The sequence below is a fragment of the Lytechinus pictus genome, chromosome 3 (assembly GCF_037042905.1).
Source record: "Lytechinus pictus isolate F3 Inbred chromosome 3, Lp3.0, whole genome shotgun sequence".
Classification (NCBI taxonomy): Eukaryota; Metazoa; Echinodermata; class Echinoidea; order Temnopleuroida; family Toxopneustidae; genus Lytechinus; species Lytechinus pictus.
The window spans coordinates 54,968,246-55,040,334 of NC_087247.1; the positions used below are offsets into that span (position 1 = coordinate 54,968,246).

The 72,089-nt window shown below is 33.4% G+C and overlaps 2 protein-coding genes across 5 annotated transcripts; one reads left to right on the forward strand and one right to left on the reverse strand.

Annotated features, from left to right (window-relative positions):
• The first annotated feature begins 1,476 nt into the window (after positions 1-1,476).
• Positions 1,477-35,868, forward strand: LOC129256969 (protein kinase C delta type-like). 4 transcript variants are annotated; one of them, XM_054895199.2, is made up of 18 exons: positions 1,483-1,656; positions 9,148-9,347; positions 10,609-10,678; positions 12,078-12,113; positions 14,546-14,741; positions 15,079-15,113; positions 15,887-15,972; positions 17,634-17,763; positions 18,267-18,364; positions 19,198-19,212; positions 25,471-25,556; positions 26,256-26,379; positions 27,649-27,822; positions 28,509-28,600; positions 28,862-29,063; positions 29,350-29,538; positions 30,114-30,242; positions 30,796-35,868. In XM_054895199.2, the coding sequence occupies exons 1-18, from the start codon at positions 1,539-1,541 to the stop codon at positions 30,943-30,945; spliced, it is 2,130 nt and encodes a 709-aa protein (XP_054751174.1). In that variant the 5' UTR covers positions 1,483-1,538; the 3' UTR covers positions 30,946-35,868. The 4 variants fall into 4 exon arrangements, with proteins under 4 accessions (XP_054751176.1, XP_063953457.1, XP_054751174.1 ...); XM_054895201.2 differs by lacking the exon at positions 19,198-19,212 and having other exon boundaries at positions 1,477-1,656; XM_054895202.2 differs by lacking the exon at positions 12,078-12,113.
• Positions 35,869-41,571: 5,703 nt separating this feature from the next.
• Positions 41,572-50,655, reverse strand: LOC129256968 (peptide methionine sulfoxide reductase MsrB-like). Its single transcript, XM_054895198.2, has 6 exons — positions 50,628-50,655; positions 49,720-49,825; positions 48,120-48,197; positions 47,371-47,399; positions 45,346-45,443; positions 41,572-44,207 (listed from the first exon to the last, which is right to left on the reverse strand). Exons 1-6 carry the CDS (start codon positions 50,653-50,655, stop codon positions 44,094-44,096), a joined length of 453 nt encoding a protein of 150 aa, XP_054751173.2. The 3' UTR covers positions 41,572-44,093.
• Between the last annotated feature and the right edge of the window lie 21,434 nt (positions 50,656-72,089).

Consider the following 72,089-nt stretch of genomic DNA (forward strand, 5'->3'; position numbering starts at 1 on the left):
TCTAGTATCGTCCTTCATATTTCAAATGGTTTTCACGCATCAGTGATCACTACCTTAATAAATAGCGCCCTCTATTGAAAAGTCTCGTAATGAAAAATGTTAATAAATTTGTTGTTATCATTCATTTCGGTCTCTTTTTTTCAGGGTTTGCTTCTGGTAACATTCTACATAATTCACTTGTTTGTTACGCATCAGTGACTATCATCTTTAGAAATAGCGCCCTGTATAGCAAAGTCAACAAATAGTTAAATGACAATAACTTTGATTATTTTATTTATTTTGGTCTTATATTTTCAGGGCTGGCTAATAATATCATCCTTCACGATCCATGTGCTTTTTTACGCATCAGTGACCATTACATTTAGAAATAGCGCCCTCTTTTTGCAAACTAAAGAAGTTAAAAATGGCCATAACTTTTTTGTTTTCAATCATTTTGGTCTCATATTTTCAGGGTTTGCCAATTGTATCATTTCACATAATCCAACTGTGTTTAACGCATCAGTGACCATTCTTTTAAGAAATAGTGCCCTCTAATATTTTGAGAATGTATATCATCTAGAGTTTTCTCTCTATATCCTTCTGTTTCTTGCCCTCTATTAAATCACAGGCGTCAATGCATGCACATCGTTCTGAAACGATTGCAGTTTTAGTCTTTTATTTCCTCTCATTCTTCTCTTTTGCTAGTAACAAAATACTACTAATGTTCTGTCAGTTGTGCTTACAATGCTTTCATCTATATACTTGAAAGTTATTATTTGAAAGAAATCCCAATGTATATTTGCTACCCGTGTTTACTCATGGGTGCATGTTTGCACAATACTGTATCAGCTTTGCCTACATGTACACGTATATAGTAAAGTTATATCCCACAATATGGTTTTGATGAATAGGTAATAGCAGGATGATCCAGCTTAAATTACAATGAAACACAGATCTATTGATTTCTCCTTAAATGCACAATGGGCTGTTCAACCATTTTGTTGTTGTATTGCACAGATTGTGATTATATTAAAAATATTTTATGGATATTCATATACAAGAGGTACGACTGGTGTATCAATCATTTACTTGTCCATCTAATGAAGCATCAATATTGGAAATGAGTTTTAATAGTAGGCTCTTCACTTAAAACCCATAAGGCAATTGAGTAATATTATTGTTAACAATGGTATAGACAGACAAAATCACGATGGATTGAAATATTAAATCAAATCCAGGCAGGCTTAAGAGCAGAGCTAGGCAATTATTTTTGGTTTCAAAAGTGTCATATAGAAAATGAACACAAGCTTTCCATTTTAGAATTTGCTGTAAATGGTAAATAAGTGAAAAGCTGGAAATTTGATTGACAGTAATTTCTTCAGAAAATTAACTTATGAGCATTGCTGGGATTTACATAAAGCACTTTCCATTCTAAGCCATCCTAACATGTAAATGCATGAGTACACATCTTAACATCTTATGCCTTTACTATATTGCATATTTTGCAGGTATTTGAAGACTATTGATACCAGTAGGTGGGACTGATCAAGGTATCTGTCATGGTGTTTTTACGTGTGCGGGTGTTACAGGTTGACAGTAAGGATATTGAACTGCCAGGTTCGGTCCTCTTTGATCCCTTTGTGGCTGTCAATGTCAAGGAATCGGTCAAAGATGCAAGTAAGTTTTACGTTTGCAAGGTGTGTTTTCATGGGCATATAAAGTATTCAGTGAAAATGTACATGTGTAATAAAAACAAATTCTTTCATTTGCATGTTAGAATTAATGTAAAAATGATCCCAGTTGTTTCTATTCTGACGGCGGCGGCGGCAGCGTCAACACCAAATCTTACTTGGCCAATGCTCAAGAGATACAAGTATCTTTAATAGAGATTGTAAGCCACCAAATTTTACTTGGCCAATGCCCTAGAGATACAAATATCTTTAATATAGATTGTAAGCCACCAAATTTTACTTGGCCAATGCCCTAGAGATCCAAGTATCTTTAATAGAGATTGTAAGCCACCAAATTTTACTTTGCCAATGCCCTAGAGATACAAATATCTTTAATATAGATTGTAAGCCACCAAATTTTACTCTATTAAAGATACTTGTATCTCTTGAGCATTGGCCAAGTAAAATTTGGTGGCTTACAATCTCTATTAAAGATACTTGTATCTCTTGGGCATTGGCCAAGTAAAATTTGGGAGCTTACAATCTCTATTAAAGATACTTGTATCTCTAGGGCATTGGCCAAGTAAAATTTGGTGGCTTACTATCTCTATTAAAGATACTTGTATCTCTAGAGCATTGGCCAAGTAAGATTTGGTGGCTTACAATCTCTATTAAAGATACTTGTATGTCTAGGGCATTGGCCAAGTAAAATTTGGTGGCTTACTATCTCTATTAAAGATACTTGTATCTCTAGAACATTGGCCAAGTAAAATTTGGTGGCTTGCAATCTCTATTTAAAGGACAAGTCCACCCCAACAAAAACTTGATTTGAATAAAAAGAGAAAAATCCAAGAAGCATAACGCTAAAAAATGTAAAATAAGAAAGTTATGACATTTTAAAGTTTCGCTTCATTTCACAAGACAGTTATATACACATCTTGGTCGGTATGCAAATGAGGGAACTGATGACATCACTCACTCACTATTTCTTTTGTATTTTATTATATGAAATATGAAATATTTTGATTTTCTCGTCATTGTCATGTGAAATGAAGTTTCATTCCTCCCTGAACACGTGGAATTCCATTATTTTAACATTTTGTGGTTCAGGCAAGGAGGTCCTAATTATCAACCTTTTTCTGAGGTGGACTTGACCTTTAATAAAGATACTTGTATGTCTAGGGCATTGGCCAAGTAAAATTTGGTGGCTTACAATCGCTATTAAAGATACTTGTAGCTCCCAAATTTTACTTGGCCAATGCCCTAGAGATACAAGTATCTTTAATAGAGATAGTAAGCCACCAAATTTTACTTGGCCAATGTTCTAGAGATACAAGTATCTTTAATAGAGATAGTAAGCCACCAAATTTTACTTGGCCAATGCCCTAGAGATACAAGTATCTTTAATATAGATTGTAAGCCACCAAATTTTACTTGGCCAATGCTCTAGAGATACAAGTATCTTTAATATAGATTGTAAGCCACCAAATTTTACTTGGCCAATGCCCTAGAGATACAAGTATCTTTAATATAGATTGTAAGCCACCAAATTTTACTTGGCCAATGCCCTAGAGATACAAGTATCTTTAATAGAGATTGTAAGCCACCAAATTTTACTTGGCCAATGCCCTAGAGATACAAGTATCTTTAATATAGATTGTAAGCCACCAAATTTTACTTGGCCAATGCCCTAGACATACAAGTATCTTTAATATAGATTGTAAGCCACCAAATTTTACTTGGCCAATGCCCTAGACATACAAGTATCTTTAATAGAGATTGTAAGCCACCAAATTTTACTTGGCCAATGCCCAAGAGATACAAGTATCTTTAATAGAGATTGTAAGCCACCAAATTTTACTTGGCCAATGCTCAAGAGATACAAGTATCTTTAATAGAGATTGTAAGCCACCAAATTTTACTTGGCCAATGCCCAAGAGATACAAGTATCTTTAATAGAGATTGTAAGCCACCAAATTTTACTTGGCCAATGCCCTAGAGATACAAGTATCTTTAATATAGATTGTAAGCCACCAAATTTTACTTGGCCAATGCCCTAGAGATACAAGTATCTTTAATAGAGATTGTAAGCCACCAAATTTTACTTGGCCAATGCCCTAGAGATACAAGTATCTTTAATATAGATTGTAAGCCACCAAATTTTACTTGGCCAATGCCCTAGACATACAAGTATCTTTAATATAGATTGTAAGCCACCAAATTTTACTTGGCCAATGCCCTAGACATACAAGTATCTTTAATAGAGATTGTAAGCCACCAAATTTTACTTGGCCAATGCTCAAGAGATACAAGTATCTTTAATAGAGATTGTAAGCCACCAAATTTTACTTGGCCAATGCTCTAGAGATACAAGTATCTTTAATAGAGATTGTAAGCTCCCAAATTTTACTTGGCCAATGCTCTAGAGATACAAGTATCTTTAATAGAGATTGTAAGCCACCAAATTTTACTTGGCCAATGCCCTAGAGATACAAGTATCTTTAATAGAGATTGTAAGCCACCAAATTTTACTTGGCCAATGCCCAAGAGATACAAGTATCTTTAATAGAGATTGTAAGCCACCAAATTTTACTTGGCCAATGCTCAAGAGATACAAGTATCTTTAATAGAGATTGTAAGCCACCAAATTTTACTTGGCCAATGCCCAAGAGATACAAGTATCTTTAATAGAGATTGTAAGCCACCAAATTTTACTTGGCCAATGCCCTAGAGATACAAGTATCTTTAATATAGATTGTAAGCCACCAAATTTTACTTGGCCAATGCTCTAGAGATACAAGTATCTTTAATAGAGATTGTAAGCCACCAAATTTTACTTGGCCAATGCCCTAGAGATACAAGTATCTTTAATAGAGATTGTAAGCCACCAAATTTTACTTGGCCAATGCCCTAGAGATACAAGTATCTTTAATAGAGATTGTAAGCTCCCAAATTTTACTTGGCCAATGCCCTAGACATACAAGTATCTTTAATAGAGATTGTAAGCCACCAAATTTTACTTGGCCAATGCCCTAGAGATACAAGTATCTTTAATAGAGATTGTAAGCTCCCAAATTTTACTTGGCCAATGCTCTAGAGATACAAGTATCTTTAATAGAGATTGTAAGCTCCCAAATTTTACTTGGCCAATGCCCTAGAGATACAAGTATCTTTAATAGAGATTGTAAGCCACCAAATTTTACTTGGCCAATGCCCTAGAGATACAAGTATCTTTAATAGAGATTGTAAGCTCCCAAATTTTACTTGGCCAATGCCCTAGAGATACAAGTATCTTTAATAGAGATTGTAAGCTCCCAAATTTTACTTGGCCAATGCCCTAGACATACAAGTATCTTTAATAGAGATTGTAAGCCACCATAAAGGTTGTGTAAGGATCCAGTAACATTCGTACTCCCATGTGTATCCCTATTGCTAAATATCCATAGACACCACACTTTTCCTTACATTTTTGTGTTCTGTATAAACCAGTTAAATCTGTATTCACTTTGGCAATTCTGGGGAAATATCAATTTGGCACCATGGATCTCCAAGGAATGAGATCCTTGATCTGTTTTGCATCCTTTTAAAGGGGGCTTTAGGCCATGCTTTATCTTAATGAACATGTAGTATTAATGCTTCAGTTCTTGGATACTTATAAGATTTAAAGGAAAGTGAAAGGATAGATTTATTATCTGGTCATAAATTGATTACATTTCACTAATTACAATAAAATTAAAATGAGGCAGAACGGTTTCCTATTTCCCATGATATGCCAAGTCAAAGTTATCAATATTTTGATATTCGAAAGACCCGTGGAGATCGCCATTTTGCTCATACTCCCTATATCTTTGTGGGGGGTTGTGACGTCAGCGACGAACAACTCGGTGTCCGACCCCGGCGCTCGCCTGTGATTGCTAGCGTAAAATACATGGGCCAAAGCGGATCAGGATGGTATACTGCCAGGCGTATGGCTGCCGAAATCGGTCAGAAAGGGACACAAAATGCAGCTTTTACCGAATTCCTGATCGGCAGAAGAGGCCAGAAATCTCTAAAAAATGTGTGGCTGCACTAAAGGTGGAGAAATACAACAAGCCTTCCTCCAAATTCATGAGGAATGATTTTGTTCGTAGCGAGCATTTTACCGATTTCTTCGGCCGAGTATTGGGGCTCGAAGTCTTAGGCTCTCGGGCCTTCTAAGTTCTATTTCAATACAAACGTCCACGATAAGTTTAGTTTTACTTGAAATCGACGGTAACAAATAATAAACAACGTTAGATATACTAAATAGGTTCATTATTGCGGATTGAAATAATCGCTAGAGGGTATTCATTTGTCTCGCAATCTACTATGGTCAACAAGGAAATTCGTGATCACTCTCGCAAAAAGTGTTCACTGGCTTTCTAGGAAATTCGTGATCACTCTCGCAAAAAGTGTTCACTAGCTTACAAGTTCACGAGCTTTCGAGTGCCGCTGCAACTCTTTATCAAGTGACGAAAATTATCTGATGACGTACTCTATTTATACTAATCTCCAGGACCGTACGCACGTTAGATATATTGAAATATAGCACAATTAACAATTTCACGATATTCAAACGGGATAGACAACCAAACTTCCAACATAACACGATCACTCGGTTCAGGGGCCGGCGGCCGGGGACGGCTGTACTGTCTGTACGTACAAATTTAGCTTTGTCAAATTTGCCAATTTGGATATCGTAAATAAATGTGTAAACATTTTCATCAGAACTCATCAATTTGTGTTTTTAAACCATAAAATGATTTCACTAGCTTTTTAATAATATTTTCAATTGTTTTAAGTGTATATTTTATATTGTATTTAATTCTTGTAAAAAAAGTATCTATATTATGCAAACTTGGGGCTGGTTTCAGCCCGTGTATAGCTGCACATGGAAGTTAGTACCGAGAGCAGTTGTTCGTCGCTGACGTCACAATTTTGAACGAACCCCGCAACAATGGCGATCTCCATTCAGAGACTTCGAACCTGAAGAAGCCTAACTTTGAAGAGGTGGTACTCCAATCTGGGAAATCGGATTTGGGTATAATTTTATTATATGAAAATAGGTTTATTCAATTTTTTTCCTCCAAGAACTATAAAAATTCGATTGACATCTGATTTAGTGCATTAGATATTTATTGCTGCAACTTATTTCATTATAAGGGAGACTTATTATTCACACAAGTGTAAAATAATGAAAAAAAATATGATTTTATGTAATAACATAAGAAAACGGAAAGTGGAGATATGACATCAGCAGCCAACCTAATGAATATTCATGACAACTGTTTTCACAAAATATTGCTAAACTTTAAACTTCAATAACTTTATTATTTGTTATCCGATTTTGATGAAATTTTCGGCATTTTGCTCAGTGAATTCTACTCTATGTATTAAGATATAAATATTTTCAGCCCGGACCATCCCTTTAAGATTACTATTAATTCAAATAGCTGATGTTCATGTAGTATACATTATACAAATATACTAGGCTTTGAGTAAGTATAGCGGGAACTATTCATCCGAGGTTGGACTGGCATTACTATGTTTCCCGAGGGGCGAAGCCCCGAGGGAAAAATAGTGATTATGCCAGTACAACCGAGGATGAATAATTCCCTCTATACTTTTGAAATAAAGGCCTGGTATATTTGTTTTATATCCTACTTTAATAAGTTAGAGCAATAGATCTTGATAATCTAGTTCTTGTACTCTTAGTTCATCCTTTTTTAAAAATCTGAATCAAACCAGCTGCGCTGACTGACCTTCTTTTCCTGAAGCACTTACATGTAGCTACGCGCTCAGTGCGTGGAACGCGTATTAGTGCTTGCGCCATCATGATCTGTGACGTCAATGATGGAATAGTCGACTATTCCATCATTGACGTCCAGGAATAGCACATTTTCTTAGGTGGGCGTTTCATTTTCGACATCATCGCAAAAATAGTGAGAATATGTTTGGTCACATGATGCTATTTAAACCAATCAGCATACAGGATTTAATTTATGTAGGATATAAATAACATTGTAGCATTGATATTTGTCATTAAAAAGCATGCATGCAAAAAGCGTGCCTGATTTCAATTCATAAAACTTGCTCTCAGTACATCTGTTAATTTCCTAATGTATTTTAAAAAATGAAACTTGTACATGATGTATTGTCATGAATGTTCACTCAATTATCTTTTATTTTAATACAATAAGTTGAAAAGAGATTTATTTGCATTTCACAGATACACATGTAAGTATTAGAAATTGTTGTTTGATATTCTAAATTCCAGTAAATGTTGGATTTGAGGTCACAATTAATGAAGTATCATTTCTGAAAAGAATTGTGTATATAGGTATCATGGACCTAGCAGACCTAGCAGTATATACTATACTATGTTTTGGGAATCTAAATGTTAAAAGTCAACACACATTCTCTTGGCTTAAAATAAGATTGAAAAGCCAGCAATGATGGACTAGTTGAGACAGAGATTCATCCATTATTCATTCTCTGACTATAATGTTGTGAATTCGGAAAGAGATACTTCAAAGTCGGCACAATCTATGCATCCATCATTCCCTCAAGCAGATTTGAAGGTTTTTCGAGAGAAAACTAATCAAGTGTTAACCCTGATACATTTGATCATGGATTTGATGAATTCTCTATTCCCGGGTTTCAGGCAGAGATGGAATATTCATGTTGCTTTTTAATAGTCAAATCAGATTTCTTTCACATTTAGCAAATTAATTGAAGTTAGAATCTTCTCCCATCATCAATTAGAAGAATTCCCCTAAGTGGATGATTTGATTTTATAGTAAATTCACAAATAGATAATCACGGATTCTTTTATATGAACTTGGACTTCATGTACAAATGCAAAGATAAGGATAGTAGGCCTATATAAACAAGGGGGAAATGAAGGAAGTAAAGAACTAGTGGAAAATTAAGGAAGTAAACATGCCTGGAACATGCTCTGCTTTGTTAAAGATAATATTTGGTTCTTAGAGTGCTTATGTCTGTCCAATATGACAATACTGGCACTTCAAAATTATTGTGCCAGCTTTAGCATACATGTAGCTGCTAATAAGGAGCTTTTAATAGCCATTGAAGAATAAATTCTTGCCAGGGTCCCATTTCCCTTAACTGTGTCAAGTGTGGTAAATGTAGATCAAGCTAGCAAGTGCAGTATGGGTGTGCTGTTGGTAGTAAGCAATTCGTTTGTTGTTTTTTTCTTTTTTTAAGGGGGGGAGGTGTTCACTTACAAATTTGATGATTGGATAAGATAAAATATTTGTTGCATGATCAATGCAGTACTGCAAAGAACAAAAGAAACCAGCAATTTTGAAGACACTGTACAAGATTTATGAGATGGTTTGATTTATGTTAGGTGTGAAGGATTTTGATCTCACGTCCCTTATGTTTAGTGCTTTTAATTTAGTGCTTTTAATTTTCATGTAACTTCATCGTCTCTTCATCCTCCCTCTTTATCTACCAGATGGACAAACACAGTTGAGGCAGAAGAGGAAGACAGCCTTCGTTGAGTGGAATAAGTGTTTCGATTCTCATTTATACGATGGCCGTGTTATCCAGATCATTGTTTATAACAGACCAGAGACCTATCTGGCTGAGGCAAACTTCAATGTTAACGCACTGGCTGCTATGTGTGGTATGGAAGGAAAGATTGAAACAAAATGGGTTAGTATAAACTATCATCCTCTTAATTATCAGTAATTAGCAATGTGATGTACATCAATGCTACTGTCATTTTCCAAAGGCCTATTCCAACTATAAGTAGAATAAAGAGGACATTGAAGGGGTACTCAAGGCTGAAAATTATTAGGGGTATACATGTAGGTAGGCCTATGGAGAACACATGTAACAGACATTAATACCACAATAAAATACTTTAAATAATTTAATGAATGTCTTGTGCCATTACGTCTTGTTTCGATGCAATAGAATATTAGTGTTTCATTCCTGTAATTCATTAATACGGTAACCAATGTTGAATATTTGTTTGTGTAAAGTCATATAAAGACATTTTTTCAGCCTGCTGTCTGAAAATCTACTTGAAGGAAGAAGCATACTAAAGAGGTACTCCAGGCTAAGTGTATCATCTAAATTAATAAAGTGAAATTTACTAAGCAAAAAAAAAATGAAAATTTACTTTGTACAAGAGGGACCCATTTGAGATAATTTAATTTGCAAAACTTTTTTTGGCAATGAAAAATACATTTTAATGTTTATTAGAGAGCCCACTTTTTGATGACTTACCTACTTATCAACCTCTACAGGCAATACAAACCGTGTTTGATTGTGTATGAAAGGGTACATTTTAGATGATTTTCCATTTTTCCCCCTCCATATTCTAAATGCATGCATAATTTTATAAGGGATACTATCTGGTGCTGTTCGAAGTTAGAATCAGAATTATTCTGAATACAATGTATTGAAACTAATCATGGATAAACTTTTAAATCAGAAAATACTCTTCAGAAAAGGGTCTTCATAAATTTTAAATTGCTGTTGTATAACATTAGAATTGAGGATTAGGAGGAAAATATCAAAATTGTCTCCCTTATCATTTTCTATACCTGTACATGTACTTGTGTATGCAACTTTCATATTTCTTAATCTTTTATGAAAATGTATACCGTACATTTAAATCAAGGTATTGATAAAAAAAGGATAGCACATTCCATTGCAGAAAATCGAGAATGATACTACATGTACATGTACATTATAGTTTCAGTCAATTGAAATTTTCTGAATAGCCTTATAATTTATCATACTATAAATACATGTAGCAACTCATTAGGTAATTAAGGTATTGTGTGCATACCCATTACAACTTACTAGTAAGTTTTCATTCAGGTTTTGAAGTTCTCATAGCAAGTCATTATACATGATCATAGATTGCATACAAAGCTTATCTTCATCTTTGATTATTTTGTAGCTGGATCTCAAGCCCTGCGGTCGACTGCAAGTTCAGCTTCGTTGTTTCCCAGAAGAAGGAGGAGGTGGAGGTGAGATTTAGGAAATTATTTTGGAAATAGTCTTATATTCATGATAAATTTGTTTTGTTTGCTTAGTATTGGTTACAATTATTGGATATTTCTGTAATAAAACCCTGTTATTCTGCACTGCATTTTAAAATGTTTTTGCATTTGCACAAAGTATCATTAAATCCATTTTTGTCTCGCCCACCAGAGGTGAAGGCGAGACTTAGGGATCCAAATGTCGTCCGTCGTCTGTCGTCCGTCCGTCACAAACCTAATGACACATAACTCCACAACCGTAAGTCGCTTTTCAACCAAACTTGGATGGTAGATGGACTTGGGGGACCTGCATGTTATGCTGCAGTTGGAGGTCACATGGTAAGGTCAAAGGTCATTTTCAGGTCAACGTTAAAGTTTACATGCAGGTCAACGTTAAAGTTTACATGCAAGACTCTCTTATGACACTTAACTCCGTAACTGTAAGTCACTTTTCAACCAAACTTGGATGGTAGATGGACTTGAGGGACCTGCATGTTATGCTGCAGTCGGAGGTCACATGGTAAGGTCAAAGGTCATTTTCAGGGTCAACGTTAAAGTTTACATGCAAGACTCTCTTATGACACCTAACTCCGCAACTGTAAGCCACTTTTCAACCAAACTTGGATGGTAGATGGACTTGGGGACCTGCATGTGATGCTGCAGTCGGAGGTCACATGGTTACGTCAAAGGTCATTTTCAGGTCAATGTTAAAGTTTACATGCAAGACTCTTATGACACCTAACTCCGCAACCGTAAGTCACTTTTCAACAAAACTTGGTTGGTAGATGTACTTAGGCGACCTGCATGTTATGCTGCAGTCGGAGGTCACATGGTAAGGTCAAAGGTCATTTTCAGGTCAACATTAAAGGCTCTTATGACAAGTGTTATTCCATCCAAGTCATTTCACAATGAAGTTTCGATACAATTCTGTTGCGTGCCCTCGCAAATCACGATATTTCTGGTTATTTTCATAAGTGGGCGAGACACAAAATTGCTTTTGCCTTGTTTTGTAGGATTGCAGAAAGATTTAACCATACATCAGATGACAATTCATTCATCATTAAAGGCAGATTTATGATTATCACCATTCTTTTATTCCAGGGTCAGGAATATGACATAGGATAAATGACGATGGGGATGATGTGACCATCAAATGATAAGATATGTCCTCAATTGATAATGTTGTTGGTGTAAGGATGTGTTAAGTGGTCAGTGTCATCATAAAGGTGGAAGATTTTGGTGCAGTCAACTGATTTAAATCATATACATATAGGCCTACTGTCTAGCTTTTGCCATTCCCCCTTCCCTTCCTGTAAAACAATGAAAACCCCAAACCCTTGCAACTTCACCTATTACATATTGCCTCACTTCACTGCAAACTTCACAGGAAGACCCATGTCATTACCAGAGGCATCATCACCAGGTAATGCTTCCAAACATTTGTATTCAAATTTACTTCTATATTCAATCATATATTATTACATTTCATACCCAAAACAAATCTATCATGATTTATTTCAGTTTTATTGGCCAAAAGTGGCCAGTGGATTGTCCATTTTGTTTTCTATTTGTTGTTGTTGTGTCAGAAAGGGGATCTTCAGCCATCCATGTATTATTAATGATTTCTTTCTTTCATTTATACATTGTCTCACCCTTATCTTTTTAAGAAGTTCTAGTCTCTGTATTAACTCATCAATCTATTAATAATAAACCTGTTTACTACAGTATTCAAATTTGATGCAGATTTGTTTTTTAACAAAAAAAAAATCTTATTCTTGACAACCTGAAAGCCTGCTAGATGTTTCCTTTTCATAGCAAGAACCAGTACTAGATTCAAATTTTGTATTGTATTACTTATATTACATTGTTACAAGGTGGCCATGATAGGAACATGCATAGATTTGATCACTTGGTAAACAGGCATATTCATGCTTGTTTGCATTTATACACATACACAACAGATAAATATCCATGTCAAACATAATGAATATGGATATAAAGATAGCTAACATTATTGGAAAACTGTTATTACCATTTGGGTGAATATTTGTAACTTTGGTTTAACTTAAACTCATATCATAATCTGTGTCTAGTGTACGAAGCAAAACAATATAAATCTGAATCTAATTGAATAATGCTTCAAATAATCTTGAATTCAACAGTATCTGTGAGATCATCTTACAGTTTACTCGTGAATTTAGAGGCAAATTCTTTGGGGAGTTTTTGTTCCAATGTAAACACAAGTATACAACGTTTTTGGCTCCTCAGTTAAGCCAGGATTCAGAATATTATCCATGGAGTGTGGATATGGACCTATTTCATGAAACTTAGACATAAGATTAATCAAGTATCACTGATCATCTTGTATGAGTTTGGGGTCACATGACCTTGGTCAAAGGTAATAGGGGTAATTCAAAGACCATGTTGTGGTATTAAGTTTTTGAAATGTCAGATGTCGTAACTGAAAGTAAATGAATATATTTCATGGAAGTTGGACATACATTATTGGTGATGAAGAGTCACTGATCATCTTGCTTGAGATTCAGGGCACATGATCAAGGTAAAAGGTCGATCTGAGGAAAACAAAATAAATATTTTTATCAAATCAATGTCATTTTTTGTGAAATGAAAAATTATTCGTCTTAGTTGTTTTCAAAGTCAGCACTGCTGCTGTCCTGAATTGTGGATTGCAGGCGAGACTGTCAGAGGTGTTCCACCTGTTAAATGCAAATAATTTAGTTAAATTGGTCATTGCCAAGGGGATTTTTATTTAAAAAAAATGTTCATTACAAAAGAGAAAATATTTATGTATGGATTTGTACAGCAGTAAGTTCAGTTGGTTGCCATTATTCAAGGTGCATTTTTAAGGGAAAATGTGCAATACCAGGATAGGAAACTAAGAAATTTCTCAAAGAATAGTTAATGGGTGAATGGATATGAATGGATGTCTCTGCATCTATTGTATAATGTAACCTTGGATGAAAAAATGCCTTGTTTTTGCAGTCTATACATATGTATGGCATACACAGCATATTGTTCATTTAAGTGATTTGAAAATATACCTCCCCATTTATTCTGTGTGAATCTTTCCTGAGGTACATGTATGATCAGAACCGCTTCACACTCCCTTAGGGTCATGTGAAATATAATTCTGCTCTAATGACAACCCTCTGGTTTGGTTCTCTTCACTTTTAATCCTTCAACTATTTTCCATTGGATGAATACAGGGACTACCATGTTTCCATATCGTAGCCAGTGGGTCAGTCATATCACAAGAACCATCACCATACCTAACTATTGATTCATTGTGTATTTAATGGTAAACCCATCTCTAAGTCTGCATGTGAATTGCCATCAGGTCTGTTGTAATGAGCATCAAATGTAGTTTTAAGCAAATGAGAAGAAGAATGCATTTCTGATTGTCACTTATTTCATTCATTATTGATTATAAACAGAAATGCTATTTTTCACAGAAAGATAAATGACCAGCATTATTTCATTATGTTGTAAATCATGCTGTAAATTTTACTCTACTTGGTATCACTCATTACTGATGAGTCAGATCATGTAAATTTTGTGGAGAGGATGATTTTACATGCCTAATGACAGTGCACCATTTCCATTTCAACCCATTGTTACATGTAAGTAAATTGTGATAGCACTATTTTGCATCATTATGTTCTTCATATCTTTGTTTCATTTGCATCTATTATTCTGTTGAAGATGATTTTATGGAGAGGAACAATGGATTCAGCATCATGTCATCTCATCATCTTTAATTCTATTTGACAGATTTTTAAAGCAATGATTAAGGGGAATCATTTAATACTCTAAATTTTTCACTTTTAATTCCAGATCCTATGAACAGTGTAAGAAACACTGTTTCACACCAGAATTCAGATATGGATAAGAAAGATGACACCACAGGATTGCTGACCAAGCGCCGTGTAGCCATCAGAAAGGCCAAAATTCATGAGCATCGGGGTCATAAGTTCACCCCACACTACTTCCGCACTCCAGCATACTGCAGCTACTGCAATGAATTTATTTGGTATGTTCATTAGATTCCATTATATCATACCATTCAATTTATTCAATTGTCAAGACCCTCAATCCTGTGAAGACATATATATCTTTAAAAATGTATGATTTAAAATTCAATGTAATCTTTCAATGTGTTGATTTCATCATGACACTGATTAAAGAGGACCTATGAAAAATGCAAAGAGTAAAAAGAAGTGAAGTAGATGATAAAGTACAGAGCTCTGATTAATACTTTCCTTTTTAATTTGTTTAGTCATAATGTCAAAAGTTACTTTTTGTTTCCATCTGGATTCAGTTTGTAAATGCTGTCATTCTTTTTTTTTTATATCATTGTCAACTTGCAGGGGCCTGGTTGGTACACAAGGATATCGATGCATGGGTAAAGTACTATAGAATGTATTGTATTAAAGTACATCATTATGCTAAACAGTGATGCACATTCAACCTTTATATATATTTTTTTTCTGGTCTATTTTGAGGCAGTCAGGGATAATTAACCCCTCATTATTTCAATTGAAATCAGTAGATGAGATTAAAGGGGAACTATTTCTACCCACATACAGTTAATTTGTGTTATTTTTGGCTCACACAGTGGTTTCATTTTCAAAATCTTATGAAAATGTTATTAAAGCACATTTGAAGTGGATGATCCTCCCACATGCTCAATAGAAATTGCTACTTAATTACTTATGATATTTTTACACTTTCAAAGTGAAATATTGTTACAGAATTTTACCATCTTATTACCTAAATGTAACCCCCTACCAAAAAATAATAAATAATTGAAATAAATAAATAAGTGAATGAATAAATAAATGAAATAAAAAAAATCAGCAAATGTATTTAGGAGGAAGGGAGTATTAGTAGCATGAATCAATTCAAATTTGCTTAAACTTATCAATATTGTAATTTACATTGTATTGAACTTTTGTGATTTAGAAAATTTTCTTGTGGTAGCTTAGATACATTATGCAGCAATATTGTAAGAGCAATGATGTCTCTATTTAGATATTACAAAATCAATTCAGGTTATAAGTTTGTAGTATTCACCTGCCATTTACAATGTACCATTCTTTGATGTAATTTTGTTTCTCATGATTTGCTGAGTACTTTAGTATTTTTCAAACCTTTTTTTGTTTGTGTATTCTATAGAATGCGAGTTGTCTGTTCATAAAAGGTGCTTTAATCAAGTACTTGGTAAATGCCCTGGCACAGGAGTCGATACAATGGAGACAAAGGTACAAATTTTGTAAATTTCAGATAAGTTAAAATTATCTATACTTTATTAGGATTTGCCATCAAATATTAGATAACGAGAGAATTACATGTGAGCATTAAACATTGAGTATGAAATAGCAAATGTTGTACAATGCCTACATAGCTTGTTGTATGCAAGCAAATGGGAGGCTGGATGTCAAACATTCATACCATTGCACACGTACCGTCCAAAATGTACCATCTATAATGTATTATATGACACCTAGATAGATCCTTGTGATTTGATTGGTTGTTTGATATCGATCATTCAGCCCATTTTACAATGACGTCATCAACCGTGCAATTTTAGATCCATTCATCGTGCAATTTTGGATCCATACGATTTTGTCCATTGCACTCGCGCAACGAGACTGCAGCTGCAGGCACCAGCAATGCGCTGGTTGTAATGACGTAACAATCAACAGACCGAACTCGCACTGCATGAGCATGTTTTGCATCGAAATTCATGAATTTCATATTAAAAAAAAAAAAAAATTCAGGTGTCATATAAACCAAATAATAAATGTTTTTTTCATTCGTGCAATGGACAGAATACTTCATTCGGTGAAAGATCATTCATTCATTTATTGATTCCACTTTTAAAACAAATAACATGATATATATAATATCTACTATAAGTATTTAAACATAAGGTACACTACAAATATAAAAAAAGTGTGGAGCCTAAATAAAAAGCAGAGCTTGTAGAAAATTAGGCTCCCATTGGGAGAAAATATAAGTTGTTACTTTGAGCGGACAAATGTGGAAACGGAATACATATTTATTACATAGATTGTTTTACACAAAATATATCGAAAGGCATCAAGTTACCAGAAAATGATGAAGTAGAAAAAGAATAACAATAGTAAGATAAAATGAAATTGGAAAACGAAGATGAAATAATGATCCATTCAACTCGGCTACGCCTCGTTGAATGGATCATTTCATCTTTCACCTCATGAAGTATTCTGTCCATTGCACTCATAAACATTCATAATTTGTATACCATTGCACGGGTCAGGAAAAGGTGATGTCACTATAAAAATTATAATTCAACGTATTGCATGCGCTTAGTATTGCCTGTGCAATACGCACAGGGCTTACTGGCTAAATGCATATTGCTGCTGCAGATCAGATGCGTGTTTGGGGGATTTTTCTCTTGCTTTCAAAATTTTCTTTCTTATTTTCACAGATTAACAGAGAAAAAAATTGATTATTGTTCATATTTTCGCTAACTTCCAAGGTGTTGTACAATACAAATAGTGAATATTCTTATGTGTGCGATGGTGCAACATTTAGCATTTGGTGAAAGAAAGAGACAATCAATTCACATCGGCTAACACCTCGTTGAATAGAGCATCTTTCACCTTATGCAAAATCTTGCATGTATGTATCATCATGTCCAAATATATACATGTATATAAGTTTGATGAATCCATAAGTATGTTTCGCTTTTCATTGTAACATGCATCAATTATAACACATTAAAACTTCTTGATTAAAGTACTACAGTGACACTGAAGACCTCACATATTCAATTCTTAAAAATGTCATATTTGTTTAACATGTACTTTATTCATTGTTTATACACCCTATCATGTTATAACACTCATCTCTTTTCCCCTTCCTTTTGCTTTGATAGAAATTGAAAGAGAGGTTCAACATTAATATGCCTCATAGGTTTAAGGTCAACAACTACAAGAGTCCTACATTCTGTGACCATTGTGGTACTATGCTGTATGGTCTATTCAGACAAGGCGTTAAGTGTGAAGGTTCGTATACTGTTGCTAGGCAACAGAGTAAGGGTGGGTAAGTCAAGGGTAGGAAGCAATCTAGATGAAATGATAACACTTTAAATGGAGATGAATCCAACATTTAAGGATGAAACAATTATTGACCAAAAAATGTTTACTGTACAAAAATGTAAATCCTAGGTTAACCAAATTTGAAACTATTTTAAGGAATTCAGTAAACCAAAGAAAAGTAGTCTTGTGCTTAATTGTAAACAAAAGTATTATTCTTTCCTCTTTCATTCATATAAAAATAAGTATTATGAATGTCAATGCAAGAAATATATACTGTTAGGGATTCAATAAAACATCTGTTCAACATTTGGGATCACATTTGGATACTAGTTAAACCATTTATATAAAACAAAGTTAATGCAAAATGGCTGAGCTGATTCATTTGAAATACATTGTCTTACAGAAGGCAGGACTTCAATACCCAGAGCATCACACATATTGGTAATTAAATGTTCTCTTTTTGCATACAGTGTGTAATGTAAATGTTCATCACAAGTGCAAGAACAATGTCCCTAACCTGTGTGGAGTTAACCAAAGACTTCTTTCTGAGGCTCTCTCCAGTATTGAGGTGAGTTATTCACACTGAATTCTTCTCTTCTTGTTACAGGGGAAATTCACACCTATGTCACGTTTGTTTGAAACATAAATTAAGGTTTGGCAAAATTAATCAAAGAAAAACATAGCTCTGGGAGTGTTTCACAAAGAGTTAAGTATGACTTTTAAGAGTCATGCTTAAATGCCGATGCTCACATGATCTTATTGATTAATATGCAGTAGTATGCTGTGAGCATGATTTGACCAATACAGTGATGCCTTTTATACCGCACACAATAGAGAATTTAAGTACGACTTTAAGTCACACTTAACTCTGTGAAACACCCCCTGGATTGTTAATTGTGTCATATTTGAGGATCTGCCCCATGTGTATGTCATGTGATATTATGTCCTATCAAATTTCTTTTCCTCAGAAATTTGAAGAAAAAAAATAATCTTTGCACCCAATATATTATTGGACACGTTCTTTCATATATTATGTTGCTGTGAGAAAAGTATTTTTAGTCTTCATGAACCACTGTAAAATGTGATTTTGTATTGTTTAACACATGGGGCAGATGCTCGCATATATCAATACTAAATGGAAAAAAAAAACTTTTTCATTATTTGGCAAAGGAGGAGATGATATTCCTACTAGTTTACATGATAAGTGTGGGACTTTGGTGGAATGGCTAAAATCTGTCCAGTAACTTCAAAAAGCAAAGTATCTTGTAATCAAATGCTTTGATGACTGAGAGAATAGATGTGGAATGGGGATTATTTACAACTATTCTTTAGATTTTATGGTTGTTTCATCTTTTTTTTCCATCATACGATTTTGATTTTCTTGTCTCTTTGGTTTCTTAGATTACAAAGTCTATGGTAAGGCAATGAATCATTGAGTACTCTACTCACTCTCACAAGCTATAATGCACATTGTAGTCTTTTTACTGCAAATAGATCACTAAACTGCTACAGATCATTTTACTTCAAATCTGATTTCATCTATAGCTCATCAATTGAGGCTCATATCTGCAGATTTAGCATCAGCTTTCAATTAGAGAAAAAAGTGCACTTCCATTAAGTACTGTAACATGATAGTATTAATTGCCAATTAATTTTTTTCACCCATTTTTTAAAAGGGTTTTCAAGAAGACATTAAATTTTCTTTGCGGTTTAGGTTTCAATTTCAGTTGGATCCATTTTATTCTATAAACCATTACATAAGTGCATCTAAAGACAATATATCATATGGTTTTGTATTGCTTTGAAATTTGTTTTTGCCATTATCGATCTCTGCAGGTGTTTCAAGATAATCCTTAAAGCCTTTAAAGCTCAAAGAATGTAGCTGTTGCAAACAATTATTTCATGAGAAAGTCATTAAAATCAATGTTAATTGTCACCATATCATTGTAGATCTTGATCTGTTACATAAACCTAACTTTCTTTGTGATATCATAGCTGAAATATAATCATTCTGAAGATCATCATCATGGTAAACATATGTGGGACAATGTATTATCACTGTTAAAAAACATCTGGCTAGAGTGCATTGCTTATTTTGATTTTTTTCTCTGCAATTACACATTTTCTTCCTGAACTATTTGGCACATATTTTTATTCGTACTATACAAACAATTGGTTAATCATTTGAGATTGTTACCACAACTGGCTTTTTTTTCTTCAAGGTTGAAAATTGAGAGTTTGAAATCTTAAAATAAGAAATGAGGATGGAAAAGGGGGAAAAAGAAAACATAATATTTTTTTTCATGGCAATATTGGTTGGATTAAAAAATAGTTTGAAGTCATTAAAATGATATGGAACTGAGATCCAATGACACTGTCAAAAATATATGTAGCTGAGGTCAGTCATATTTCTTATAGTAATAATAGCAATACAATATTCAGAGGTAAATTCAAGTTAACAAGTTCTTATCTTCATTAATTCTAAGATGTCAAGAACAAATACTGAAACAAATGATATTTCTCTCTTTAACTAAATTTATGTTATTAACCACATGCACGGAGATATATGCATTTGTACTCCTTAATATAGAATGGGATATTATATGGATTGATTTACTGATTTTTCTGGCTTCTTGGTCTAAACTTGAATTAATTTGGTCTTAATTTGATTAACATGGGGGGGGGGGTGTTTCACAAAGATTTAAGTATGACTTAGAGTCACTCTCAAATGTCTAGATGCGTGCAGTATAAAAGGCATGACCGCATTGGTCAGATAATTAAAAAAGCATGCATACTACTGCCTTTCGATCAATAAGATTGCGCGTTGCATATCATGTATGCGTCCACATTTAAGTGAGACTCTAACTCTAAGTCATGCCTAAATCTTTGTGAAGCACCCCCCCCCCCCCCCCCCCCCCGGTCTGATATCTTCCTTTAATTCATTAGTTTCTATCATTACATTTAATGGCACAAGAATACATTTATGCAGGAAAACTATAGACACAAAGGAAAAGATATTGAAAAAGAAATGTGACTGAAAGCACTTGAACCAGTTGCATTTGATGAAAGTAATGTTTAAAATGTAGGTTGAGATGTCCTCTACACTCTGAAAACCATCTGCAAAAAAAAAATAATGAGCAGTTTTATAACCATTCATTCATTTAGAATATAGGATATCACTGGTCATATGTACTTTTTGCCTTTATTGTGTTTCATGTTAATATAATTATATATATACATAATACGTCCCAGGCTTAGGGACACTTATCCTATTTTCTGTGCCTTAGGGGGTATTCTTTCTAAATACTTATTCATTTTTAACAAACCACAGGGGGTTGAAGTTTTCCTAATCAAACAGTATCAAGAAGAGATTATTAAATGACTATTTTTCTGTTTCAAGTTTCAAGCAAAACAAAACCATAACATGATTGTATTGTAGTTATTAATGCTTATGACAGGAACAATGAAGGTATCTATGCAGTTAATGTTTTGTGTTCATGCTAGCAGTTTATATGCATTGTACACTGCCATTAAAGATGATATAAAGATTTACAGCAACTAGTAATTATTTTTTTGTATATATTATTACTGCCTTTGATAGTTCAAGTTTCAATTCAATGTTTTTTTAAAGAGAAAGAAAAGGGCTTCAGAGATGCTGTTGATTGCTCTGTGAAAATGTTAGAAATCATGCCTGATAGAGCTTTATGCATCATTGCAATATTATATTATTTCATACAGTTCCATCTTAAAACAAGATCATTGCATGTACATACACTAAAGAGCTAGAGACAAGAATATGCTTTATATTGATATTCATAAATTGATATATTTTTTGGGAGTAATTGTTAGTATTGTTTCCAATTTCAATGTAAATATTCATATAATTCTTCAATTCCTCAAATAATTCTTGTTTATAGTTGTTTATATTTTCATAAAATACTGAAAATGCCATTTGTTTCCCAAATTGAGCCATGTTTTGACAAGTAATGATAAGAAAATTATATATCAGAATACTTTTAGTGTGATTATGATTTTTTTTAGCCGTTCATTTACATCTACATGTTTTCATTGATTTATCAAAAAATGAAGAAAATTTTAACATCATTAATTTAAGAAAGGGGGGCAAATATTTAAATTTTTATGATTTTTCTTGATAGAGGGTGAATATTCCTTTGATTCTATACAGATGTTTTCAATAAATGAGTAGATTTAAATAGAATGGAACACAGATAAAATGATCATGAAATGCTATTGCCATGCATTAATTATGTTCAGAGCATGTATTGTATGCCAAGTTTATTTCTTCATTTTAATAAAATGCATGGATTTTTTTGCAAATTTCAGCATAAACATTTATAATTTAGTACTGTTCCCACCTCCAACCTGTAAAAAAGGGGTGGATAGTTACTTGCTTTGAAACATTTATCAATTCCTTTATTTTGCATTGTTTTCTAAAGGTGAACATTTAGAATTAATTTTAATTCTATGCAGATACTGCAATTCTCTATTATCACTAATAGATCCTACATCCACTCAGCTTTCAATTAAAGCTGTATTTTATTCCAGTATAGTATTTAAGAAAGTTGGTTAAAAGATTATACAAAGTTGTGTATAGTTTAAGGAAGTTTACATTTAACTTTATATACATTTCTTGTTGTTGAGAATGTACATATCTCTTTGATTCTAGAAACATTTTTATTTGTTCCTCCTTATTTCCCTTTCCCCCTTTTTCCTAAGAAAGATACCAGAATACAGTATACCCTGTTATATTTAACAAAGTATAAAGTTTGCATACGGTCACTTTGTATTACATATATATCCATCAGTCACCAGGGTAATTGGTTGTTGGTATGTTTTTCCTTACAAGCAGGATATTGATGAAACCATAGATTTCAATCTTGACCAATATGCACATCACTTTATAACAGAGGAAATGATTGGGATATTCCCTGTCCTTTAATAGACACTGTACGTAAGCAATGTACATGTAGCTACTTGCTGTATGAACTTTGTTCCTTCAGGCTATGTTTACTGCTGATAAGATTTATCTGTACATTTCAAATGGAAGGCTATCACTTCCTTCATTTCTGTTCCATTTTATAATTGATCATAATTTATCTGTTGATATATTATTGTAAAAATACTTAACAGGTTTCTAGGAAATTCTTGATATCCCCATGATCCCATTATGCATATTGCAGGAATATTTTTCCACTATGAAAATGAGCCTTTTCAATTTATTGTAACATCGTACGTGGTTGACACGTTAAATTGGTCACATCCAAAACTGCATTTATTATTTATTTGCTCTGCTAAGAGTGGAGAAAATTTATTTTTATGTCTATGAACTATGACAAAATTGTACATGTGTGAATCTGAACGTAGAATATTCATGCGCAAATGTATACCTCAAGTTTACTGCCGTGTCATAGGTAGTCTATAGTCCTCTAAGTTAATTCATCCATTAAGAAATAAACAGAGCATTTCATGACTTTCATTTAGTAAAACATTTTAAGCAGCATCTGCTCATATCAACTGAATTTCTCTTACAGTTTTTTTTTTGCTATTACATTGTGGGATATTTTCATGTGGGAATATTTTCTTAGGAAGTTAGGAATTGTATCTTGAACCACTTTATCTGTAGATCATGCAGGCACTTCAGAGAGTTTTCTTTCATATCATTTCAACTAATTCTTTCAATTTCAACCATATTGTATTGATTCTTGCCATTAAATATTGTGGATACTTTTGTTTTCACTTGTTATTGTATTGGAAACTAAATACATTGTGATCTCTGATTAAAATGGTATCATCCTTTCAAAACTTCAATTAGTTCAGTATTCCCAAGCCACTTATCCCACATGTTTATTATATAATCATCTTTTAAAACCACTACCGGTACTTCATTGTACTTGAATACATTGATTATTAAAGATATGTGCATAATGAGATCCCTTTATAGTAGTTCATGTATGGATGTATATACTTAAAAGAAATGCATTTAAAATTGCATTTTCTGGCTGGAAACAAGGTTTAAACCGATGCATTTATGTCTACATTTAAAGTAAGCAATACAATAAGCAGATGTGGAAACAGGGCTTTATTAAAAGGCACAACATTGTGATTCTAACATTCATAATTGATTTTATCTAGAAAATGTATTTTTAATTTCATCCTGAAATTATTGTGATCTGAGACAGATACAGTTTATATAATATCACAATATGAAATAGTATTCCTGTTTGAATTTTTCCTGACAAGCTTCAGAGAATAAGATTCACAATGGAGTGGTCTTAGAGAGCCAGGAACATGATTTGTAGAAAATGTCATGAATATTCTCCTCCATAAAATCTTGTTTCAAAGTCATGTTCCAATTCACATAACCCCAAGTCACTTGCAAAAATTATAGAGAATTTTAAATGGGATTCTCAAATTTCTTCTACCAGCACTCTTCTTTATATTCTTTTTACTAGTTTCCATATATAGTCCTTATTGTTTCTGTTGATCTATTAAACAAATTAGAAATCAATGTATTACCAAGCACTTCGTATGCATGATGCTAATCAGAAAAGTAACTACCTACATGTAATATGAAATGCTCTTTGCTTTTATCATCTTGTGTAATACATCAATGCTCAAGCTTATCAAATCTGTAAAGCAAAATATATCAGAAATTTTATAGACTGAGTAATGTTAGTAATATCAGTTGGTATAAGGAGATGCCTTTTATCTGGGAGATTATGCGATGGCATTAATTTTAAAGTAGTTTAAGATATCCTGTGAGCTGCAGTTAGTTGATATCTGGTACTGTATATCAAATACCTCATGAATTATTTGCTAGATTTCAGAATTGAACCAGTATTTACAGGGGATGTTCTCTTGCTTTTTGTTTAAATTAATTTTAAAGTAGTTTAAGATATCCTGTGAGCTGCAGTTAGTTGATATCTGGTACTGTATATCAAATACCTCATGAATTATTTGCTAGATTTCAGAATTGAACCAGTATTTACAGGGGATGTTCTCTTGCTTTTTGTTTAAATTATTTTTGTGTAAATAATTAGTTCTACATCAGAATTATACATTTCTGAGACTTGAAAGACATGCTTGCAGGTGCATTTTTTTTTTACAACAGGCCTAAGGAAAAAATCAGAATAAAGGGAAAATCAGCAGATGAAAAGTCCATATTCGCTTCCATCCATGTAGAAAGATGAAATTTCCTTTTCAATTTCAGCTGGTCATCTCAGATAAAAGATTTTAAAAAGGGTGGGCATGTAACATGTTGACTATTGATTTCTGTAATTCTGATAGGGATTTTGCAGGAACTACCGGTGTTACAGGAGGCAAATGGTGACCTTCCATGTAATATTTTGTAATTGATACAATCTTTTATTCCAGTTCTCATTAGAATAAAAACTAATATTTGTGACATATTTTCAGTATTTCTATATATGTGAGATGAAAAAATAGTTTTGTCATGAATGTTATACTGTATTACCCATGTTTTGACATGGTTTTCTCTCTCTTTCACACATATATATGTAGAATGAAAAGTATTCTCGTTGGTTAGTCACTCTTAAAAACAAAATAGAACAAAAACATCTTTCAATGTGCACATTTTAAATACCATCTCACGTCATTCTCTACCACTACTCTAATTTTCTATCATAAATACAGAAAGACAAGAGGACTGCGCCCGGAGCAAGTAATGGTAAACATGGATATGCTCATCTTCATGATGATGATGACGATGATCTAGATGAGTGAGTTTAATTTGACTTTATTTCTTTAAAAGCATTAAAATATTTCTTATCATCATCTATGTAGTTGGACCCAACTTCGGAAAGGATATAGCCTTATGTCATTTTGTTCCAGTAGATTTCCTTTGTATTATAAATAGCAGAGAGATGAGTATTTTGGGGTATATGGGGGTATACACATATCTATTTCCAAATGCTTGTCTGAATTCATCTTAGTGGGTCATTACATAGGTCTTATTATTTTTTTTTTAATGTGAACTATGATTATGATATGTGTTGTGTATATTGTTAGTATTGTTCATATGGATAGAACAAACCCAGGAAGAAAAATTAAATCAAATTTGTGCAGGCACTTTCAAGATACATGAGACGATAGAATTATTTATTCAGTTTCTCCGCCATTGATAACATAATTGTAACACTTATAGTATATGGAATGAAAATGTCATGGTGTGTGTTTGGATAGTTGTACATTTTCCATTTTTTATAGCGCTATTGGTAATTATTTCCAGGGATGCATTTTTACTACATATCACAGACATAACACATGGGTGATGATTGGGACCCCACAGGTCAGAATTTTGGAGTCATATCAACATGTCTGTGGCAGACAAAGAGTTAACCAATGTCTTTAATGTGAGCTTTAGTGATTAGAAGGAGTTGTATTTTACAAATTAATATTTGACAATGTTTGTCCTTTAGAGCTGTATATGAACCCCTGTGGACGACAGATGGACCCCCTGAAAGACCAACTGCACCTCCACCAAAATACAGCATTGATGACTTCATGCTTCAGAAAGTACTAGGAAAAGGCAGCTTTGGCAAGGTAAGTTCATTCTAATTATATCATTGTGAATTAGCTTGAATAGAAGATAAAGTTCTGTCAGAAAAACAAACATACATGTGGTCTATTTGCATTTTATCTGCGGTAAAATGTAAATTATTGTTCATTAGATACTTTCATAACCTTTTTTGCTGTTAGAACAGTGGTTTCTTCTCAACTATATGCTGTATGCTTGACTACTCATGTTGATTTGTGGTTAAAAAAGAAAGCCTTGATACAACTGGTGAATGATCAGGTGTGAATAATGAATATTGTCATGAAGGGAAAGGGAAATTGAAATTTGCATTTTCGAAGGAAGTTGAAGGAATTTCCTGTTTTTTTCAATTGTAGGGAGAAATAGAATTGAGGAAGTAATTAAATATAATATAATACTAGGTATATAAAACAACATTTCACTTTCTTGGACCTTAAAAATCATAAAAAAAGAAAGGAGATTTTATGTTGAAATATTTGCTCTAGCTTTACTTTGGTATTATGCAAGTCCACCTCTTTTTTAGAAAGTGTCTCTGTCTCTGAATGGCTATTATTTATCACTTTTTTTGTCTGGCCTGCATAGCAGAAGCGAGACCTAGGCGCCAATTTTACGATGGTGGCAATGGCAGCAGCAGCAGCAACTGCGGCAGCATCAACATTAAAATTTTAACTAAGGTTACGTTTTCTTAAATGTCATAACTTTGAAAAGTAGATGGATCTATTTCATGAAACTTGGACATAAGTGTATTGAAGTATCACTGAGAATCTGATAATGATAATGAGTTGCAGTTCACATAATCAAGGTTTTCAAAGGTCATTTTAATAAGGTCAATGAACCTTTGCCATACTGTTGTCAACATCAAAAATTCAACCAAGATTATGATTTCAGATTTTATAGATGGAAATTATGTTAAGTCCATATCACATGAAATTTACTTGTACATATAATCATATATTGCAAATAGATGAGTGATATTTCAGGTATTATTGTGCTGTATTATGTTTTTGGAAATGCACTTATTGTATGAATGGATGAAATTAGGGAATGTTATGGTATTTTGATTATTTACTGAAGTTTTACTATTTGATCTGGAGCTAATACATGACAAATTACTTATTAAAACAATTATTTTATCTTAACACTAGCAGAGCAAAGGCTATGTCTCTTAGCTTAAGTAAGAGAATGTTATTGTATGTTCTTTACTGGCAGAGAACTCAACAGAGCTGACGCAGAATCTTTACATTAGCCATCAGCTTTGTACTTTTCATTTTATCCAGGTTATGTTAGCCCAGCAGAAGGGAACCAATAAGTACTTTGCCATCAAGGCTCTTAAGAAAGAGGTTGTCCTTGAGGATGATGACATTGAATGTACCATGGTTGAAAGACATGTTCTAGGATTAGCTTGGGCACATCCTTTCCTTACTCATCTATACTGCACCTTCCAAAGCAAGGCAAGTTATTCACTCCATTTGTTTTAAGGGCAAGTTTACACTGAATGTGTTTAAATAAAGACAGAAAATATATGGAAAATATTGGTGGATGTTTGACAAAAATCCATCAAAGAAGAGAGTTGAGAATTTCTAAAGATCTGAATTTGTGACATCATATGCAAACAGCAGCTTAATATGTCATGTTATACTTGACAAATTCATTTTTAATAATTCATGATGCGTCTGATATTGTGAAAATTGAAAACATAAAAGCATTCTCAATTCTGTGAGAAAATTTTAAGTGATCAAATCGATGATTAAAGGGAAATCTAAACTTATTGTGGCACCCAATGCTGAAACAATGCTCATTCACCTAAAAGGTCACATTTTTATCAGCAGAAAATTATTTGCCTGAAATTCAAATAATCCTGCATGCAAGTAAATACCAGGAAGATGTCATCCTATATTTGGTGCCTTCAATTGTCCCAGTTTTGACTGCTTTTGACATAATTATGGGCACTCTATCTTGCAATGCTAGCTAGATTGTGCTCTATTTGTATTACATATTGTACAGTATAACGAAGACATCAATTATTTATGCAACTATGCCCAAGAATGTTTATTGTATCAAGTGCTAGATTTGAAAGTTATAGAAGCTTCCTGCTGCATAAGGCTAATATTCTTTCCTTTTTTTCTTTTTTTTGTAGGAGCATTTGTTCTTTGTTATGGAGTACCTTAATGGTGGCGATCTTATGTTTCATATACAGTCTTCACTACGCTTTGAGGAAAAGAGAGCTAGGTAAAAGAAATTTCCAATTGATTAAATTAAACGTTTGGACATTATTTTTGTATATTCATTGATGTAGAATTTGTGGTTAATTTTAAAAGTCTTTGAAGGTACTATTTTCATACCATATCTAACCTAAATGAATTAAATTTAATCTATTTAAAGTGCATGTTATTTCTTAGAAATGCCATGACTACCATAACAAACATTCTGAGGTGCTGTCTTTTTCCTAAGCATACCAGGTAGTCTCTGTACTTTTATCTTTCTATGTAGGTACTATGCAGCTGAGATTATCTGTGGCCTACAGTTTCTACACAAGAGGGGTATCATCTATCGAGATCTGAAGCTGGACAATGTCCTATTGGACAGAGATGGTCACATCAAGATTGCTGATTTTGGTATGTGTAAGCAGAACATTCAGGGAGATACAAAGGCCAGTACTTTCTGTGGAACACCTGACTACATTGCTCCAGAGGTAAGTTGAAGGATCCCTTTGATACTTATTCTGGTGGACTGTTATATGCAATGGCCTATTGGACTATCATGGTACATTGGATCCTGCAGCAGCGGACTCAATTTTGAAAGAAGATTATTGAACTATTTCTTTAGCAACCAAGTGGATTAATATGCCTTTGAATTTATCATGAGGAGGGGAATAAATGTATTGCATGTGTAACTATAACTTGTGCCATTTGTCAGATTAAATCATTTTTTCCCAGTCTTGTATGTTGTATTGACCTTGTGTTTTATTTGACCTGCAGATCTTGAAAGGTCAAAAGTATGCTGCATCAGTTGACTGGTGGTCATTTGGTGTCTTGCTATATGAAATGTTGATTGGTCAATCTCCATTCCATGGTGAAGATGAAGATCAATTGTTTGATTGTATCCTTCATGATTCTCCTCATTATCCAAGATGGCTTTCTAAAGATGCACATAGCTGCTTAGTACAGGTAAGTACTAATCACTCTTGGACCAAATCATTACAGAGTTCTTTCCCCTTATGTATGATAGATTAAATGAATTTTTGTTTGTCGAGAACCAGTCTGAATGTAAATAAGGTGAAATTGTAAATGTGCCCACTGGCAATTACTCCAAATGTTTATAAGAGTAACTTGTTGTAGAAAGAATTGGATTAGACACCATGATTGGGGATGCCATCGTATTTGTTGTCACAAAGCAAGCATTATGCAAATCGTTATTTACCATTTGACCTATCTAGTTAAACAGCGAGTTTACATTCTGCATTTTGATTTCAACAAGTGTGTTACCTAGTATTTCTCTCCATTTTTTTTTCTTTCTAATTTTAAGATTATATTTTTCTTCTTCTTCTGTGTCCTTAATTGCTTTCAGAGATTCACAGCATATAAAGTGCTGTATTATATAAACACAATGTAAACATCTGATCTAAAGAATGTTTAGTGGCACTGAAGTAAAGCCATGCAAGAGAGATGCATTTTGTGCAAGAATTTTAGAATAATATTGTTTTGATACAAGAATTTCATATTATATATGTTTTTTATCACAGTTGTTGGAACGCAACCCTGAGATCCGACTGGGAGTGAAAAGTAATGTTCGAGGGCATCCGTTCTTTAAATCCATTGACTTTGATAGGCTAGAACGGAGAGAAATTCCTCCACCCTTCAAGCCAAAAATTGTAAGTTGAATCTATTTCTACTCACTAATGTCATATATTTACATTTATGTGTGCCAAATTATGTATGCAGCTGTTCTTTCAGATTCCTCTATTAAACCTCTTGATTCATTCACTCAAATTTACTTTTTGATATGGCAGAAGTACATAATTATACAAGCCTCTTTGAGATATAATTTAATAACTTCTCCTGTTTTCAGATATTTCTTGTTTTGAAAGACTATGCTGCAAATGATGATATCATAATGAATGAAATAATTGTAAATTTTACAAGAAAGGGGTAGGGGCAGCATATCTCTTTGGTTTTTGAAAGGTAGAATGTTTTAGATGGAAATTGGAAGAAAAATAAAGACTTCTGTGATGTTCAGAAGGATGCATTTTGTTGTCAAAATTTAGTGTAAGCAACTAGCTTTTTAAAGCGTGAAGGACTACAAATTGATGTGCAAGGAGTGCATCACTCAAGTTGAAATAGTTATGAAAATTATCAACATTTCATAAGTTACATTAGCTTTTGAAATTTGTCATTCACTCTTTTTCCTTAATTTTCTGTTCTTAGAAAAGCGATGGTGATGCCAGCAACTTTGACCCTGAGTTCACTATGGAGAAAGTGGCCCTCTCCCCTACAGACACCTCCATGCTCAGCTCTATCAATCAACGTCAGTTCCGTGGTTTCTCATTCACCAATCCTACCATGTCAGAGAAATAGATGGTAGAGACTTCTAATCCCCAAAGACAGAACCAATTCCTTAACCCATGCTGATTACCATGTTTAGCAAGTGTTTCGTTGGAGGATCTATAGCAATGCTGACACTATCCAAGACCCTCTGACTGAGACATGGTTGAGTACCAGAGAGCCAACTTGATTCTGTGTACCCTCTCTCATTCCTTTGCTGAAGGGATAATCTAGTTTCAACTATCAAACACTAAGTACTGGTTCTTTTCTTTATATATATACTGCCGCCATTGTTAGCATTATCAGGGTTTTATGATCCTGTTTATGCCTACCATTACACATGACTGGGCTCCAAGCTGCCTCACGTTCGTCATCCATACTACTCTAGGAAGTGAGACAACCATTGATGCTTTTAGGCGTATGTTATACCTTCTCTATGTATATCAAGTGGGATGATCAGGATTTATCCCAGCATTATACTTAATATTCCTCACAGGAACAAATTATTCGTGAGAGTATCAAGGAACTGATGGTGTTAATATATTGCAGATAGTCCAGTTTTTTCAGTATATTATGAGAATACTTTTCTACATATAGGCTGTAAGAAAAAAATTAATATTGATATCATAAAGGATTTAAGTTTACTTTGTGTGTGCTTCATAGAGCTGAGGTTGCCCTACTCTGACACACTTGATGTGGAAGTTAGGTTACCATTCAAATCAACTCTTGTAAAATATCAGTCTTTGTATAATATCGTGATTCACAAAAACTCATTGTGCAGAACACACCCAGTTGAAAATTTGTGGCTTCTTTATAGAATACGGTGATACTTTAACAATACCTCATTGTAAGTTTTTGCTCATTTTTTTTTAGTTAAAAACTATAGCAATAGCTCGGTACGCATGTGTTGCAAGATATTTTATGAAAAAAAATCTTTTATGATTTTTTTTTAAATCGAGTGTATTTAAATGGACTTATCCTTTGTTGGTTCATCAAGTGAATCAATCTTGCCTTTGAATCGCCACTTCAAAAGTTGCTTTATGTCCAGGCACATTTTTATAATTTGTTTTACATTAGTTTTAAAAGTGATTAGAATGTATATCATTCAATTTGTCAGTCTAGCTATAAAGGAAATAAATAAAATATTGTTAGAAAATCAGAATGATAATTATCTGAGTCCTATAACACAAAGTTCACAATTAAGTGCAAATTTTTGAAATAAAAAGCTTTCATTTTGGTTACTTTTCATTGTTTTGAACGAAATACAGATGCAATTGTGTATTGCTTGAAGGATTGATATAATTTTTTGTGTAACATGGGGCTGGTTGTGTGTTTGAATTTTCATAATGTTTGCCATTTCAAATGAAGTTTTTTTTTTACTTGTTTTCTTTCAGTTTTGCACATTAAAAGTACTCATGCTGAATGTGTTGTGCCTTTCGAATTTTTCTATTCATTCTTGGACAAACAATCAAACATTCCTTGTGGTGTTTAGCATATATTTCAATTCATTCCTTCGTTAAAAAAAAGAGCATATGAATATTGTTAATATGATCTACAGTTCCATATTGCAGAGAATGCCTTATTTATTTTTGTTTATCGATTATTCTGACAAACTCTACCACCATAATCTCTTTTCCTTCTGTATATATTATTCATACTACATAATTTGACAGCAGTGTTAGATTTGATTTTCATTATTTAGTACAGATATGTGATGAAATGATTTGAACTATTTTAAAAATGGAGTTGAAGAAAAAGAAATTGTTAGATAATCTTGAATACAGAGGTTCATGACCTACCATCAAACAGAATGCGAAGGTCAAGGTTTATGTGTATGACAGTTATTTGTTAAGTGGCATTAGATCTACTTATTTATAATGGTATTATTAGAGACTAACTTTGCAATGTTAAAAATTTCATAATGATGCCTTCTAAAATAACAATGATATGTGTGTCCTATCAACTAACAATACTCCTTAAGAAACTAATGCCTTTTTTAGGTATTGAATATTTTGTTTGTATCCTTTGTTTATCATACATCATCAAAGGAGTGTGCCTCTCATTCTGTGTCTCTGTATTTTTTACATTATAATTAAATAAACCATAGTGACTAATGCTTTTTCTTTTCATACTACTGATGAAGAGGGTCATGTAAATGTTTCAAGATTAGTTTATAATCCTTTCTATGAGGTTACCTTGGATATATTAACCTATTGTGTTCTGGTGAGCTATAGTTGATTGTACAACAGATGATTATGGATAGATCATGCAAATAATAAATCCAAAATATTTTTTTTCCTTACCTTTATACTAAAATTTCTCAGATGTGTAAATGATATACACCTTTTTTGAGTGGAAAGATAAAGTGAAGAAATATGTTTGAAGTCATAATATTTTCTGTCTTATTGTAATTCAAATCTAAACTTCAGCAAGCCAGCAACACCATAATTTGACATCTAGGAGGTAAGCACACTGTTCTTTCCAAAAGGAGCAGTTTGATTGATTGAAATCAATCAAACGTGCACATGTGAATAAGGACATTTCGTTTAGGGCTCTAGATGACAAATTGTAGCATTGTTGCCTTTTTTGTAGTTTAGATTATTCCCCATCACATTCTTTATAAGATGGGGCCAAGAAAGGCAAGAATACCTCAATTTAAGGTAATGCAAAAGGCTCAAGACTCAACAACCCTTGAGTGCTTCTGTATACCTTTTAATATCCACATGGGTAGAAAATGACATTTTTTTCTAATTACTAAGAAGCAAGTATTAGCAGTACAAGTTGAAAAATGAATACTTTATTGGTTTTATACTTTTGTATCTCATACAAATCCTTTGAAGACTAGTATTACTTTGAAAGAATAGAATAAAATCTAACATTATAGAATGATATGACCATACAAGTAGTGTGAGGATATACTCGTTAATTTGTGACATCCGTTTTGTAGAAAAATATAAAAAAATAAACAAAGAGGTAGTATTTTTTTATTTTTGTACATGTATTTTGTCATGGTGATTGAAAGCATTTTGTGTGCTTGCCCATGGTGTATATTATGATAATTCACTGACATTTTGTAATATTCATACATCTTGGTCAATGGAAAAAATAGAATCACTGTTTAAAAATTAAGATAGGATCTTTCATTTGAAGATTTTTCTTGTCAACTGCCTTGTGAGTTAAAAAGTAATTCATAACGCCTGCTATATGTTCTCCTGTATTTTTATGGCAATCATTCTACTTAAATCCCTCAGCTATGTCTATTGTAATACATGCTGTATTATGTACAGTGAGTCATTACTCTCCTTCGCAATTTCATCTCTAGTTCTTGTTCATCTCTAGTTCTTGTTCATTGACATACTATGTCAGTCATATTCAGGTACACATCAGTTTAATCTGGCTGTTTACTTAAATTGATTATCATAGTGAAATGAAAATGCAAAGTACAATAGATATTATGAAGAAGATTAGAAAAATAGTTATACGGTTATATTATATACATGTATATATATATCAGTTTACTGTGTGAAATATATTTCATGGTGTCATATATATAAATATTAGTTTTATAGCAAAGAAATGAAGTATGATGAATATATGTACAAAAAGTCTTGAATATGTGATGTGATGTTTATCTATTACAAGTTTAATCATAATGCTTATTGTAAAAAAAAAGTTTGTTATGAATACATCCATGTGCAGGGTGTTTTATCATGCTGTGCTCTTGGTTTAAAAACAGAAATGTAGATGTTCAAAAAAGTGTATCAAAGAATAAACCCAAATAAGAACAAATCAAATAATCGCATACTGTATACAAAATCAATCCAAAGACATACTGACTTGTCTTTTGTGCCAATTAGAAGAAAACTTGTACTGTCCCTATAGACTGTTGTACAATTATGTACCAGTATGCACAATTTTGAAGAAAATAAGTAACAAATAATTGATAATGATGATTATTACTTGATATTACATATTTGAATATGATACAATGCATTCCATACCTTATACTATTCAACTACTTAAAAATATTGTGAATATAACCTGAAAGAATAAGAACTGCACATTAAATACTATTGAAGAAAGAAGAGCCCCTCAGCAGTATAATTATATATATATTTTCTCTCTCTATCAAGTTGTTGGAGTAGATCATTGTTGTGAAGCATTTTTGAGCATTCCCCATTTGACGTTGATTGAATTTGGCAACCATATATGCACAAAACCGAGACTAATAATTTTCAAAGATGTTTTTGGACTAAAACTCTCATGAAAATTAAAGGATTGATTTTCAGAATGCAGCTTCTCTTGAGAGATAAGATCAAATAAACAGTGATTTTGATGAAAAAAAATTACATTATAAATACTGAATATATCATTTTTATATTAGATAGGTGATCAGTCATCTGTGATGCTCTGAAGATGTTACTAGTAGTTTGAACCAGAATGTCAAGTGTTGAGCACTTCCATGAGGTATATGTATTTATCATTTACTTCCAAAGATGATTCCCAATATAAAGATTAAACTGTGATCTCTACAAGTGGTTATAATTCGATTTACCCTGTAATGGTAAAAGTACAACTCTTATATGTATCAATCAATTATCTAAACATCAAACTCTTTGCAATTTTTAGAGGAATGTAATAAAAATGATGAAGTAGAAGACTAGATTACTGATATGTGAGACAGGTATATACTTTATGTCAAATTCTCGGAAACGAAATTAAAATGCTAATTTGGTTGAATCGTGTATAAGTGAGAACTATGTTTTGATCTATATTGGCAGTGTTGATATATATATTTGCAACCATGTACAGTATTTTCGTATGTATTTAAAGATTGAGAAACTATGTGAGTAGTATATTAAAGTAGAAAATTGTACCCAGAAGCACATTCTTTTCTAATACTTCAAACAGGGATAATAATTATGGCTGTATTAAAAGGGAAGATGATATACATGATTTGACTGCATCTGTTCCCCTCAGTGGTTATTTTGAGTCATTTTTCTGTTTCTCATGGTGTTATCGGGATAGTTGATTTCTATGAAAGGTGATAAAAACTCTTGAGCTTTCACTTCATTTGCAAATTTCAATTCAAACTATACTACAGACGTCTTGCCAAATATAATTATTCAGTTGTCTTAAGACCAGATTTGGGTATGGTACCATACTTGTTTCTGTATGCAGCAAACTATGTCCAGGAGAGCTGATGGAAAGCACCATCAATCGTCAGCGGTCATAAATCGCTAAATGTTGTGACCATGTTTGCACTATGAACTACTAGTGCTAACAATGCCTTAATGTTTAATTCCTGATCACCCATGATAGTAACTAGCCTTACAATGCACAGCTTTCTATGATTTTGCTTTGTGGTGAATGTCACCATGTACATTGTGCATTGTGATACATCATACACCACAATCCTGCTTGCCTATTATCTAGCAGGAAGCTGCAGCTATATCTTTGCTGATATGCTAAATGCAAGTGAAAGTTCTGATGTGGCGAGACTACAGAGGATGCAAAGCAAAGACCACCTATACCCTTTCGTCTTGATTTCCTTTTTATTGACTGAGATGCAGTGCAAGTTTTTTTTAGACAAAAACATCAGAAATTTTGCTTTTGTTTCTTGTTACAGCATTACAGACTCAAAAAAGCATATACAATAGTTGCATCCTCTGCCTAGATTAAAGGCTAAAATGCTACTGATGAGAAGCATAAAACAGTATACCTCTCTCAAGGAGTGATAGAATCTTAAAAGTACAGGTAACTCTGCCTTAGTCTACCTTCCATAAGTCGAAGCAAGCATTTTAGACCAAATTATTCAAAACGTGTTTCTTCTAAGTAAAAAAAAATTATTTTGACATAGGCAGAGTTACCTGCATGTTACTCATTGCCTGTTACACAGTATGGTGCAAGTGGCAATAAATGTAAATGACCTGTAATACTAACACTATCCACAATGAGTCTAAATGCACCCTATACAAGACACATTAATCAGATCGTGTTCAGGAGAGCACAGTTCACATTTTATCCTGGATGCAAAATGGCACTTGAAGGTCAAGTCCACTAAAAACAAATGCTGATTTGAATCGAGAACAATTCAAACAAGCGTAACACTGAAAATTTCATCAAAATCAGATATAAAATAAGAAAGTTATTACTTTTCAAAGTTTCACTAATTCTCCACAAAACAGTTATATGCACAACTCATTTGTAGGCAAATGAGACAGTCGATGATGTCCATCGCTCACTATTTCTTTTGTTTTTTGTTTGAAATATACAATTTTTACAGATTTGACAAGATTTACCAACTTGGCTGAGCCACAAAATATTAAAACAACAGTAATACCACATGCTCAAGGAGGAATAGAACTACATTTCACATGGCAAGGAGAGCAAAATTGAAACACTTCATATTTCATGTAATGAAAAACAAAAGAAATAGTGAGAGTTGATGTTATCACTCCTCTCATTTGCATACTGACCAGAATGTGCATATAACTGTTTTGTGAAAGTAAGGGAAACTTTAAAATGTCATAATTTTTTTATTTTACATCCGATTTTGATGAAATTTTCAGTGTTGTTGGATTTTTCTTTTTATTCAAGTTCACTTTTATTGGGGTGGACTTGTTCTTTAGGCATGAGTTTACAAAGTAGCGGAGAGGGGGCGGAGCTAATTGATCACCCCTTTTTATTCCCCACAGAGACGTAAATTTTTTCTTTAACAGCTTTCAAATATTTCATACAGTTTTATAATCAGGTTTATGATTCAGAGTTAAATGTGACTTGTGTGATGCCAGTCAAAGAAATATGGCATTTTTAGCTTTGTTTTGTGAGTGTAGATCAGGTGGTTTGAAAGGAATATGGTTTTTGTCTCACCTGCATAGCAGAGTGAGACTATAGGCGCCGCTTTTCCGACGGCGACGGCGGCGGCGGCGGCGGCGGCGGCGGCGACGGCGGCGGCGGCGGCGGCGGCGACGGCGGCGTCAACACCAAATCTTAACCTGAGGTTAAGTTTTTGAAATGACAGCATAACTTAGAAAGTATATGGACCTAGTTCATGAAACTTGGCCATAAGGTTAATCAAGTATTACTGAACATCCTGCCTGAGTTTCATGTCACATGACCAAGGTCAAAGGTCATTTAGGGTCAATGAACTTAGACCATGTTGGGGGAATCAACATCAAAATCTTAACCTAAGGTTAAGTTTTTGAAATGTCATCATAACTTAGAAAATATATGGACCTAGTTCATGAAACTTATACATAAGGTCAATCAAGTATCACTGAACATCCTGCATGATTTTCACGTCACATGACCAAGGTCAAAGGTCATTTAGGGTCAATGAACTTTGGCCGAATTGGGGGTATCTGTTGAATTACCATCATAACTTTGAAAGTTTATGGATCTGATTCATGAAACTTAAACATAATAGTAATCAAGTATTACTGAACATCCTGTGCAAGTTTCAGGTCACATGATCAAGGTCAAAGGTCATTTAGGGTCAATGAACTTTGGCCAAATTGGGGTATTTGTTGAATTACAGCCATAAATTTGAAAGTGTGTTGGTCTAGTTCATAAAACTTGGACATAATAGTAATCAAGTATCACTGAACATCCTGTGCGAGTTTCAGGTCACATGATCAAGGTCAAAGGTCATGTAAGGTCAAAGAACTTTGGCCACGTTGGGGGTATTTGTTGAATTGCCATCATATCTCTATAAGTGTATTGGTCTAGTTCATAAAACGTGGAAATAAGAGTAACCAAGTATCACTGAACATCTTGTGCGAGTTATAGTAGTTTTCAAAATCAGCACTGCTGCTATATTGAATCGCGTGATGCAGGTGAGACGGCCAGAGGCATTCCACTTGTTAACTATTTTTGCCCATATTTCCCATGAGAAGAATTTATGTTGACAAATTATGCATCAATATAAAAAAATAGGTAAATAATGTCGTTTATATGGATTTTCCAATTAATTTTTGCCCATTTTGTCTCAAATGGTTTGTTATGACAAATTATGAATAAATGAAATAATAAAAACGAAGGAAAACATGAAAAATTCATATTTGTATCAAACTTTGCTTTTATGCACAATTAGAACTAAAATAAAATATATGACAAATTGGATTATTCACATTTATAAAGTGCGTCCCACAAAAAACGAAACTGAGATTTATCATACCTTTATCGCAAATACAATAGACAAATGACCTATCATTGTAAAGCTTAGAGTCTCCTTTCACCTGAAATAACTTCGATTATTCCTCATTCACGTGTGAGTGAGCAAAAACAATTGAAGAAAGGACACCAAAAGTATTTTGGTGGGTGGTATCTTGGTTTCAAAAAAGAAAATCACATTTATGAAAGGTTCAATATCTGCTCTTTAATTTGATACCTCAATTACTGAAAATGGTCAAGAAATAACAAGTTCTGTTTATTTGAAATGAGGCTTGAATTTGAATAATTTCATCAAATGAACTCTCCGTTTTGTTGACGATCTGTCGTGCATAAAGTCTTTTGTTAACCATGTGGGAACCCGATTAAACACATTTGTTTAATGAAATTATGGAAATAAAAGCATTGATTTAAAGGAACAGAACTTTGTTATTTCTTGACCATTTTCTGTGATTGAGGTATCAAATTAAAAAGTAGATATTGACCTTTTTAGGCATGTGATTTTCTTTTAGAAATTCAGATACACCCCACCAAGTGAATTTTTGGTATCCCTTTTTCAAATTGTTTTTACTCATGCGTTGAATGAGAAATCTTTGAATGTGTACCAGATAAAGGAGATTCTAAGCTTTACAATGATAGGTAATTTGCCTATTGTTTTTGTGATTAAGATATGATAGATTATCGATAAATCTTGGTTTTGTTTTTTTGTAGGATGCACTGGATAATATATCATATATTATTTATATAATATAATATTGTTTACCCGAAACCTGAACCTGTCATCACTTCCACGCTGGATACTTTTGAGCATACCTCTGTATCCTTCATCTTCTTCGTAAACTGCCTCCAAAATCTTGCCCATTAGATACAATCCCTACCATTCTTTTAAAGGATTGTGCCTCTACTTTTGCTCCAATAATTTCTGATATAGTAAACAGAAGCAAAGATGAGGCCACTGTCCCATTAGCTTTGAAAACGGCCCTTATTCGTCCTTTATTGAAAAAAACATCTTTAGATTGTGAATCACTCAAAAATTACCAACCAGTTTCGTTCAAGATTCCTTCGAGGGTTGACTTTTTAAGACTCACAGATTATTTGTTAGAACGCGATTTATTTGACCCGTCTCAGTCTGCCTACCGACCTCATCACTAATGTTTCTCATTTTATCCTACCGAAAATTGACAGTGGATCTGTCACAGCAATGGTACGCCTAGATCTGTCCACTGTTTGAGTCCGTAGACCACATCTTACTTATTAACACTGACTAGTTTAGGTGTTCAGGGCAAACAGTCAGTCCTCCTAAATGGTGTTACGTTTTCATCTAGGCCATTGGTCTGTGGCGTCCCCCAGTGCTCTGGAGGGCCCAATTTGTTTTCCATTTATTTAACAGGGCTTAAAGATATTTTAAAATATCACTGTTCACTATCATTTATATGCAGATGATATTCAGATTGCAGATCAGTTTGTTATCAATTGCACAATATTGGCTTCATAAGAAAATATCTCACTCGCTCAGCAACAGAGAAACTGGTACATTCACTAATTTCTTCACGATTCGATTTTTAAATAGCCTGCTTCACAACTTACCAGATTCTCAACTTGGGAAATTGCAGAGGTTGCAAAATGCAGCTGGCATATTGTAACTCTAGCAAGCGCAGCCACATCTCCCCTATATTGAAAACTCTTCCCTGGTTGCCACTGAAGGAACGCATAATCTTTAAAATCTTGCTTTTGATTTTTCATATAGTCAGTGGTACTTTCCCCAGTTACAAGTCTTTGATGCATAATTACCAACCCTCAAGAATCTTACGATCATCATCTAATCTCTTACAAATTCCAGTTGCTAAGAAATCATGCAGGGAACGGGCCTTTGCTCATGCAGGGCCTATTCATGTGGAATTCTCTTCCACAGAGTTTAAAAACCAAGACTTCAGCGACCACCTTCAAGGGCAACCTAAAAATATACCTTTTTGATAGACATTGACTTATTGTTCAGATAAGTATTATACATGTATGTATATAGGTTTTGTTGTAGTTCTGATCTGAAGCGCCTTGAGCATCTAATCAAGATAGAAAGTGCACTATACAAATCTCTTGTGTTATTATTATTACAAATTGGAATGAATTTAACATAAATATGAGATACTAAAATTTCATTAAATATTATCATTCTTATAATTATGTAAAAATTAGTAATTAAGATGTATTATATCCGACACCACATTCTTGAAATTTATGTTATGGGCTTCCAATCATCGTCTAATTCAGGTGATAAATGTCAAAAGATCTAATTAACCCTTTGTGATACTCTTCCCTGACCTGCCAGTTGCCTGTTCCGCTCTGTCTTTTAATTTCTTCCATAGTGATTACAATTCAAGAAAAATATTCTATTGTTTATAAATGCAAATGCATTCAAGTCTAAAAAAAGACAATTCAATAACATTATTCTACTCCAAACATTCTAATTAAATGACACAATACAAATGATTTTACTCCAAAATTTGACTTTATTTTCAAGACAAAAATGTGTGTATATACACTACAATATTTGTTTACAACATAACACTCTCTCAGTCTTCCTCACTCATACTCATAGTAACCTCTCTTAAATAATAATTTGATATAACCATGAAAAGACACATTGCAAAGCTATTTTAGCATATGGCATTGAACAGTGTACAGTATTAAGCATCCCCTATTAATAAAATAAGTAAAGAATTTAGTGCTCAGAAAAAACAACCTTTTTAATGAATTGCAAATTTGAAATAAGTGTTCCGATTGGTTCAGGATACATAAACCTAAGCAAATAGAAAATAATTTAAAAGAGCTACAAAAACCTTTCATTTGAAAACTTCCTTTTTCTTAAATCTTTCAATCAAATATATATTTCAACATAAAATAATATCAAACTTTAAATTGGTTAATAATTTAAAAAATAATATGACAATACTTTGAAATTCAAAAATCACTTTGATAGTTGTTAATGTAATTGATTTCAAACTGAAGTTTTGATGGGATAAAGTGGTACAATATAACATGTAAACTGATAGGTAACTTCTCTGTTCAAAGCATATGTCTATTGATTCCAGTCATAAAACACAGAGTATCAAAGATTATCATAGAAAGGTAACAAACAAGCATTTTGAGGGGGAAATAAACTTAAAATTTTAAACATATTAATCTCAATCTATGGAAACAACAAACCCAACAATAGTATAATTTCTTCCATTCAGACTTTGTTTGATAATAAAAGATGTAAACTTAACAAAAATACTTTTGTGTTACAAGTTTACAAGTCAATTTACAATTTTAAATAAAGTTTTATTACACATCCATTTTGCCCTTTAAAATTGATCTTAAATTGATTTTATCAATGTTAATCATATATTCAACAAAAAAATTATTATACAAGAACTTACTTTGTAAGTTAATCTATGATAAATATACATTTATATAAATTTAATAACCATAGCATTAGTCACACAATTTCATTTCAATTGCTTATCCACCTTTAGAACTATAGCCTTAAATAATATTAGACCTTGTTTTGTTTAAATTTATAATTTTTTGTATTAATCATTCATTTTAATGCTGACCATATATAAATATCAATAGACAACTTTTGTAATATTCCTCTCTAAATGGTTTACAAACTAAAAATTCATAAATATACTGTATATTTTTAGCAACATAAAGCAACATAAAAGATTATTGAATTGTTCAAGCAAGAGAACTATTTAATACAGTTGACTTCTTAACAGTCTATTACAGGGAACACAATATAATTCAAGGCTTCTATTGAAGTCAGAGGGTGATCTTTCATTGTGATATGAGCTGATCATAATTGTTTATTTATAATATTAAAAAAAATTACAAAATTTACATAAAATAAAATATAGATGTTGCTCCCCAAACATTCCCATTTTAAAATTTGAGATACAAACTATGAAATGTGTTTACCCAAAGATGCAATCACTTTCATGATTGATAATAATCATAAGTATATTGCAATCATGTCATGAAGAGTTTCATTGGTCATTCTCTTACATTGAATTCCCTTTTGATGGTACATGGTACACTTGTATCAGAACAAATTGAAAGTGCAATCTGAAATTACAGTAGCAGGGGCTGACCCTAAAAAGTATATGGTATGAATGTGAGATGATACAATTCTATATTTTCTCAATTTCTCTTTGAATGGCTGATTGATAATGTACTGATGATCTGTACACACTAATAAGGTAGTTTTGCTTTATAGCACTTATGATATTAAAACTCATTTGTTTTTACTAATATTATCATGGCACACAATCAATATTAATCTTTGAGCATTAGGATACACAACTTCCAATAAAATACAGGAGTCATACACTTCTTGATATGTCTTAAATACTTGAAGGGTCTTGAAGGGTACTGAAATTTGTACCATGAACACAGCAAAACTGTGCACCTGTTGGTTTAATTGGTCTTCTAACTTAATATATAAAAAAATCCCTGTGTGTTGTGATCACTGAGCCCATGCATGTTGAGGCAAGAGATGGAGGGGGGGGGGGAGTGGATGCAAATTACCAACAGGACATCGTTTCCCTGTATTTACGGTATTTGCTCAATTCAGTATTTATTTTTGCATATGGTTTTGTTCAGTTACTAAAATATACCAAAAAATGACACAAATAAATGAATATATGCATTGGATGTCATTGAATGATTTCCTTTCAAATTCTGACAAAAAGAAAAAAAAAGAAAAGAAAAGAAAAAAAGATGGTAAGAAAGGCATGATTGCAAACTCTACGAGTATTAAATTGTTTGAATTTTAGTTATGTAACTTTCTCAGTGTTACAGATGAAATACAACTTTATCAAAGGCTTTAGATCCTTAAGAAAATTTGGACATACAATAACCATGATTATCCTACTTCTCCATGCTTGAAATTGAACCTATAAAAATATATTGGAGAAGTATAAAAGTTGATCTATATTGTTGTTTTGACTTTGGTATAGCTGCTTTACTCATAAACTTGGTTTACTGTCCCCCTTGAAGTTGAGGCAAGCTGAGTTGATGCAATATCGAAGGCCAGTTTTCTTAGGACCATCATTGAAGATATGACCCAAGTGGGCACCACACTGCAAGGCAAAGAGAAAGAGAGAGAGAAAGAAAAGTAAGTATTGTGGCATTTGCTTTCAAACCACTATACAAATGATAAGTATAAAAAAGTATTATTTTATATATTCGTAATAAAACTTGTCAAAGTGACCTATTATAAATAGGTCATTGCATACACCACATTCAGCTTTCTGCAAAAACACCTTATATATCCTTTTGTCAAACAAGGTGGTTCGCGAACCATGAGTCTCGCCTGATTTCACAATCAGTAAAATATGCAATATGATCTTTTGACCCTTAGATGACCTTTGACCTATCATCCTCATGAACACACGTGATATCACCCAAGGATCACTTGTATCAAGTGTAAACACAATTGATGCAGAAATGAATAAATAAAAGGAAGTTGAACAAAAACTTCATAAAAGGATGGACAAGACCTCATATCAAATGACCTATTGACCCCTAGATGACCATTGACCCCAAGGATCGTATGTACCAAGTGTGAACATAATTGATGCAGAAATGAGAGCAAGTTGAACAAAACACTAACATTTTTGTAACAAACTAACAGACCAACAGGAAAAGTGATTACTAGGTCTCTGCCAATCTTCATTCAGGAGAGAAAAGTATATAATTTCATATACCTGATGAATGGATATGATTTGATGCTCTTATGCAAAACAATTTGTGTGATGCCACAAAACTAAAAAACAAAGGCTAAAGCTACAGCCTATATAATGGCATCTTACTTTAGTCATTGTTTCATTTTTATTAACGAATGTCTGGTGGTAGTTTTTCATATGAAACCCCGCACTGCATCAGAGTCAATAAAAAGAAAATAACTAAAACAAGATGAGAGGGTATAGGTGGTGGTTTCTTTCTTAGCACCTTCTGTAGTCTCGCCGCATCAGAAAAGTATATACAAGATATAGCTGTGGCCTTCGCTCAGATTACAGGCGAGAAATACTAATTTCATTTTATGAAGCAAAGCACACAGTCATCCATACATAACATGGCCATGTATATTATTTTGTTATGTGCTTGCCTAACAAAGCAAAGTTCACTATATTAGGTCCAACTCAAACCACAATGTCAAAACACTAATAACAGTAGGCTGAACATTGTTTAATATTACAATATGTTACAATCCCTTACCTTAGCACATACCACCTCTGTTCTATGCATTCCATGACTATAATCTTCTTTACTCTTTACAGTGCCTTGAGATGCCATGTCAGAGAATGAAGGCCAACCTGTTGTAAAACAAAAACAAATTAACTTTAGGATAAAAAAATATTATGAATTTGAGAAATCTTAGCAAACTCTAAGGCACGAATTAACAAAGGTGGTTTTAAAACTCTCTGGTTGAACCCATATTTAATGCAAATTTCCTGTATAAATTACTCTTAATTTACCGCGTATACTGAAAAGTGTCCAATACTGATGTGTGTATTTGTCACATTGCACCTAATTGACGCCTGTTGCCATGTTTAAGTACGCTACTAGTATTTCATTGATGAGTCCACTGTTTAAAGAGTGGACTCATTAATTCAAAACAGTGGACTCATGAATAAAAAAGCGTGGATAACCATGGCAACAGGCATCAATTTGGCACACTGTGACAAAAGCGCGCATCAGCATTGGACATTTTTCAATATACTCAGTAAATAAGCGTAATTTATACAAGAAATCTCCAGAAACCATGGGTTCAACCGATGGTCTTCAAATTCACCTTTGTGTATTTGGGCCTAAGAGTATTCTGTTTTGGATTTGACTCTTTGTTATAAGATTTAGGTTTCTGCTAACTTATAAGCAAATCACATAAATTGCATATGGTTTTAAATTACTGAATTCATTTGGGAAATATTTCATTCCTACGATGGCATCATGCCAAAAGGGTCTTAATCCAGAGACATTATTTTTTGCGATTTATGGAATTTAAAAAGCTTTCAAATATGTTCTGTAAAAACTCCTCCATACATGATTACCCAACGAGACAACATAATTGTTATCATCTACCCCCAACCTGTACTCTATTAGCAAAAAAACTCTTTTGTTTTTTTTTACCAGTGTATAGGAATTCACTGCCAAATGACTTTTAAAGAATCACCAAGCATTAATATTTTCAAGCGCAAACTTAAAAAGATGCTAATTTGTCAATACTCCACACCAACAAGTCAAGCTAACATATAACTGTAACTAAAAGTATTTAAATCTAATCTTTAACTACCAATAAATTTGTCTAATATTATATATTCTAAGTAATGTCACTACTACTTAGTCACTACAGTGCCTAATGACCTGTGTACCTGCCATGTTCTTCTTTTCATTTTTATTTCCACCACCCTTTTCTCCCTCCCTCTTTCCTTTGCCTCCCTTTTCCACTATTATAATTTCTACTTAAAATTTATCATTATTATTGTTATCATAACAATCATTATCTAAATCACTTTCCATTTTTTGTCGTAGCTTATTCGCTCTATTTTGGTATTTTGTAGATTACGTATTTTAAATTTGTTTTCCGTCCGTCTCTTATGTATAGGTTATGCTAATTAGTATTGGTACTAAGTTTAGGGACTTGCCTTTTTTACAAGCTCTGCTTTTCTTGGCAAGTCCCTCAGTTCAGTTAATTTATCTTCAATATATTTGTTATGAAATTTCATTGAACTGTACATATTATTTTGAGTATGTATTATTTTGAACATGTATTTACACTGTTACTTCGATTATATCATTTTTTTGAACAGAAATAAATAAATCTAATCTTATCTTTATTTGATATCAGATGGTGCAAGAAGGGGCCTGTAAAAAAATTTGCTGCCTATTTCTGTCAGGAAATATTAAACACTGATAAGATATTTCCTTGCTGTGAAGAGAGCTCCCATCTTAATTTCTAAGACACCATAGGGGTAGAGGTCGTGTTATGAAATGGGTTATGGGTATATTCAAACACAAAAAAAGTTCATAAGCTAGTGTTATAACCTACTGATGTAAGCCAAATGTTGTACAATGTAATTTTTCTCACAAAATCCTAGATGTCGATTGTGAGAAGATAAGCACTGGGTTATGTTGTATGTTCACAATTTACCATTAAATACTGCAGATTTTCAGACACATTGAATTTCCTGAAAAATATTTTATTATTTAATACAAATGAGAACATAACAATAAATATCTCACCTGACCCTGAATCATATTTATCATCAGACCTGTAGCAAAAAAAGGTAATATTACATTATATTCAAACAGTCTTTAGAAAGGTTTCATCTGTTCACAAGTTTTATAAAGCTTTTTACAGAAATTCCTTTTTTATTTATTTTTATCTTACAGTTATAATCTTATCTTGTTATGAATTTGATTCATTTTTTGTATAGATATATACCTGGACTCTTCATATTATGAATGTATATATTTGAATGTTTAATGGAAAATAAACTGATATTGAATTGAACCCTTCCTATAGTGCATGTTTCTTATGAGCAATTCATTTAATTGAACTGAAATGTATCTTTATAAATCATACCATAAAAAGTCTTTGCACTACATACAAGCTGTCACAATGTTCAAATCTTAAAAAGTTACTGGCTGAAAAATATTTTTCTTGTGATGTTTCAATTACATCAGGCATAGACATTTTATATGCCATAACATAAACCTGTCATACAGAATACAATTCATTAATGTTTATAAAGGAAAACTATATTCCTAATCCTTCATATCAAATAGATTACACAAACTCTTCCCCTTTTCTGCATCATAACAATGCACAATAATCACATATCCTATTTTTTTACGCCATTGTAATAATCACTCTAAATTGATCTCTTTCATCTCAACCCCTTTCAATACACAACAAAATTAATTATTTGTTCTCTACTCACATTCATTTTTTCTGAGACATTCAATTTTCATATACATTAGGCACTTACTTGAAAAGGATGTTGTCACAAACAATGCAGTGGAAGTTTCCATCATCTTTCAATTCATAGTATTCACCAGAAAATGCCCTTTAAGAAGAAAAGGAAGGAAAACATAAAAACAATAACTAACAAATTATGCAAATCCACGATTAGCTCTATTTAGTCTACCAATATATCAGAATATCACAATTGTTACAAAGAGAGAATTTATTGTTTTACAGAAATTCACCTCTAGAAATGCTAAAATTTTACACTAACAAGTGGAATGCCTCTGGCCGTCTCACCTGCATCACGCGATTCAATATAGCAGCAGTGCTGATTTTGAAAACTACTATAACTCCCACAAGATGTTCAGTGATACTTGGTTACTCTTATTTCCACGTTTTATGAACTAGACCAATACACTTATAGAGATATGATGGCAATTCAACAAATACCCCCAACGTGGCCAAAGTTCTTTGACCTTACATGACCTTTGACCTTGATCATGTGACCTGAAACTCGCACAGGATGTTCAGTGATACTTGATTACTATTATGTCCAAGTTTTATGAACTAGACCAACACACTTTCAAATTTATGGCTGTAATTCAACAAATACCCCAATTTGGCCAAAGTTCAATGACCCTAAATGACCTTTGACCTTGATCATGTGACCTGAAACTTGCACAGGATGTTCAGTAATACTTGATTACTATTATGTCCAAGTTTCATGAATCAGATCCATAAACTATCAAAGTTATGATGGTAATTCAACAGATACCCCCAATTCGGCCAAAGTTCATTGACCCTAAATGACCTTTGACCTTGGTCATGTGACGTGAAACTCATGCAGGATGTTCAGTGATACTTGATTAACCTTATGTATAAGTTTCATGAACTAGGTCCATATATTTTTTAAGTTATGATGACATTTCAAAAACTTAACCTTAGGTTAAGATTTTGATGTTGATTCCCCCAACATGGTCTAAGTTCATTGACCCTAAATGACCTTTGACCTTGGTCATGTCACATGAAACTCAGGCAGGATGTTCAGTAATACTTGATTAACCTTCTGGCCAAGTTTCATGAACTAGGTCCATATTCTTTCTAAGTTATGCTGTCATTTCAAAAACTTAACCTCAGGTTAAGATTTGGTGTTGACGCCGCCGCCGTCGGAAAAGCGGCGCCTATAGTCTCACTCTGCTATGCAGGTGAGACAAAAATGGTATTCCTCACTGCCATGAGATGATTCTCTGTATTTCTATCTCTCTGATTGCTACCATACACTTATAGTGTATACTGTAGATAAATTCAATATCATCTCTTTCTTTTGAAGAAAAAAGGGGGTTTGGAGGATTTATCGACTGTGTTCAAATGATCATACTAATTACTATCAAAAAGTAAATTAATTTGATATTCTGACTAAAGTTAATCAGATGAGTACACATCACTATTAAATCCTGAGTAAACATAATTAAATCTGTTTGTTTGATAGTCGGCAATGAATTTCACGGTTAATTGACATCACTTCTAATTCACACAACAGGAGCTTTAACCAAAACATTATATATATATATATATATATATATGAGCAATACAATTCAATTTACAAAAGCATGTTTCAATACCTTTCTGTTCCTTTCTCTTGAGTACATTGGTACTGCAAAGGAGTAAGTTTTTGTTTGAGTTCCTCTTTATCAACCTTCACCTCATAATTCTCTGGCTCAGTGCTTCCTGCATGAAAAAAAAGAAAGAAAAAGAAAATAATATTTCATAATTTCTAGGATACTAGGACTTGGGAGTAATAATGGTAATTCTATGTAATTGTGTGTTCCATGTTTTAATGAGTCATTTCTTATTATGAAACAAAGACTTTTTATGTGAAAATCGTCTTGAAGCAGGACGTAACATATTCTAGAATTATCATCTTCATAGACATTGATATTATCAGAAAAGGGGACATTATATTAGAATAGTAGACATTATACAATGTTTGTCACCTATTGAAGATGTTTTTCTATATTAACACCCAGCAAACTAAAAGCCCTCAGTTGTGTTAAGCATAGACAAACATTATATTAGAAGAGTATTAAAATGGATCTCTACACCACATACATGTAATAATCCTAACTTCATCATCTACAACTTGGAATGTAATTTGCATTTAAACCATTCAAAATTTGAGAGTTCTGTGCTCACTCCATTTGAAAAAAAAAAATGAGTCTTCAGAACAACCAACAATAATTTATTACATAATATAACAGGACTTCAATAGTGTAGAATTTGTAAATACTTGAGACAGAGATACAATCATAATAATAAGGCATGTGTAATTACACCCTTTAAAAATGGCATTCATTGTTTGGCCTTCGAATCCACAGCATGGAATATTATTGATTTCTTCCCACTCTTCAGAGACCATACACCACAGACCTAAGAATTAGATTTCTTCTCTCTTACATGTACATGTAAATATTTATTCCAGAGGGCAGAGTGCATTTCACAGACAATTTGTAAGAGCGCTAGATGGAAGTACTGTAGACAGAATCATGAAGAAATGTCATCACCAAAGTTTGTGAGGAATGAAAGGGAAAAAGAAAGAAGTCATGCAAGTAAAAGTGTTATGGTACTGAACCTTTCCCATTTTTTATGAAAACAAATCATAACACGATTTTGCTAATAAATTTAGCACATGCTATTGTTTGATTATCAATGACTTTATGTATATTGAATTGCATGTAAAACATCCATGTAAATGAATGTCTATCGGCCTCCAGATCCTTTCAATTCACAGTCATGTACATATTAAGCTTCCAGAAATAAATTTCATCAGTCTCATTATTGGATTTATAATGCCATAATTGCATGGTAATTCTTGTATCTTTCCAACTGCATGACAAGAATGCAGAGGGAGTGTGCCAACTCCTACACCCAAAAGGAATTCTGGCAATGCAATTATCAAAGGGTTGCTGTAATTTACAATACATTTAAAGGCATCTGGCCATGGCGGCAATGGGTCATGAAAATGTGGCATTCAGGATAGCATCCTGGTGTTCAAAAGTACATTGCAGACTGAGATTGGGAAGAAAACATACACATGAATGAGGAAGCGCTCGTGTTAAGACATTCAAGCCTTGGCATGATGGTGCTAGCGTCAGATTATGTATTTTTTAATATTCTGAATTGCCCAGGGAATACATGTCTGGAAGATGTGTTAAAGATGGCACAGGACCAGGGAGCATTATTATAGAAAGGAGGCTGAAAAGGGGAAGGCAGAAATAATTAGTTATTCTCTCTCTCTCTCTCTCTGAGCTTGCTATATTTAATAGCACTGAAACTTCATCTTATCTGCATAGATTTGAACGACTGCCTAGAGATTACACCAATAAAGGAGAAACAGAGACAAACAATTGTCACTGTTACATGCCAATATGTATGATGTAGGCCTACAATGCATTCATCAAAACTTGACACTTGCACAGACACAGGAATGCACATGAAATGTTAGGAGTGCTGCATTCAATTGTGAGGCATAAGGGGGTGGGGGTATCAAATATTGGACAGCAATTTTGATGTACCATATATCAAAAAAAGTAATGAAAAGTAAAAATTGAAGTATATTCCACTTTTTTTTAAATGATGCTAGGAAGTCTGACACGATGATTCACATCCTACATGTTTTGTAGGTGTTCCAACTTTTAACAGGGAATGAGCATGATAGAGCAACACACTTCCTGCCCTCACATGTATTCTTCTCCCCGATCCATCAAAAATTCAATCAACTGAACCAGGGTTGGCGCGTTTTAAACGGTGTGTTTTAAAACACGTTTTAAAACGCGTTTTAAAACACCCGTTTTTTTTACAAAAAAAACGCGTTTTTAAAACACCTCATAGACTTGTGTGTTATAAATATGCATGGATGTGATTTTACATGAATTTATTTTTTATACTTTTATTTCTTAATTGGTTTATTATTTTCTTCTAACTAAATCTCTTTCTCAACACCACTCTTTTTCTCCTCTCTCTTTCCCCCCTTATTCTCCCTTTCTCCATTGCTTTGTCATGTTCCTTTCCTCCTGTTCAATTGTGCACATCAATCCATATTTAAGAATATTCTCATTTTAACAAACATCTGAGTGTTGTGCTCACTTTTAGACAGGGAAAGAAACACTATTTAAAATGAGCTCAAATATGTAATAGTAGTACTTGAATGAAATGGAAGTGTTGCACAAACATAATAATATTTTGCAAATAGACTGTATAACTGACATTGTAACCTTGAGGTACACACAAAATTAGGTGAAACTTTGCGCTTCGTAAAGATGAAGAAAAGTAATTTAATTCAGTATAAGATAATCAGCTAGCAAACCTTTTTTTCCTCCCTGAACATGTGTGGAACTACCATTGTTTTAACATTTTTTTGTTCAGTCAAGTTGGTCATTATTATCAAATCTGTAAAAATTGAAATATTGTATTGTTCAAACAATTTTTAAAAAAAATAGTGAGGGGCATTATCAACTCTCTCATTTGCACATCACTGAGTTGTAATAAATGTTTTGTGAAAATAAGCGAAATTTTAAAATGTTATAACTTTCTTATTTTACATCCGATTTTGATGAAATTTTCAGCATTATGCTTGTTTTTCTACTGATTCAAATCAAACATTTTTCTGGGGTGGACTTGACCTTTAACCCTAACACTCCCAGGGGACCGTAATGGCCCCCTTAAAAATTTCTATGATAAATCCATAAGCACAACAGGGCCATGCCATATTGTTCAAGACTATTTTTTGGATACATGCATGGATATGTGGTTATGATATTACCATGGAGCTATCAACACATTAATAGCTCAATGATATTACAAGTGCATGACAGACCAGAATTGCTCAATATCGTGATTTCATGTATAAAGCCAATGCAAATTTTTCGCCAACATTTTTATCTGTATCAATATTTGTACTTTTTGTTAATGATTGGAAAATTATTGCCAATAATTTCCATTAAAAACACACAAAAGTAACCGCAAAACTGTAGATAAGAAATATGTAAAAAAAAAACAGTTAAAACAAACATTAAAAAAACAATTTGATCAGAATTCCTCAATTAAAGAAATAAGCAGTTCATGGGCCTAATATTTATAGATTTAAACCCAATTTTGTATTTCCTGCACTTATGGGTACCCGGTAGAATGTAAAAGTCATTGTAGCTTATCCAGTACTGAGTGCGCCTCACTGGCGACTGACTTGAATACTACCCAGGGAGTGGAGGATGTGCATACATTGTGTGCGGGAATGACTGATTGAATCCGATGATTGTGGTAATAATAAATCTTTAAAGCGCTTAGACATGTCGTTCCAATGTATTAAGCGCGATATAAAAGCGGACTTTTATCATTATTATTACTTAAAATTTGTATACATGTAATTGATTCAAATGAAATAAAGCAGATTGAGTAAATGAAATTAAGCATTGAAAACCTATAGTCTATAGATTATGTCATTTTCTTACATTGTGCAAATTCTTCTCACCCCCTAGATTGACAAGACTAAAAAAACCCTGAGACTACATCATATGTATGAGGAATAAACTTATGAAATGTCAACTTACTTTTTCGGCATTCAATTTCCTTGATTTTGTTATTTGGGGGAAAATTCTTTTCTGTTGGAAATTCAGTAAAAAAAATTGTAGTCATCTCTTACTAATACTCCATAAATGTATTTAAAACATCAAGAGCTTAAATCATACTGTATTAAATGTACAGTTTAATTGATTTACAGAAAATTACATCGTTCGTTGGGAAAAAAACGTTTTAAAACGATTTAAAACGTTAAAAACATTAAAAAGCGTTTTATTTGTTTTTTTTAATAAAAAACGTTTTTTATTACAACCCTGAACTGAACCCATAAAATCATACCTCCGTGAAAGAAAAGAAATATAAATACAGTTATGAAATGTATGTATTATCATGAACATAATCATAATGTTGGCCCCATTGAATTATTTTCATATTATTTTTGCTTGTTATTTTCTCAATAAAAACAGGAAATGGTATTGCAAAAATGTGGGTCTTCTGACAAGCATTTCATAAAATTATAAAGATTTAGATAGATAACGTTACACATTTGAAATGAAAGCAGCCTTCTGGAAATAAGCTGGATCTACCGTACATCCCCATCCATGAAAAAAAATCCTTGAGATAAACAGATTCTCTGATTCTATCTTTCAAGATAGCTTTATTCCCAGAGGGAGTAAATGAAGCAAACAGCTGTCATCCTGAGTCTACAAATGACGTCTAATCATGCCACTCACTTATGAACACATATCACCAGAAAATATGTCAGTCATGAACATTGGCAATTCATGTACTGTACAAGCCGCGTACAGAAATTTTCGCGAATCGCCAGGGTCCCAACATTTTCACTATAAAAAAATGTACAAAACATTTCCATAGCATTTCAAAGAAGCATAACTAGTGCAAACCATACATGTGCAAAACTGTATGCTTCTAATACAATAAATGCTGATGTGTGCTTTATACATAAATATGTCCCGGTAAAAACAGTTACAAACTTTAAAAAAGTGTGGAAAAAAGTGGCTTAAATTTCACTTTTTTGTACCTTTAGATCTGAAAATTCATTATGTCACGGTTTGATCTGTACGAGTAATCTTTTGAAATTGTGTTTTGTTAGATTCACTTTGTAAAAAATCGGTTTCAGTGCAAAAATGTTGAATTTTGTGAACACAATCTTACAACCTTAAAAGCCTTGGTCATGTGACTTATGAATATTAATGAGTATGCAAATAGCTGCCAATACGTGTGTACATAGTCAATCAGATGACAATAAAATCAAATTATTTCATGGAAAATACATTGTAATATTACAGTGAGTAAATAAATATCTATAGAATTATGTTAGAAAATAGTTTACGCTCTGATTTTGTTTGAGAAATAAAAAAAGTGAAATTTTAGCTCACTTTTTGAATCACTAACTGTACTTTCTAAACCTTATTTTTTGTACATATAGAGGTGCATACCTTCAATTGTCACTTCACAGAATATTTTCAATAGCAAAACTTAGATCCCCAATATTGTAGGATAAGAGTAGGTGGATTCAGACTGTCTCGAAGTTCGTCAGTTCCAGGTTATTTCTGATCGGGAAATTAACCCCGATCAGAAAATACCAGGTAATATTGGCAATGTGAAAGCAAATTAAGCGTAATCCTCCTGAAAGAAAATACCCACTAAATAGGTACTTCTCAAAAGTACGAGAACTTTCGCGGGGATTTGTCCAAGGTCGCAGGTATTTTAGCAATGTGAAAGCAATTTACGGGAACTTTTAGCCTAGCGTGTAGTTGGGCGCAGGCGCCTTGGGTGGCTTCTGAGCTAGTGATTTTGAATCTCGCGCCTTGCTTGCTTATCAGACCATAATGCGCATGCTCGTAACTTCAGGAACTTATCCCGTAAGATATGTTTCGGGGCAGTGTGAATGCAGGAATAATTAATGGGTATTTTTTAGCCTAAAAAAGTTCTCGTAATTTAACGGGGATTCTCATGATTGAGGCGGTTTGAAACCACCTAGTGAATGCTTTCTCAACACCTTGGATGAAGGTGCAATATGTAGTAAACTACATATAAAACTAGAAATAAAAAAAATGGCACCTAGATATAATCATTTTTCTTTTCATTTCACAATAAAACTAGAAATTAAAAAAATGGCACCTATATATGATAATTTTTCTTTTCATTTCACAAGTCCTTGTTTTCACAATTTTGCTTTTATTTTCATGTGCAACCATGGCAGTATACAAAATTGCAAAATTTCACAATTTGACCATGCATTATAAGTGAAAATAATACCATTGATTGACATTATTTTTCATTGTATTGTGAAAATGACGGCTTTTGTGCATACTTTTGGTGGATTTTGTGAAAATTTTCAGTAAAAACAATGTAAGTTTTCAAAATTTCAAGGGGGAGTGCCCCTGCCCCCCCCCCTGCATACAACCATAATTGTAGGCACACATTTCTGACAAAAGTAAATCATTGAAACTGATCAGCATCATTGAGAACGATGAGTATAATTGAATTTGCTTCAAAAAGAATTTCATAACTCATGTATTACCTTCTGAAGTGAAAACAGAAAAACAAGATTAATTTTTATTTCAAAACTTTATGACCATTTATAATAAACTTATGTTCTCCTTCATTCTACATTCAGAGATAGATAGATATAGACAGTGTATGCTAATTCACTATCCACTGCTAGGCCTACATGTGAACAACAGCTAAATCCATAATAAAATGAGAAAGACCTTGTGCAAATATTTACTTTTGGATATTAACACTGAATCATTGAACTTCCCATTTAAGAGTTACTTAATAATGGAAACCAGGGTCAAGCATGTTTTGAGACATGATCCATCTATACATGTAAGCAGTTGTTTCCAGACTTCATAAATTCAAGATTGATCAATGTCAGAATATTCAATAACCAACATGAGAAATCTAAATGCATGATCTCCGATCTCAATCTTAAATAAAGTGGAGATAAAAATGCAATCCATTGAAATCCTTGGCTAAGATTTGAAGAAAAACATACAAAAGGTTTTTACAATTACTTCAAATATGAGTATAGGCCCAATACTTTTAAAATAGAGAGGAAGATGAATTGTTGTTAATTCATGCAGTTCACTTTATACTGGAGACAAACATTTTTCAAAAATCTTAAATAACTTTAGTTTTAACACAACATCGAAGAGGGTATTTGAATGCTATCTATAAAGCACAGTATTATTAGGTACATCAAGACATTGTATGTCCAATAAATGCATCCCTTGCTACCCCTTTTCACTGGTTAACATAACCCAGCATGTTACTGTAAAAGTTTCTTGACAAGAGTAGAGTGGATTGTATTAGTTACACATGATGTGCTCTCGTATCAAAATTTCAACTCCTATCAGAGTATCTTTGGCCGTAAATGGATTGTGATGAAGGCCGAGTAAGAGAAACTGGAAAGGGATGACGTTTGTTATGTCATTCAAAATGTCTTTGAACATCATAAAGAAATAATTTCAGGTCTTGATTGCTATATTGGAAATTTGTTTACAGGGAAAGGCTTATTATCATTTTATGATCCAAAGGTAGTTGCACTTTTCTTTCCTCTATCGGCAGATGAGAAAAAGGAAATATCTATTCAGTAATGGAATGAAAATTATTCATCGTATTGGCAATACAGAATGAGATGATGGATAACGATGGCTTCCAAATTATATCTGATGACAGAATAGATGCGAGGTATGAATCACAAAGGTTCAACGATGAAAGCTCAAATAGAGGAAGAGGAATGTGAGAAGTATGCATGCAAAGTACTAAAAAAAGAATGGAATTTTTTCATGGCATCAAGATACTAAAGACCGATAGCAATGATAATGTCTGTCAGTAAGAGAATTTTATTTTACTTTTGTCATCCTCTGCTTTATACATGACTGAACACCAAAATGCACTCTATACAATTATGTAGATGACTAAATATTATATAATCCAATATTTGGATAGAGAGCAGTCATAGAGAGATCTATTAAATCAAACGACAACAAGCAATTCCCTCATAAGGTCATAGACATGTACTTAGGGTTGTAAACACCAGAAAAGTTATTGGTTCATAATAACCATATATAAAAGCAGAGAATATTGCATAAATACTGCATTATGTTATGGTTTAATGGAGTTCAATACAGAAACCTGGAAAAGATGGGTAGATTACACTTATAAACAATAAACCGAAAAGTCATTACACATGTTAAGTTATTGATGTATTGTTCCTTAAAAAGCATTTGGACAGAGCTAAGTTATTAAAATTGTTTCTTGCATGTTGCAACATCGCTTTATAAAACATATTAGTCTACATTTTGATGAGTTTTTAGAGTTTATTTTGTTGCGATTTTTCTCAAATATATAAGGGTCACTACAAAACCCTTGAATGTGAATGCCTGCAATTTGTTCAGAAGATCTTCTTACAGGCATTTATCAGTTCTTACATGTAGTTCTATTAATACAAATTACAGTTCTCCATCTGATATTATGTACTAATCATAAATGTAAATAATTCCAAACAAGGACTTAAAGGTCATAAATATTTTGATTAACTTTGGATCCCTTGATATAAACATGCAAAGATGATCCCACCTCAAACACAAGAAAAACATCCAGAGACGAAAGCACCGCCTCCAGGAATGAAATATAAATCCTTCGTATAATGGATTGGTGTCACATGATGCCCATGGTGCATTGCACACCAGGTAATTGGACCATGCAGATCTTGACCATCCCACTCTCTAAAGTGGATTTTTAATTAAATCAGAAATGGGAGAGATAGCAACAATGAAGATATGTGCATCTCATCACAAACAATAAATTACCTGTTACTTTATACTACAAACCCTAATCACCACTTGCTGAAACAGATATTGGTTTGATGAAACTGTGATGAAGGTTTTTTGGTAATGAGAGTAATGATCAAAGGATTGCGAATGAACTACTTTATTGCAGTGAATTTATCGTATTTTAGATATAACAATAAGCTGGGCTATGATGCTTATTCTATAATCCTCTGATTGGATGAAACTAATTTATATTTGAGGGGGATTATACAACTTTCTTTCACATTTTCTTTGAAATTAAGTAATGGTTTATTAAAGGGGTTTTGGGGGGTATCCTCTACAAATGGGAGCGGATATCAGGATTTTTATTTTAATTCACATGCTTTTCATTTTCGTCACCCAAAAACTGTTTAACCATGGATATACTGGTTTAAACCATGGATTCAATAACTTCATATTTAATAATAAATCTACTGGTACAACCAAGGAAATGTATGAGACTGGCTGTGAGGAGGGTCATATCATGTAAAAATATAGGTGTGATTGAGGAACTTCAGTGGTGTTATCAAGTGGAAGATTGCTGAGAGCGAATGACTTCTCATCTCTGTCATGTTACTAAAGTAGTATGACTATACTAGTAACTATTTGCTGCATTCTAGCAGAAAAGAGGACTCCTACCACCCAAAGGAATTTAAAATCTAACAAAAGATTACAAATCATCTAACAACTGTCAAAACAGCAGTGAAAGTTCAAGCTCAGCAGGTGCTTCGTCATCATTTGGAGATTCAGGAGAGTCTGTTGATCTGAGGTACTATACATGTATGTATAAGATGAAGCAAGCAAGTCTTCCCTCATCTTGAAGTCCATAAATTACAATCTTGCTCTGGCTTTAGCCTGATGTTGGTTGCCAAAACACTAAAAGACAACAAAATGTAAAGTGCACAAGGCCCTACTCAGTGAATTGACCAGCTATTCAGCATAAAGGTCAAGATTACATTTTACTATATTTTGAATGATAACATGAGCCAATTTCACCTCCATGAAAGAACTGGTTCATTATTCTCAGATTTTATTGATAATCTTGGGATCAGAGGAGTGTTTCATAAAGAATCTTGTCAAAAGTGAAAATCCAGGGGGGGGGGGGCACTCACACTGACGAGTGGATACCATGCGCGGCCAAAAAACATGTAAAAAGGATGTTTTTTTCAAGGGCATGTTACGTACGTAACATAGGGATTACTGAGAGTTTTGGAAGCAATTGAGGCAGTGGCAGACCGTGACCGGAGGAGACAATTGATTGGAGGGGCACTGCATTGTTTGTGAACAATGCTGTGCCCCTCCAATGCTTTGTCTCCTCCGGGTCACGGTCCGCCACTGAATTGAGGTGTAAAACAAGGGTGTACATTAAGTCCCACCCTTTTCAACCTCTATCTAAATGACTTGCCTCATGAGTTAGGAATTACTGACACTGATCCAGTTGAGTTGAATGGAAAGTTAGTCAACTGTTTAATGTATGCAGATGACATTGTATTGGTATCAAAATCAAGGTGTGGAATGCAAACATTGTTAGATAAACTTGGTATTTACTGTGATAAATGGCTATTGAATGTTGATACTGACAAAACAAAAATGATGATTTGTAACAAGAATGGAAAAAATTTGAAACATCAGGCTTTCAAGGTGAACGGTCAGAACATTGAAGTTGTTAAACATGCAACATATTTAGGTTTGGTTTTCAATAACTGCGGTTCATTCAAAGATACAAGAGTTAATCTGGCAGATAAAGCCAAGAGAGTATTATTCAAATTATTTCAATCCTTTGGTTACAATCTTCCAAATATAAAAACGGCATCACCAATATTTGACTCTTTAATAAAGCCAATACTCTTATATGGTTCAGAGGTATGGGGCGCTTTTACCGTGAACTTTAAAAAGTTAGCGGAGCTTGCAAATGGTGATTCAAAGTTGTATTTGATAAATGAAATTCAGTGTGTCCAGTTTCAATGGTTGAGAAATGTCCTAGGAATTAACAAAAGGAGCAGCCACTTAGCAATACTTGCAGAAGTTGGAATGTATCCGTTGATAACACAAATTAGCGGAAACTTGGGAAAATATTATGCTCGAATGAGAAGTATAGATGAAGATTCTTTGCTACATCACTCCTTTGAATAAAACAAAAAGATAATTGAGAATAATTGCGAATGCTGGCTAGGAAATCTGCAACACCTTCTTAAGGGATTTAACATATATTTGGATGTGAATAAGAATTGTTTAGAACTAGGTGAGATAGTCGATAGTGATAGAGTAGTAGAAGAAGAAATAAAAAACAAACTTGAAGATATTTTCAATCGCCAGTTCTTATTGTATTTACGTAATGATCGAGCAAATGATGTTGAACAAAAAAAATTGAGAACTTATAAACTTTTTAAACAGAAAATACAAACAGAGAAATATCTTTTAACTGTTAAAAATCAGAAAATACGGAAAAACATCTGTCGATTTACCCATTGAAACTGGAAGACATAGACGTCCAGATAAAATACCTCACATTTGAGAACGTGCAATAATTGTAATTCAGGAAGGGCTGGGGATGAGTATCACACGATAATAGAATGTAATGTACACACAGCTGAAAGGGTGGTGTTTTTTGACAAAATAGCTGAAATGTATAAACAGTTTAAGAACCTTAGCGATGAAAACAAATTTATATTCATAATGAAACTTAATAATGAAAACATAATTGATAATTTTTGTAAGTTCTTCAAAGCGATTATAAATAAGAGGGGTGAGTTTTAACATCAAGTACATTTTTCTTTTTAAATTTCATTTATGCTATCTAACATCCACCAAAGCCACCATTACCAAAGATATATCTCTAACGTTATACATTTATTTACTTCCTGATTTGTATTCGATAATTAGATAACTTATGTATATTGCATTATGCTACACCTTCTTTATGTTAAATTTCAATTTGTAATTTCTCTTTGTATATAGATGTATATCTTTATAATAATTGGAAATCTATGTATTGATGTATTACTGATTTATACGACATACAGTTATGAATGTTTTTGTTTATGTTATCATTGTATATATTTAAAAACAAAATATTCATGCCATATGAATGAAGTTTGTTAATAAATTCAAATTCAAATTCATATTAAAGACCCAGACCGGACCCAAAAATGAAAATGACAAATCATATACCAATCAAAAGTTTATAGACTACTAAATACAGCAATGTAAACTTTATGCAATTTAATAGACAATTAATGGCCGTTCTGACAGTCAAAGTCGGTCTTCTTTTATTTGCACTTATTTACGAGAATACCTAGTGCTTGGCCTAAAAGGTCATTGTATTATAAACTCCTAAAGTCCTAATAAATTGTACATATTTATTAAGTCTACTATGTCATAGTTACTTGACCAAATTCAGGTAACCGGGTACAAGAAGAAAGAAAAACTTTCTAATTTGAAATTTTGCACTATTTACTGCCATATCTAATCCTATTTGAAGTTTTTGTTCAAATTTAGATCCAGAAACGGAAGATGATTCACATTTTGCCATATTTTCATAGTACATTTGTAGACCTACACATAATTTATTATTTTGATCAGATTAGAGAAAATGTATATTATCACAGAAGCATTGGAGGGGGAGGGGTAATTAATTCATTCAAGACTGTTTTAATTGTTCATTTCTTTTCAAAACTGAAAAGATGACAAGTTGGAATAGACTTTTTAAAGCGTAGAATATACATGTAGTTGTGGACATTGATTCTTTGCAAACAGGAATGCCACATTGCAAAGTACTATATAGTTTTACTGGATATGATTCTGAAGTGCTATGTCAAAGTCATCATTAATATAACACCTGCTGTGTGAAATATGTTGTTCCCTTCTAATCAATACTCCATCTTGAACGGGTCGAAGAGAGAAGTTTGTTCGCATGTCTCATCCTAAGTGACTCTGAAGGATAATTATCCACTAATTAGTTACATGAAAGGCTAGATGTACTATCCAAGTATCTTAATTACTTTATTTTCCAATTATATTCAGGGACTTGATATATCCAGCAGGACTGGTTTGAATGAGTATCTTTAGGTTGTTCTATGCTGATAGTCTAAATGTACTGCGTTTAGACTGTGTTGATATTGATGTGGTAGTGAAGTTATGCATTAGCTTGTGAATGCAAATAGCTCACATAATTACTTCAGAGGCAGTTTATATCATTCAAAATTTTATTTCATTGTGGAATATACTTCTGAAAGGACATCCTGCCTACTTTAAAATATAAAGTGTCTGGACACCCGACCCCCCCATCCTACATCATTTATAAAACATTTTAGTCTTTTTTATACCCACGCAAATTTGACCCTAAACACGTAGCTTTCCTAGCGAAATAGATACCCTTTTATCATTATTTTATTGTTTTTGACACCCTTAAAGGTCAAGTCCACCCCAGGCAAATGCTGACTTGAATAAATAGAGAAAATCAAACTAGCATAGCGCTGAAAATTTTATCAAAATCGGATGTAAAATAAGAAAGTTTTGACATTTTTAAGTTTGCTTATTTTTCACAAAATAGTGATATGCACAACTAGGTGAGTAAGTCCGTGATGTCCATCACTCACTATTTCTTTTGTTTTTTATTGTTTGAATTATACAATATTTCATTTGTTATAGATTTGACAATAAGGACCAACTTGACTGAACCATATAGTATTCAACAATGCTAATTCCACATGTTCAGGAAGGAATTAACTGTTGTTCCACTTGACAATTAGAATATTTCATATAACAAAAGAAATAGTGAGTGGATGACGTCATCAGTCTCCTCATTTGCATACCGACCAGGATGTGCATATAACTGTTTTTTTTGTGAATTTAAGCGAAACTTTGAAATGTCATAACCTTTTTACTTTACATCCCATTTTGATGAAATTTTCAGTGTTGTACTTGTTAGATTTTCTCTTTTTATTTAAATAAACTTTTTGTTGGGGTGGACTTGTCCTTTAGTCCAAAACTGTAGATTTCATAAATTCAAGCGTGCAGGAAAAAATATATGTGATATCACTCTGTGATAGAAGTGAAGAAAATGAAATGCGTAATCTGGAAAGCAAAAAAATCACCCAGTTTTTGTCTCACCTGCATAGCAGAGTGAGACTATAGGCGCCGCTTTTCCGACGGCGGTGGCGGCGTCAACACCAAATCTTAACCGAAGGTTAAGTTTTTGAAATGACAGCATAACTTAGAAAGTTTATGGACCTAGTTCATGAAACTTGGTCATAAGGTTAATCAAGTATTACTAAACATCCTGCCTGAGTTTCAGGTCATATGACCAAGGTCAAAGGTCATTTAGGGTCAATGAACTTAGACCATGTTGGGGGAATCAACATCAAAATCTTAACCTAAGGTTAAGTTTTTGAAATGTCATCATAGCTTAGAAAATATATGGACCTAGTTCATGAAACTTGGACATAAGATTAATCAAGTATTACTGCACAACCTTCTTGAGTTTCACGTCACATGACCAAGGTCAAAGGTCACTTAGGGTCAATGAACTTTGGCCAAATTGGGGGTATCTGTTGAATTACCATCATAACTTTGAAAGATTATGGATCTGATTCATGAAACTTGGACATAAGAGTAATCAAGTATCACTGAACATCCTGTGCAAGTTTCAGGTCACATGATTAAGGTCAAAGGTCATTTAGGATCAATGAACTTTGGCCAAATTGAGGGTATCTGTTGAATTACCATCATAACTTCGAAAGCTTATGGATTTGATTCATAAAACTTGGACATAAGAGTAATCAAGTATCACTGAACATCCCGCGCGCATTTCAGGTCACATGATCAAGGTCAAAGGTCATGTAAGGTCAATGAACTTTGGCCAAGTTGGGGGTATTTGTTGAATTACCATCATAACTTTGAAAGTTTATTGGTCTAGTTCATAAAACTTGGACATAAGAGTCATCAAGTATCACTGAACATCTCATGCGAGTTTCAGGTCACATGACCAAAGTCAAAGGTCATTGAACTTTGGCCATTTTAGAGGTAATTATTAGATTGCTGTCATAACTTTCAAAGTTTATAGACATAGTGTATAAAATGTGGATATAGGGGTAATCAAGTATCACTGACAAGTTTTAGGTCACATTATCAAGGTCAAATGTCAATGAATGTAGTATTGTATCCTATGAATGGTGTTTTTGTGAATAATTATTTTATATTAGTTTTCAAAGTCACTGCTGCTATATTGAATCGCGTGATGCAGGTGAGACCGCCAGAGGCATTCTACTTGTTCTGTGTACAAACCTATGGAATAACGACGCTTCTCACACAACGTGACGTCACGGTCTTGAGGCCGGTGAAAAGCACAATAAAGCCTGTTTTCTAAGCCCGATAATTGGAGCTGTTCTTAAGCAAAATACTGCAGCAATTCTGGGATGCTGATTTAAATGACACATGGGAGAGCAGAAATGTCATCGATTGGAACAAAAGTAGGACAACTGTCACTCTTCATGTCTAACTACATTGTACCATCTTAAACTGCTGAAAGTACAGGATGCAGTTATTTGGGATGGGAAAAAATCTAATAAAAGTATTTCTGCATGGAAAAGAAGACATTAAAAATGTTGACTCCTTTCATATTTTTATATAACAACAAAAACCTGAATGAAATCCAAAAATGCACTTTTAAAAGTAGTTCACTGATCCCCATTGGGTCTCTATCCCCCCCCCCCAATTTATTAGGACTTTAGGAGTTTATAATACAATGATCTTTTAGGCTAAGCACTAGGTATTCTCGTAAATAAGTGCAAAAAAAAGTAGGGTCAACTATATACAGTTTGGTTTTTGAAATATAAGATGTGCATTTTCATCCGAAAATAATGAACAAATATATTTAAAATCAAATGAAAGAATAATTTTTGTTAAGTCTACCCTCTGCAATAAGGTTGTGTATGTATGGACGTGTACATGGGTACAAAATAATAACAAGCAATACCTGAAAGAACCCCTGTAACTCTCTGAACAGATATTGAAACTAGAAAGACCTTTGATCTAAAAAGATGAGACAGATGTTTGATGTATGACAGAAATATGCAAAAAAAGTATAGAAGATCAGCCCGTAAGACTCACAGGGTATCTATGGGCCCATCATGTATTGTATCTCAACTGGTCTAACTTTTCAAAGACAAACTGTAGGTTTTGTTGTGAGATTATAACTGAAGCCAGATTCATCCAGTGTATTGCAGCAGGTAAAGATGAGTTCCTGATTCAGCTCAAAATAATTCAGTCTTGATCAGATAGTAGAACAATGCGCTTTGTTTGAAAGACCAAGCAAAAAATGGATCTAGATACAAGTCTATTTCATGCTCAGAAGGGAAACAAAGACTGAAAATAAAATTTATTAAAAAGCTTAACCATGTACATGAAAAAAAAAATTATTTCAGTAATTTCTTACCTATAAAAAAAGTTTCACAAGCCTCAATAATACAATGTTATAGGGCTTGTTATGGGACTAGATCTCTATAGACCTCTTTATGAACCGTAGAGATTCTATCTCTATGTTGGAACTGAAAACTCATACAATAGGTGGTTTCAGACCGACTCGAAGTTCGTCAGTTCCAGTAACTTTCTGATCGGGAAATTTACCCCGATCACAAAATACCAGGTAATATTGGCAACGTGAAAGCAAATTACGCATAATCTCCCTGAAAGAAAATACCCACTAAATAGTAGGAACTTGTCAACTTTACAAGAACTTTCACAGGATTTGTCCAAGGTCGCAGGTATTTTGGCAGGGTGAAAGCAATTCACACGAACTTTTAGCCCAGCGTGTAGTTGGGCGTGGCGACGTGGGTGGCTGCTGAGCTAGTGATTTTGAATCTCGCACCTTGCTTGCTTATCAGACCATACTGCGCATGCTCGTTACCTCAGGAACTTGTCCCAAAGGGTATGTTTTGGGGCGGTGTGAATGCAGGAATAATTAATGGGTATTTTTTAGCCTTAAAAAGTTCTCGTAATTTAATGAGGATTTAATCGAGGCAGTTTGAAACCACCTAGTATTACTCTCAACAGATAAATTTTAAATCACACATTTTTGTTATTTTGAATGGAATAGGTTAACATCAGCTGTAGATGGCAAGTCAAACAGAAACATTGATCCCCTCTAATACATGACCTCTGACCTTTGTTGGTAGATTACATTCCTCTCATTCCACCCCATACCAACCATGGCCTAGAATATGATCAGAGATATATGATTGTTGTACCACTCACAAAATGGCCAAATCATGAATCACTCACTATCTACGCATACATGTACTAGCAGTGCATCTTCCAGATAATATTCAGGCCTGTGTATGTCACACAACAATGACAATCCTACTAATATTACCATTACTTTCTATTATTTCATTTTTAATTATTTGATTCATTCATTTTAATGTAGGTCCACTATATTTCAGCATTACAAAGATTGGAACAAAACATAGTCAGTCACAGCATTAGAAATCATAGCAGATGGCATTAGTCAGTCTTTAGGACTATACTGCAGTGCAAATATTGAAATTAACATAAATGAAATCAGTGCATTGTTGAAATAAATGATTTTACTAAGCATTTCAAATTGTTCCTTCTTTTCTTTTTAATTCAGCATAGGTTTATATCTTGTTTAATTGCATGTCAATAACAGGGAGTATGAATTTTTTCACACTTCTTCCAAATCAATGAATTTGAAGGTTGGGTCTATTTCAATTAAAGGCAATGTTGATTTTTACCTGATGCATAGAAACCTTTGATGTGACCGAAACATGCAACAAAATAAGTATACCCCACAGAGCCAGACTAGGTAAACATAAAGTTACTTCAATTGTGTATTTACAAGGACAATCAGTTTCAAAGCACATGCCAAGTAGGTCAGAGTAATTGGTGTTAGAGTTAAAAGTTCATTCTGGAGGAGATTTAGGAAAAAAAACTCTACAACAATGAAAGTGATTAAGGAACACTGTTAAGTAGACTTAACTGCTTTGATTTTGCTGTAAGGCATTGATAACCAAAGTGATAATAAATTGACTTCACCTAATTTTTCTGCCATCCTCTGCAAAGATTGTTCTTGATAACCTGAAAGCTTGCAAGAGGCTTGCAAGGTATGACATTGAGTACAAACTGATCCATAAATAAATTTGAAATAGACAACAGCATAACTTACAGTAATCAGTGTAGGGCTGGTGCCATTGGCACAATGACATGTAGACAATACAGGGATAACCTTTCAAAACCTAGTTTTATACAAAGTTTTATCACATTATAATTCACATTTCCTGAATTCTAATATCATTTTACAACTGCCCACACAAAAAAGAAAACAAAGACCTTTTGTATTTGACAATAACTAATATTAAAGCCTGATTGAGCAATTTCATTCAATTCTACTCCTGAACAAATTTGATTCTGGTGACAAAAGAGAAGGAAGCAAAATCCATGGGTGGAAGTACCATATCAGCATTCATTCCAAGATTCAACACAGCCAATGTACTTTATAAGCACATATGGGTGTGACAGGGGGAGGACACTAAAATACCAGGATATCACTGCTTATATGCAAGATCTACACACACAACATTGTGAAAAGGGTAGCTTTTTTTATAAAGGCATGCTGCATGTTTAATGCTTTTCAAGAAAAACACATAAAAAAAGAAAAAAAGTAATATGCTCATTATGCTGTTAATCTCCACTAAATCAAGTCCTGGTTCCTAGACTTTATTTACTTGCAATTCGGTGGGGTCACAATAGGTACACACCATTGCAACGAATAGGCCAAATTTCTAACATGGGGTCGACATCACGCACAGGCGCAGGCAGCACGCAGTGCTAGTCGTTAAAAAATGAAAACCATATGGCAAGGATTCACCAAAAACGGTCTAAATTTCGCAAAGAAATAAGCGGGAAAATTTCTCTACCTCCTAGACCCTAGTTAACAGCAAATCCAGTTGAGCCGCGTCGGCAAGCACTGAATAATCGCATGTATGCATTCACTCTTAGTACTAGCTAGCACGCACAACAAATGTAAACTTTTCTCCATGATGCAATGCAAATTTTGGCCTATTCGCTGCAACCGATAGATGGCGCACCGTATTGTGAATCCACCAAATTAGGGTATCTTTTTCCCCAAGTTGATCAAACTTTCCATGTAATATAAAATGTCACTTGGTAAGAGCAAAAGCCAACTGGATGTTGATAAACAAACAGGAATATATGCATGCAAACCTCCTTGATATGTACCCCACTATTTTCTTGCTGCACTTTGTAAAATATAAGAAATATTAATATGAATTCAAGAATGCAATTTTGCTTTACAAGACACATTTTTTTTAATCCCAATCCAATCTGGACTATTTGACAGTGAATTCATGAATGGGGGTATACTACAAGTTTAAAGCCACTGTTATCACGGCATTAAAATAATGAGTTTTACAGAATCTTCCCCCAGCAAAAAGAGTATTCCTCAACACCATGATATACAATGACACTGCAATCTCAACTTTACAATTGACTTTGATACCTAATGACAGCTCAGTGATAAGAGCACTATGGAAATAATTGTATCCTTGGCCTTTTATGTCACAAGTGACATCTCCATGCCATTCAATAATCACAAACATGGTAACATGTACCATACCAATTCTTTAACAAGCCTCGAGACAATATGGACATCATTGAAGAAAACAACTTTGAGTACTACTTTTTTCATTCACAATTCAGAGCAATGCACTGATTTTATGGAGTTCAAGATCACACTATGAAGTTGGGTCATGTACTCTTCAGTATAACAAGAGTTAAAAGCCAATGCATGAAGTTGGAGCACAAATACACAAAAGAGAGAACACGATGGACATCCGGTATTCAATCTAATCTTGTTTACTTTAGCAAGTTGTAAATGATGTAAATTCAGGGAATATCATCAGCAAGTAAAAATAGGTGTAGCCTCTCCCTTCCATGACATGATTTGATGGATGGTTATTGACATACACTGATTCAGGGAAATATAATCCTCAACATGTCTAATACTACCTGCTGTAAATACGGTCACTATATAAGGATACTATATAAATGACGGATGGTTGAAGAATATACTACAAAAACTGCAGTGGTATTAACCCAGTATCATGCATCTTGACTAGTGAAGTTTGGATCTGTAGAAACATTTTCTTAATCCTCATCCATGTAAGACAATGATTTTTTAAGACAGATTCTGAGGAATGGTAATAGATCATTTTCAGCCTCTGACTTGAAGGCCAATACATGGGCTACATACAGTATTATAGAAAATTACGTATATTTACAGAATTTAGCCTATTTTGTTTAAAACAAATAAGACCAAAACATCTTGACAGCTTCGAAGAACCTTTCTTTTTCTGTATTTTTTGCAATATCATAACCAAGACCCCCAAATTTACTTGATCCAGGTTGAGTTCATCATGCATGTAGGCTCCATTTATATTCAATCTATTAAAATTTTATTATTATTTCACAGATCACAGAAAATATACATTAATCATGCAGATGTTGCAAAAATGTCCCAGGCCTACAAAAAGTACAGCGTGCTCACAATCCAATGTATGAAATTCAATTGTGAAAACTGTGAAATGCAAAAAAAATCAGGTATTGAAACTGAATCAGATGATACAGACTGGGGTCAGAGGACTGTACTTTTTGTAAACACCCATCAGTTGCTAACCAACCATTCTTCACTAATGATGGCTTGCTCCATCAGCCTCACGATTCAGGCCTATTGCTGTTCTGCAATGCTATGTCAATATTAGAGGTTGGGCCAGACAAATATGTTTAAAGAGCTTGGTAATAAATGCAAACATCACTTTAGAGGAAGTCACATCTAAAACAGCTCACTCTTAATCACCTGAACAAGGAAACCCTCAATATTAAAACTTCCTGGTATACGTTCATTGGATATAACTTTGAGTTAATTTGTTTTAAAATGCATTCATGTACAAAACTTCTACTTCTCGACTCATAAAATAAAAATGTATACATGTGTTTTGATTTCTAAAACATCAATAACTGCTTCGGTGGCACTGTACCGGGATGTGCTGCTTTGACAACCCCCTATATCAGACCCCAATTTCAGTACTCTAGAATCTCTAGATACTCATTTCCACTCAGAAGCAAAAGCCGCTCAGATCCCCCCCCCCCCTAACCATGCAATAGGATAGGGTGGAGCAGGGATGCCCTCTCACGTCCCTGGGTGGAGGCAGTGGTCGCAAGCCATGCGCCTGTTATACACAAGTCAACTTGCTGGCTACTCAGCGGCCCCCATAGGCACTGACTTTTTCATATGGGGTAATCCAGGCTGGAAACAATTTGAAGAGATGAAGAAAAATCAGATAAGCTAACCACTGAAAATGTGATCAAAATCACACAAGGAAAAACAAAGTAATGCCATTTTAAAGACTTGCATCGTTTCTGTGAAACAGTTTTATGCATGTCCTCATGAATATTCATTGAGCAAACTGATGTCATATCCTCACTTGTTCTTTTGTATTTCATTATCTGAAATTATGCTTATTCGAATTTTCTTCTCCTAGAACTAAAAAAAATGGTCTGACAACTGATTTAATGCATGAGATATTTATTGCTGCAACTTAATTTATTATAAGGGAGGCAAATCATACACACATACAAAATGAAAATAGGAAATAATCATGACTTCATGATATAAGAAAAAGTTTCTTATCAGATTTTGATGAAATTTTGAGCATTTTGCTCAGTGAATTTTACTCTACTTATCACAATATAATTATTTTCAGCCCTTACCCTTAAGCAAAGAAGCGAGGGATCTACTTCAGCGAAAAGAAAAAACTATTTAATAACTAATAACTAATTTGTGTATATAGTCATGCAGTATGTATGTATAAACAACTAAATGAATTCATAAATACATGTAAGAAACATGTGGGGCCACAGACCCCCCCCCCCCCTTCATTCCGCAGCCACCAAGTGATAATGAAAATAAGCATATGTACATGTATCAGGACCTACACGTAGCAACACAATGATGCAGATATACTGGTCGGCATGAAAAGATGTAATAAGCTCTCTAAATAAAAAGGTCAGGTAGACCTGTAACAAAACAGACATAAATACATATTTCATCATCAAAGGTTATCAACATCCAGGCATTCAGAACAGAAGTAACACAAATTCAATACATTCACTACTACATGTAGTACTATTAACCATGAACAGACGAATGCATCTCTGCTATCATAGCAAATCAATCCCTTTCAATGAAGTAAAGCGGTACATCGTGGCAACGAATAAAAACAACTAATCAATAATGTGCAAGGTTTTTGATCTGTGAATAATGAACATTAAAGACTTACTGAATTTTCTTTTTGGTGTAGGTTTCCCTCCATCGGGCACTATATAACGAAACATACTAATTCACATCAGTGAGGAAACATTGACTTGCAGTAATAACTAAAAGGCTCCTTTCAGGATCGTGTGTAGGAGGAGGAATGACAGATCAGGCTAGCCAGTGAGAGAGAGAGAGAGAGGGAGAGATGAGCACTGGTGCATGGAGG

Excerpts from the sequence above, each read along its gene's own strand:
- LOC129256969 (XM_054895199.2), top strand. The coding sequence starts at position 1,539 with ATGGTGTTTTTACGTGTGCGGGTGTTACAGGTTGACAGTAAGGATATT. Across the intron at positions 17,764-18,266 it reads ACAAGGCGTTAAGTGTGAAG|TGTGTAATGTAAATGTTCAT; the intron begins GTTCGTATACTG and ends TTTTGCATACAG. Across the intron at positions 29,539-30,113 it reads CACATAGCTGCTTAGTACAG|TTGTTGGAACGCAACCCTGA; the intron begins GTAAGTACTAAT and ends TTTTTATCACAG.
- LOC129256968 (XM_054895198.2), bottom strand. The coding sequence starts at position 50,655 with ATGACATTTCTTCATGATTCTGTCTACA. Across the intron at positions 49,826-50,627 it reads TCTTCATGATTCTGTCTACA|GAAGCACTGAGCCAGAGAAT; the intron begins GTACTTCCATCT and ends TTTTTCATGCAG. Across the intron at positions 48,198-49,719 it reads CAAGAGAAAGGAACAGAAAG|GGCATTTTCTGGTGAATACT; the intron begins GTATTGAAACAT and ends TTCTTCTTAAAG.